The 72,089-nt window shown below is 36.5% G+C and overlaps 5 protein-coding genes across 6 annotated transcripts; 2 read left to right on the forward strand and 3 right to left on the reverse strand.

Moving 5' to 3' along the window:
* Positions 1-3,732: 3,732 nt before the first annotated feature.
* LOC114314779 (xyloglucan galactosyltransferase XLT2) lies at positions 3,733-5,872 on the forward strand. The gene has a single exon (XM_028261266.2). The coding sequence runs from the start codon at positions 3,860-3,862 to the stop codon at positions 5,300-5,302; it is 1,443 nt and encodes a 480-aa protein (XP_028117067.2). The 5' UTR covers positions 3,733-3,859; the 3' UTR covers positions 5,303-5,872.
* Positions 5,873-7,336: 1,464 nt separating this feature from the next.
* LOC114314778 (WD40 repeat-containing protein HOS15-like) lies at positions 7,337-14,899 on the reverse strand. The gene is made up of 13 exons (XM_082895141.1): positions 14,879-14,899; positions 14,469-14,563; positions 14,338-14,384; positions 13,200-13,350; positions 11,439-11,502; positions 10,108-10,266; positions 9,906-10,027; positions 9,674-9,724; positions 9,328-9,402; positions 9,022-9,075; positions 8,851-8,924; positions 8,590-8,664; positions 7,337-7,837 (listed from the first exon to the last, which is right to left on the reverse strand). The coding sequence occupies exons 2-13, from the start codon at positions 14,550-14,552 to the stop codon at positions 7,618-7,620; spliced, it is 1,176 nt and encodes a 391-aa protein (XP_082751267.1). The 5' UTR covers positions 14,553-14,563; positions 14,879-14,899; the 3' UTR covers positions 7,337-7,617.
* Positions 14,900-21,090: 6,191 nt separating this feature from the next.
* Positions 21,091-32,555, reverse strand: LOC114314776 (WD40 repeat-containing protein HOS15). Of its 2 annotated transcripts, XM_082895146.1 has the most exons (15): positions 32,127-32,457; positions 31,865-31,996; positions 31,076-31,216; positions 30,605-30,952; positions 28,532-28,626; positions 28,399-28,445; positions 27,880-28,030; positions 27,044-27,107; positions 25,992-26,150; positions 25,791-25,912; positions 23,834-23,908; positions 23,534-23,587; positions 23,375-23,448; positions 22,583-22,657; positions 21,091-21,746 (listed from the first exon to the last, which is right to left on the reverse strand). In XM_082895146.1, exons 3-15 carry the CDS (start codon positions 31,089-31,091, stop codon positions 21,527-21,529), a joined length of 1,500 nt encoding a protein of 499 aa, XP_082751272.1. In that variant the 5' UTR covers positions 31,092-31,216; positions 31,865-31,996; positions 32,127-32,457; the 3' UTR covers positions 21,091-21,526. The 2 variants fall into 2 exon arrangements, with proteins under 2 accessions (XP_082751272.1, XP_028117060.2); XM_028261259.2 differs by lacking the exon at positions 31,865-31,996 and having other exon boundaries at positions 32,127-32,555.
* A 1,755-nt stretch (positions 32,556-34,310) lies between these two features.
* LOC145802435 (uncharacterized) lies at positions 34,311-35,490 on the forward strand. Its single transcript, XM_082895150.1, has 2 exons — positions 34,311-35,260; positions 35,350-35,490. Exons 1-2 carry the CDS (start codon positions 34,538-34,540, stop codon positions 35,425-35,427), a joined length of 801 nt encoding a protein of 266 aa, XP_082751276.1. The 5' UTR covers positions 34,311-34,537; the 3' UTR covers positions 35,428-35,490.
* Positions 35,491-41,518: 6,028 nt separating this feature from the next.
* On the reverse strand, positions 41,519-43,847 carry LOC145822491 (uncharacterized). The gene is made up of 2 exons (XM_082919591.1): positions 43,519-43,847; positions 41,519-42,633 (listed from the first exon to the last, which is right to left on the reverse strand). The coding sequence occupies exon 2, from the start codon at positions 42,626-42,628 to the stop codon at positions 41,519-41,521; it is 1,110 nt and encodes a 369-aa protein (XP_082775717.1). The 5' UTR covers positions 42,629-42,633; positions 43,519-43,847.
* Between the last annotated feature and the right edge of the window lie 28,242 nt (positions 43,848-72,089).

Genomic DNA, 72,089 nt, shown 5'->3' on the forward strand with positions numbered 1-72,089 from the left:
AAAAGCCCACTCGAGGGTGGCAAAACCTGCATTTTAGCCTACTTGCGAGTAGCAAACCATTTTCAAAACAAGCATGCTATATTTTGTTCCAATTTAGGCGATTTGGTCTATACTTGTTTGCTGTGCGCATAACATAGTGATTCTAGGCTAATAACCGGAATAAGAACACATAACGTTTTCAAAACTGGATATCATGATTAGTAGAGACCGATCTTCGGATCAGGCGAGAGGGGGTGCTCATAGCTGACCTTCCCCAATTGTACCCAAGCTCCCGAGCCGAGGCAACTTTGGTGATGACGGACACGTGGCCTTTGGTACCGAGTCAGGGTTTCCTAAATTCTCTCAAAAAATAAACATTTAGGTGGCGACTCTGTATCTGGTAAAGCAGTCCATGTTTGGCACTTCTTTTCAAAATCTGTTTCTCAAAACGATTTGCCGGATTTGGACTCTTTGGTTCAGATTAAGAACCGTGACACAAATCGAGTCTGAACTGTAGCGGGGTCCCTCGCGGACGTGTTACAGTGGGTTGCCATGGAGGTTGGAGGGTTTTTGGAGAGGGAGAAAAGGAAATCGGATGATCATAGACCGGCCATGAAAGCCGTGAGAATGACCTTGTCATCGTTTTTTGCCACCTATAAGGCTTCGGTGTTGAAGCGGATGACGAAGCTGCGCAGTGACTCCCCCTCCGACTAGCGGATGTTGAGGAGTTGAGTTGCCGGACGTCGCTGGCGCTGGGCACCAATGAAGTGGCTGAGAAAGGAGTCACTTAGGTGCTGAAAAGTAGAGACAGAGTCTGTCAGCAGCTAACTAAACCACAGTTGAGCCGACCCCTTAAGTGTTACGGGGAAAGCCCGACACATGATCTTATCGGGGAATGCATGGAGGACCATGAGGGTCCTGTAAGTCTCCAAGTGGTCGACTGGGTCCGTTGTACCGTCGAAAGAGTCGATCGAGGGCATTTTGAACTTAGGAGGTAGAGGCTTGTCCCTAATAGAGGCAACGAATGGTGAGTTCGCTGTGGTGGAAGGTTTATTCTGTATGTTCTGCATGACCCCTTAGAGCTGGAGTTTCATGGCTCGGGGTTCTGCATCCCAAAGAGGAAAGTTGTCACTACCGGAATGCAATGGAGGCTGGACACTACTGGCCTCTCCCTCGGGAACAGGTGTTTGAACCGACGGATGTGGGGCCCGAGGTGGCGGGTTCATATCTTGGGGAGGAGGTCGCAAGCCTTGCAAGTTGAATGGGTGGGATTGTTGGATGGGATGGCTCAGGGCTCGTTCTCGGATGAGTGGGATAATTTGAGGTGGTGGTGGAGGAGGCATGGGAAGGTCTCTTTGAAGCAAAGCATTGATCAGGGCTTGGTTTTGTTCGACTAAGTGGTTAATGCTATTGGTGAGTTCTGTGAAATACTGTGGTGGGTTGTTTGGGTTAGGAGGGTCGGCTTGGGGGTCGGTAACATTGTGTTGAGAAACCATGGATCTAGTTGTGACCATCCACCTCGGTGGGTGGCAGGTAGGGATTATCAGGAATGGGTCTCCGGTGACAACGAGCACAGTTTCCACACGGAGCAAAAACGTTCCCATAGACGGCGCCAACTGATGATATTGCGAGCTCTAAATGGAACGGGTCGGGTTGATCCATGCTTCCCAAATCGTTGGCCGATTGCCGAGCCCAAAGAGAAACCTGCACAAGAGTTCAACAGGGAACGGAGAGTCCCCCAGCGAACCCTCCGACAAGCAAGTTAGAGAAGTGAGAATGATGGTAGAGAACTTAACCCTTTCTTTGTCTTAGAAGCCTGCATATATCCTTTACTCATCATTTCCTTGTCCACTCCGAGCTGTCATGTTGGCCGAAAGTCTATGTTTTAGCTTGCCTTGTTCATGGTGAGGCTGTTCTGTTCCGACGTAAAGGGTTATCGTAATAAATGTTGCAGGAAAACTCATTAATGGATGATGTGTGGTGCAATAACTCTGCAGGATCTTTATCTGCTGATGTGGCTGGTTCTTCACTTGCCAAGTGTTTAGATATCATTGGTGCTTGGTGCTTGGTGTAACGTTAGGTTCCGAGAATGTTGGGCTTTAGTATTTGAATCATGGATTGGGCCTTTAGTGATGGGTCATATCCTTTATGGGCCCACCCATGTCAGTATCAATTAGTATAAATTTTTTTATTTTTTCATTATAAATTAATTAGTGTCAATTAATGGCTTAATTAGCATCAATTAATACTAAAATTATTAATATGATCAATTAGTATAAAATTATTTCATTATAAATTAATTAGTGTGAATTAATGGCTTAACAAACATCAATTATTTTTTTTTATTAAAAAAAACACAGAAAACCTCCCCATAAAAAAAAAAAAAAAAAAAAAAATTGAAAACCCGCCGACAAGCACAGCGACGATAAACCGGCACTAGGGTTTGAGATTGATCTAGAGAGAGAGAGAAAGCCGTTAAGAGAGCAGAGAGAGAACTGTTGAGAGATTTCTTCTCCATTAGAGAAGAGATCGCGAAGAAAGCAATCGCAGAAGAGAGAGAAGAGATCAATCGTGCTAGGGTTTTAGATCGTCACCGGCGGATGTAGGTTTTGAGATTGATCGTACTAGGGTTTCAGATCATGCTAGGGTTTGAGATTGGTCACGCTAGGGTTTCAGATTGTGTTAGGGTTTGAGATTAATCGTGCTAGGGTTTCAGATGTCACCAGCGACACTAGGGTTTCAACTATAGGGTTTGAGATCGATCGCGACGGTTAGGGTTTTGTCCCTCAATTGTGAAAGCGATGGTGAAAGGTCGATCAAGAGAGAGAGAGAGAGAGAAGAGACGTGGTATTTGGATACCAGAAACGTCAAAAACCGTAACCCTCGTCGGAAATCCCCACACTCGCTGGAAATCACCACTCTCGTCGAAAATCGCCACTCTCTCTCCCTCTCTCTCTCTTTCTCTCGGAGTGAACAGCGTAAGAATGCGGTTTATATACGGGATATTTGGTAATTCCGGAATTTGATGAGGGGCATTTAAGTAAATTTACCCCTCCAAACCAACTTCCCGCTTAAGCTATAATCTCCAAAGCACCCCTTTAGTCACTTCAAAAAAAAGCTATTTTTCTACTTAATTCAAACCATAATATGATGAGTTAAGTTCTATCAAACACAATATTTTAACTTAAATTAAATTAAAAATTATAATAAATAATTTATAAACCCTACTAAACACCCCCTTACTAAACTCCCCCTATATAAAGGAATGACTTATCTTTAATAGTTGAAAGTCATTACCGAAGCATATTTTTATTATAAAAGTTTTCAATTTAATAACTCTTTTCAAAATTTTACCTATTTGATCCACTTTAACATAGACAAGTTAAATCTATTAAGAAAATGTTGTAAGTTTTAAATTTTTTATGAAATAAATGATTAAATATTTTATATAGGTGTAGACCTTACATTCATGTGAGATATTTGATTATTTATTTGATAAAAAATTTGATATTTCTAACATTATTCAATTCATTATGAATTCGTTTAGGATGTAAATTGACTTTTTAACTATTTTAATTTATGGTTAAAAAGTTTCATTTACGATAAATTTTTTAATTTTTTTAATTTTTATAAAAAAATAAAATAAAATAATTATAAATTAATATAAATATTTTATTATATTTAACTAAAATAACATATTTTACCCAATATAATTATTTTAACCAAAATAAACAACCCAAATGAGGCTTATATAAGTTTGCTCCAACCGTACCGTAAACTGTGTCACTTTCCGTTCAGCTATAAACGCCCAAGCGAGAAACCAGCACACACGGTACGACCTCTCTCTCACTCACTCTCACATAGTGCTCCCTTTTACAGTATGATGCTTCCCATCTCCGGCCAGTCATCCCCTAAAAAACCCAAAAAACACGAACTCAACAACAACACTCTCAACTCAATCAAATCCCACTGTTCTCTATACCCTTGTAAATGGATCTTCATTTCAATTCTCTCAATCCAATTCCTCATCCTTGTAATCACCCGTACTCTCCCTATACCCTTCTTTCTCCAGCAACTCTTACCTCCTTCCAAAACCACAACATACCACTCCTCCACACAAACACAATGCCCCTCCGGCACAATCTACGTCTACGACCTCCCACCAAGGTTCAACAGAGACCTAGTCCACACTTGCAACGACTCCGACCCCTGGCACTGGCGATGCGGCGCCGTTTCTAATGATGGGTTTGGCCCCAGAGCCACCGAGCTCGCCGGAATTGTCCCGGAAAATCTTGCTTCGGCGATGTTCTGGACCAACCAGTTCGCCTCGGAGATGCTGTTTCACAATCGGCTTTTGAATTACAAGTGTAGAACGCTGGAGCCAGAATCGGCTGCCGCGTTCTATATCCCTTTTTACGCTGGACTCGCAGTCGGGAAATACTTGTGGCATAATCATACTATGAGGGACCGTGATTGCGAGATGTTGTTGAATTGGGTCCAGAATCAACGGTTTTGGAGGAGATCCAAGGGTTCTGATCACTTCATCACGCTGGGTCGCATCACATGGGATTTCCGGCGGTTAGATCAGCCGGAGATCGATTGGGGATCCAGCTTCATCAACATGGCGGGGATGAGAAACGTCACTCGCTTCGTGATTGAGCGAGCTCCCAGGGACTATTACGATGTCGGTGTACCTTACCCCACTGGATTCCACCCTAGAACCGACTCCGACGTCGTCGAGTGGCAGAGCTTCGTCCGGAACCAGAACCGGTCCAGCCTCTTCTGCTTCGTCGGCGGCGCTCGAGCCGACTTCAAGAACGACTTCAGAGCGCTGTTACTGAACCAGTGCGGGAACGAGTCGGACTCGTGCAGACTCATCGACTGTGGTAAGACCGAGTGCGCCGTGGGCCGGACGCCGAGCCTGGAAACGTTTCTCGGCTCGGACTTCTGTTTGCAGCCGAGAGGAGACAGCTACACGAGGAGGTCCGTGTTCGATTGCATGCTCGCCGGTTCGATCCCGGTTTTTTTCTGGTTCCGGACCGCTTACGACCAGTACGAGTGGTTCTTGCCGGGTGAACCGGAGAGTTACTCGGTTTTTATCGACCGTCGCCATGTGAGGAATGGGTTGTCGATAAAGAAAGTGCTGGAGCAGTACAGTAGAGAGGAGGTGAGGAAGATGAGAGAGAAGGTGATAGAGCTTATACCCAAGTTTGTGTATGCGAAGCCCAGTGAGGGTTTGGAGAATATTGGAGATGCTTTTGATATCGCCATTGATGGGGTTTTGAAGCGCTTCAAGCAGCAAAGGCGTGGAACGAAATGGTGAACACCAAAAAAGAAATTAGTTCAGTACAGAGAGATATGGATATAATGAACTATACTTGATCGAGTAGTGATTAATTCTGAGTCAAGTCCTGGTGGGTTTGAAGCTGAGTTGAGAACGAGTACAGTTCCTACTATACTGGAAGGAAGACAAAAAAAAAAAAAAATTCAAGGTAACGAACGGTGCAATATCATCACCGATGAATCAGACTTATTTGTCATTTTCTTTTTTTTATATCTATTATGATTTTTAGGAATTGAATAATTGGTACTATATAAATTTACTCAAAATTTTACCATTAAAGTATAGTATAAGAGGTTGATTTAAAATTAGTGTGGTCTTGGCCGTCAACTGTTTAAGCCTCGTACTTTCTCACTGAAAAAAAAAAAAACTACTGTTTAGATATAATCTTGTAACAAAAGTTAGTTACAAAGTAAAAGTGTTCGCGAGTTTGTGATTCGATGAAGGTGCGGCAAGCCTCCTCATCAAGTTGGTCCCTATTTTTATTCAAGTCTAGTGGGTTGAAATTTTTGATGAATAAATCATGATTACATATTGGGATTGTGGATAAAATTTTAAATAATGGTTTTTTATTTTATTTTAAATATGTAGCAATAGTGTTATGTGTAGTAATTCAAATGTTATTTTGGAATGTATAATTATAACCAAGAGAGAGAGAGAGAGAGAGAGAGAGAGAGAGAGAGAGAGGGAGAGAGATTGATTTTGGTAGAAGAGTTTCAACAAAAAGAGGGTGGTCAAAAGACGTTGGGAGAGAAGTAGACAAAAAGCTTGAAGATTGAGGAGGACCCGCGTAACATGCGCATCATTTTCTTGCTTGCTTTGTGCATATCATGGCTTTTAACGAGGAGATGATTGAGGGGTTTCTATGTGTTTAAAAGGTGGATTGGGTCTTCTAAGCATATCTTTGAATTAGATATTGATAAGAGGTAAAAATGGATTATCTTCCAGTGAAACCAAACGAGTGATATCTGGAAAATTTCTCATATTTTGTATATGAGAAATGTTTTAGTGTGTATTGTATATCTTATGCAATTTTATCACAAAATTACGAAAATTTTCACAAATTTATGTAAGGGATTTTACAAAAATATATAAGTTGAATATAAATTTTTGTAGGTTCATGAAAATTGTGTTAAACTTATGAATTTTTGTGTGATTATTTAGGCAAATTTATAAAAAATTACGTAATTTTGTGATAAGATTATATATGATGTGCATTGCATACTGAAGAAATTTTCATATCACAATGTTTCACCATGATAAGAAGCATTAGCCCCATCCCCTCCCCCCCCCCAAAAAAAAAAAAAAGCATTAGCAATTATTCTCTTTTAAAACTAGCATAAAAACAATGTATAAATGGAAAATGTGACCTCCATGATATAACCAAAAACAAGAAATATATATATATATATTCATATAATCCAATGTTTTTTCACCATTGTTTTTTTAATAAAAAGCTGGTGGACCAAAGCTAAATGAAATCACGAGATACATGTTATGAGTAAATAAAGAGGGCTCTATTATAACAAACGACACAGGAACTTCCAAAGTTTCCTCCCTCTTTACGCTCCTTGGCTCCATAAGGGAGCTTGCTTTGCCCCACACCGGCATACCCACAACACTCAACAAGTACACCTTTAAGTTTTCCAACTATGGGAAAAAAAAAAAAAAAAATTATAAATTATAAAAATAAAAAAATAATAAAATAAGAAAGACATTTATATTAGGTGTTTGAGAGATACACCATAAGAGCAAAATATTTGGGATTTATTGACGATATCACCAGTACACAACATTTACCATGCATTGGGTAATCTATATCAATAAAAGGTGATCCCATGACCTAATAAGATTCAAATGAACATAATAGAGAATACAAGACAATAGAAGATCTATAAAAAAAAATACAGAAAATACAAAAACAATAATGTTATAGTGATCCTAATTTATTTACCATGTGTCACAACCTCATTAATTTAGTGAGTTCTACCACCCATGTCTGTTATAACATATGGATGGTAAAAAAGAATATGATTATCATAAAATTATTGAAAAACAATATAGTGAATGAAGAGTCTTCTATTCTAAGTCACCATTTCAATTGAAATAAAATATGTACAAAACAAACTACATACCTACCAAAATAGTCGAAATGCAAGCCTCCCAGTTACCTACTTTCGCTCTTCTTTTCTATCTATAATGCAGGATTCACAGGAGAAAAATGTAAATTGGCTTCCCGGCGCAGCACAAAAAGAGTAAAGTCCCAGTTCCAATGTTATAAGGAAATTTCTAAGCCCCTACATTCTAAAATCTATGGCACACACTGTGTTGTCAGCAGAGCAGGCAGCTATCTTGTCACCTTCCTTATTCCAGCAGGCTTCAAATATACCCCCACTTCTAGTACAGGTTTTCACGATCTTCCCTTCTTTTACAGACCAAATGTTCAATGAATTATCGAGAGATCCACTTGCCAAATACTCGCCATTAGGGCTAAAATCAATCGTGTACACAGGCGCCCTGGCAATTGAAATACATTCATTAATTTAGCAAGTACAAAACAATTAGTCATATTATTACCATCAATAACATAATATGAGAGAGAGAGAGAGAGAGAGAGAGAGTTAACATCAAGAATATTTGACAAGTAGAAGTAGACACATTGTCCAAGGCTGAACGTGAGAATCATCAAATAAAAAATGGAATTCATTACTCTTGAGCATATCAGATAAATCTCATAGGATTTTGGACATATGACTAAGTACTCATTACAAAAACCTACAAACCAATAGAATACTGAATTGCACAGTTCAATGGAATTCAATCAAATGTATCAAAATGCTTAAAATAAAAAACATTATTGAGGATGTTGTCCAGTATTGGCATTAAAAAAACTCGTAAGGCTATACTTCAAATAAACAACTTCGACCCATTATTGCCTGAATTAAGAAAGAGTAATAATAAAGATATTTAAAAACATCTAATTACAATATAATTAATGACCATTAATAGACACAAAAAAATTAAACAGCAAGATGTTTCCTTTAATTCTGTACATAGAACTTCTAATCTCTACACAACCAAAATAAGTAACAGTCATGCCAAAAATTGATATCAAATTCTGCTGAGGTAGATCCAGTCGAAACCAGAACATTGGCTTATTCAACCACCACGAATGTGACCAAGACACCAACTTGTTAATCATGGATATTATTGAGACTTGCACTCTTTCTATAATATAAAACATGAAAAAGTGATATAATATTTCGCACCTATGGCCATTCAAGCTGCAAATAAGTCTTCCTAGCTCAATATCCCATAGCTTCACTGTTGAGTCAAATGATGCACTGTAGGAAAGGCCAAAGCACAGAATTTTACAAGACAAGAAAAGGAGTGTTTTCCAAAGTATGCATTTAGACCATAATATCACTTCGAAATCCTCTCTTAGGCTTAACAGAGAAGCAGCTCAATACTCAATTGCAAAAACCACTAATAGTATGTCTCCGCTGAGTAATTTTTAGGATGCAGTATACCTTGCCAATAGTAATTTCTGGTTAGGGTTATTAGTGCCAGGCCCAGAGGGACTCCATCTGACAGTATATATCTCCTGAGAAATAATTTACATTTGTAAGACAACCCAAATTAAGTAGGTACATATATTAATATGGTGTGGAGAGGTGGCAAGCAAGAGCGCTTGGTCGTACCTTAGCATGCTCCCTTAAATTATGAACATAATTGTCCTGATCCATACTCCATATCTGCATCATTATTTCAAATCAGTTGCAAACCACTACAGATTGGGAAGCAAAGAAAAAAAATGAAAAGAAAATGAAAACATAAGTCAGATTGACTAAAAACCAAACACAGAATACACAGTATGAAATCAATAAACTAGAACAGGATATTCCGAAATGGGCAAATATATCAAGTAAAATAGGCGTTACCAAGAATGTCGTGTCTCTTCAGGAAGCAGATAAACAATTAGTAAGGGAAAAGGTAATATCAATCACCTTTGCAGTACAATCATCAGAGCAAGAGGCCAGCAATGAACCTGTCGGGTCCCATTTGACACAGTTAACTTCATTCTGAAATTAAACCAAGACCAAAGATCAACTATAAGTCTCATAAAGTAATACAAGAAGTAAATTATCAACATCTTGTTTCTCATATAACTTATAATGCTTGAAATCAATCCACATATTACCCTTCTACCATTATCACAACTAATATTGAAACACACAAAATAATGCAAGCAAAACCTTGGGTAAAATACTCTCTGCTACACTCTGAATACAGTTTGGCCCAAGTAATTGGGATTGATGTTTTTTGAGTTGGAGAATTCTTGACTTAACTAACCTGAGTGCAGCACTGCTTGGTATTAAAGCGTTTTGAGTCGGGAATACTCCACTTAATTAAATTGAGTGCCAGGATAGAATAAGCAGCAATGAATTTTTTTTGAAGGACAATAGGAGAGTAAGAATCATCCATTAGTTCACATCAGGACAGATTTGTAGTTTGAGTAGCATCTTGAGAGCAAAGACCAGTTTATTTGATTTAAAGTAATGACCAGTTTATTGTAAGAACGAACCTGATGCCCAGAAAAAGTTTTGATGGGACAAGTGTCTCCAACCTCGCAAATGTAGATCATATTATCTGTGGAGCTTGTTGCAAATGAAACATTATTTCGCCAATCAACATCAAGTGTTGGGCCTGTAAAATGAGGTGTACAGGGTTTGGTCACACCATAGATGATTGGTTAGCAAATAAACATTTGGTTGACAATCTAGCACCTGAATGAAATTCAAATTTTTGTTTGCATTCCTTGGCCTCCACATCCCACACAATAGCACTTTTGTCAGAGCTTCCAGTAAGAAGATAATCCTCCTTTTTGTTCCACTTCAAAGCGAATACAGGTCCCTTGTGTTTGCTTAAAATACTCTTTAGTTTGCCTAGACAGAGATTACAAACCAGGAGAAAGAAGTGAAAGTTCTCAAAAGTTAAGACCAGATAAAGACAGGTTACATTACAAATTTGTGACTTCAACCAATATGATAAGAATTACAAAGAAAATGACCATCCCATACCATATGCATCCTTAACAAAAAAATCCCCATCGTTTCCTCCAATTTTTCTATTCCTTTCTTTGCTTATGTATACTAGATATTTTATTATCTTACAAGGATCTTCCTTGCTGCCAAAAGAAGAATGACAATATGGAGTACCCACACCTCTTCACTCTCCTAGTTACTCAAAGGTCCTGGCTAGTGTTCCTATCTTAAGCTTCCAGCCATCACAATGATGATCACTGATGAAGTTCATGAAATAAAAGAAATTATTATCACCAATGCAAGTGTAACACCATAATGTGTCAACTAATTTGGTTTTGTCAAAGATCCCATAGCATTCATTAATTATTCCATCATAATACAACAAGCTAGAGGCCCAAACAACTTTGCCAATGAGTCTGCTTATGTGAACAATGATAAACATCAAAGAGCAGATTGACTGCTGACCACGGTAAAACACCCCATTTTAACTAACTCTAATACTTAGGCCCATCCTTGGAATGCCACCTGATGGAAACACGAGAGCATGATTCTCTTTTTGCTAATTACATCTATTCATTTTCATCATTTTGTTTCATTTTATGGGCTAAATGCTAATTACGCTGGAAGCTCTAAAAAACCGTCAACTCCTACTCTAAAAATTGATATTAGACTTCCAATAAACTTTCTCAACAAAGCTCAGGGATAGATCACTGTGCAGCAGTGAGATCAACATTAGAATTTGATCATAACATACAACTAGAAATTGTTCAAATACTATGCCAATGAATTGTAACTGACTAGTGACTACCAAGTCAGCAAGCACAGGTAAAATAACTTTGTCCAAGTCTTCTCACAATAAGGGTTATGACAGAGGCTTAATATAGACTACATTTATTGCATCTTTGACTTTTAAAATTTTAGCACTTTAAAGAGAGTACACAACGAAACAAGAAAAAAGATACATAGAATAGAAGCTTCACCGGTTATCTGTGCATAATATTTTTACAATCTGCTTAAGGTTTTAAAGCAAGAAATGAAAAACTTGTCAATTAAAACCTGCTAAAATAGATTACCATCAGAACTCCAAATCCTAGTTTGCCCATCATACGAGCCTGTTGCAAGCAGTGTCCCCTCCCCCTGCAAAAAAAGAAGAAATATAATCAAGTATTTACGAAAGAGAAAATAAAGAGAAACCACAACGGAAGAAAAAGCAAGGGGTAACATTAATGACATCCTAAGGTTACCTTCTCGGAGTGAATAAAAGTAATACATTTCAATTTTTTTTTTTTTTTTTTTTCAAGCAAAAGTTTTATTTTTATTAACATAGCATCACATTTTTTGTCCTTTTTATTTATTTATTTAAGTACTCTATCAACATATTATCATTGTTATCATCTTACATATCACAACTCCCAAGTAGATAAGACGAAAGCAACAAAAGCAGCTATTAGTAAAAGTCGCCATTCTAGTATAGAGGAATTCGAAGGTTAGAATATACTAGATTCATCTTGGTCCTTGGTTAGAGTACCAAGATTCATCTTTAACCCCTGATGGAACACCGGTGAGGGATGGTGGAGTGCAGGATCATCATTCTTGAAGCTTTGAAGACACTTGACCTCATTGAGGTGGGAGGAGCAATCGATGACTAGTTTTAGGCACGGATCTGAGGAGAGCTATGCTGTTCAATGGAGTGGGGCTCTGATAGTTTGTGTTTTGCTCTGGGAAGCTTCAGTAGGAGAAGATGGATTTTGGTTCTTACGACAACAAAGGTGGGGGATTCAGCTGGTGGAGGTGAGGTAAATCATTTTGGCAATAGCGAGGGAGGATGGAAGGAAAGAAGTGGTTATTTCGGAGACACGAGGATGAGAGCAAATAGAGAAGATTTTTAAGGATTTGGGGGTTCCCAGAATGGTGTGGAATATGGATAGGGTAAAGAGGAAAAACTTTTTGAAAGTTGTGGTAGTACAAAGATGGCGAAGACAAGGAGTAGGGGTATGCGGTGGGTTATGGTTAGAAAATTTCAAGGTGAAGTGGTCCTTGTGCAATGAGATAATGAGTTCATTTTCCCTTCCAAGGAAGCAGCTTGTATTCTTTGTTCGGAGCAGCAGGTCTTAAAAAATAGGTTGGTTTTTTTGAACTGGTGGTCACCATCGGAAAGCTGCTTTAAGCCTAAGGCACAGCAAACATTGAGTGTGGATTTAGATTGTGGTTTACTACTTCACTTGTGGAACAAGACAGTTTTCAAGGCCATCAAAAAAACATATGGTGGCTTCACAAGGACAGATCATAGGACATTGCAGAGACAATATCTGAAATGGCTTATGATACTAGTTTAGGTGCCAAAGGGAGGTATTGTAGCATCAATCAAAATTGAAATGGGCCATGGAGCTTTTTTGTGCATACGTGATGACAACAATGTTGCTAGGAGGAGTGGGTAAGAAGACAAGAAGTGGAATTATAGAATTTGGTTAGCACCATCAATTTTGATGGTAGAGTTAAAGGGTGGAGGTGGAGGAAGGAAAAGGAGGGGCGCGATGTTATAAAAGTTTTTGATTTATTTAGAGTCTTGGTTGACATCTCATTGCAACTGGAGACAGGACCTGTCACACACTACTAAATTTCACTTCCACATAATTTTCATATAAACCATAAGGGTTGATAAGGAAGGAAGAAACAAGTCAATTGATCTTCTCTCTTCGCCAAGAAAAAGAAGAAGAAATATCCATAACATTCACTAAAACCATTCGTATAATCGCTAAACTCAATGTAGGATAATAACATGAAGAATATCAAGAAAATTCATCAAGAACATAAAATACAGTAGCAGCACCCACATTCCAATCAACAGTTGTGACATCGTTGTTTTTCCCTTTTTTTTTGCCCTTTACATGATTCAGCACCAGCACCTTTGAAGATCCATTTTGTAAACTAGATCTACTGGTCCAATCCACAACTGTCCAAATCCGAGCTGTTGCATCTGCAGACCTAGAAGCAAACGCAACAGTGTGAAGTTTAAACAAAAATAAATGACAGACCTTCACAACCTTCCTTTGCCAGCCGCAACATAGTAATAAATAAACCATTATAAAGATTGCTCTTTCACAACCTTGCTATGCCGGCAGCACCATAGTAATAAACCATTAGAAAGAAGATTACTCCTAGATGGCGATAATAATGTCATAAATACTTTCATATGGAATCTTGTAAACACGCATCATGTGATAATTCATTATATGCATAGCAAATAATTAATACCAACTTGCTAGGCTTAAATCTTCACCATATTTTTATGCTAATACAATACTAACCACCTAGCAAAAAATATATAAATTAGAAGCAGAAATGATAAAACATAATGATATACATCTCAAAAAAATTTAATAATGAAAAAAAAAAAAAAAAAAATGGAAATCCGCAGAAATATAATACGTACAGTACTTGAATTAAACATAAAGATTACTGCAAGGTTGGTGGGAACATATGACAGTTAATAACAACCAATAGAAGTTTCATTTAGCAAAATGTGAATTTTAACTTCTGGCTTTGATTTGAAAGCTCCAAACCCTCCTTCAATTGGAAAACCAATTGCATGGACCAACCGTCTCATTGCAGCAGAACTGTTACGAGAGAACAATAATTTTCAAAATGAGAGCTCCCACATAGTTGATTATTTGTTTTGCATAAGCATCCACTAATGCCCCATCAATCCAATAGTTTCCCAAGTAATCAAAGATGAACAAAAATAATGTTTTTACAATTATTTCTCTCTCCAAAAACCTATTATTCTGGTCAAAACTTCTGAACCTTTAGTTTACCTTGTAGAAACATCTAATAATTGCAACCAAGGAGACAAAACATTCCAAACAAATGGCCATAATGAACAAAATAAGAATAATTTATAGTTGGGACTTATAGACAGAAACAAACACCATCCCTATCAAATGATTTCTCATTCAACAGAAAAGAACTCACCCTGATGCAAGAAGTGAACCAGCTGGACTCCATGCACAAGTAAAAACCTACAAGGAAGAATGGGAAATGGGCACATTACTGTGGACTAAACAGAAAAATGAACTAAAACAAATTGATGAACATGCTCCAACCTCAGAAGTATGTCCTTCCAGAGTGATCACATCAGAACTAGGAATTCCACAAACTTGAGAAGTTATGATGGTAGAGATATCCATTTGCTCAGGTCCTACCAGCAAAAATAGGAAGAACTTGCAGATTTATATTTGAATGGCACATGTAAATAGACTCAGAGAGTGAGAGAGAAGTTAATTTTTGAAACGTATTTATACAAATTTAATGACTCAATATGAAATTCTCAAAACCAAGTTGTTGAAGTAAAGAATAGTATATATTATACATTCTAACAGAAAACAACCATTTAGTGATATGCTGAACCAAGTGCATAGATAAATGACCAACCAATAGCCCTAGGCTTGATACTTGCCCAAATTTTTTTTTACAGTAGCAACAATTTCCAATCAGAGGACACATGAGGCAATACCTTTCCAGTTATGTAAAATGATCAAATGGTTCCTTATATAGATGTAGGTGTAGTGGATGGTGGTAGTGGTGTAGTGGGTTAGGTGTAGTGGAGTAGGTGAGGTGGTAGTGGTGTAGTGGGTTAGGTTTAGTGGAGTAGGTGAGGTGGTAGTGGTGTAGTGGGTTAGGTTTAGTGGAGTAGGTGAGGTGGTAGTGGTGGTAGGTGATGGTAAATTCTAACAGCCCCCCGCAAACTCAAGGAGGATAGAAACTAACCAACTTGAGTTTGGAGAGAGTAACAAAACAAGAAAATACATAAAAATAAAAGAGGATAGGAGACACTGTATGGTCGTGTCAGACCATTGGTGAAGACACTGGATGGTGGTGTCATAACGTTGTAGAGGACACTGTATGGGGGTGTCATAACGTTGTAGAGGACACTGTATGGTGGTGTCAGACCGATGTAGAAGACAGTTTATGGGGTCATGTCGGACCGTTGTAGAAGACAGTTTATGGGGTCATGTCGGACCGTTGTAGCAGACAATGTTGTGACAGTTTACGGAGTCTTGCTGGACCCTTGTAGAAACTAACCGGAATCAATGTCGGGACAGTTTACAGAGTCTTGTCGGACCCATAAAGGAGCTAACCGAAAGTAATGTCAGGACAGTTTACAGAGTCTTGTCGGACCCATAAAGGAGCTAACCGGAATCAATGTCGGGACAGTTTACAGAGTCTTGTCGGACCCTTAAAGAGTCGCACCCTCAAAAGGTGTGCCCAATCTATCAAAAGGCGTGCCATCAAAAGGCGTGCCCAATCCATAAAAAGGCGTGCCATCAAAAGACGTGCCATCAAAAGGCGCGCCAGACACGCGGTGATGCACGTGATCAACAGTGCGCGTGTCGGCCTCGTCGTCATGTTCTATATAAATCAATGCGGAGGCTGAGGCAGAAAACCTGCTAAAATCTTCTGAAAAACGCTTAACCTTGCCTGAGAGAGAAACTCTGTAATACTCTGCAACCAACCCGTCTCTGAAACACTCAGCAACATGGCCTCTTCTTCCCGTCCAGCTACCCAAAACATGGCCTCCTCTTCCCGTGGTCTGCTCACGCTCTTTCCAGAACTGAACGAGCCCACAAGAGAAGTAACTGGTGCGGTGGCCAGTGAACCTCAACCAAACACCTCTGTGTTTGCTCCGTTGAACTTTCCGATGCGGTCGGTGGAGCAAAAAATGGCGGTGCAAACTGATATTGAGGCCAATCAGTATACTCTGAAGTCATGTGTGGAAACCATGACTGCGGTCACAAACTTGTCGCACCGGCTGCAGAGCAGGACAAATGAGGTGCAACAACTAAACGCCCAACTGGCTCTGCTCCAACGCATGTATAAGGATGCGCGAGCAGAGATAAGTGTGCTAAAGGCAGAAAACAAGGAGCTGAAGCGGAAGGCTACCGTGATGTTCCGATTTGGAGGTCCACCATATGCTGTAGTGGAGGAGCAGGGTGGAGTGAACGTGCTCGGTGGAGTGGGTAGTATGGAGGCAGCGCCGGTAAGGGACACCCAAGAGAAAAGCAAGAAGAAGAGACCTGCAGCAGAGTAGAGAAGAAAAATCCCACTGTGGGTGCGGGTGTGTTGTGGTGGTTTGTTTGTTTGTTGGTTTTTTTTTTTTTTTTTTTTTTTTGTGTGTAAAATTGTGATCGGGGTTGATCCCTGAGATGAATAAAATATGATTTGGTGTGCAAAGCTATATGGTATGAAGGGAATTGGAAAAAGATTAAAAAGAATGTGAAAGAAAAATAAAGAAAAAATAATAAAAATATATTTGAAATCAAAAAATGAAAGATGGAGGAAATAAGGAAAGTGGTTTGGAGAAAATAAATAAAAATAAAAATAATGGAGTTGGAAATCAAACGGAGGAGAGATGAAGATTTTTTTTTTTTTTTTTTTTAATATAATATAATAAAAAGAGATATATATATATATATATATATAATAAAGAAAGTGGGGAACAAGAGTGTAAAGAAAAGAAAAAGTATAGGTTGCATCGTGGGTCACATGGGTGAGTAAAAGAAAACAATAAAGAAATGAGTGGGTGCCCCCCATGTGCAAGGATAGTGCTGGCACTTCAATAGGTGGTACAGCCTGCTGAGCATCAGCTTTGACAGGAGCTGTCTTTGGACATTTTCTCTAATAAATGCGTCAAACTGTTGCTGTTGGTGTTATCAAGAATGTGGAGAAGAGGAGGCTTGTCTGATGGCCTCTTGGGCTGTGTAATCATGTCGAGGTTGGTGGACCTCTCAATCATGTTGTCACCCTCAAAACCAGAGATGGGGACAAAAGGAATTTTGTCAGGGTTGTAACCAACCTTCTTCAGATAGGAAGAGACTTCCTGCACAATTTCATCATACCTTGCTTTTGAGTACTTAGGAGTGGTAGCATCCATCTTGTTACAGCAGCAAATCATCTGCCTCACTCTAAGAGTAAAAGGAAGGAGAGCATGTTCACGGAAGAACTTGGGCTCCTTCTCAATCTCCTTGCCAGATCGACGATCAATCTCAGCAAACTTGACAGCAATGTGGGAGGTGTGGCAGTCAAGAACTGGAGCATACCCATTACCAATCTGACCCGGGTGATTCATAATAATAACCTGGGAGGTGAAATTTGCAGCTTCCTTGGCTGGATCATCCTTTAAGTTGGATGCAACAAAACCACGCTTGAGATCCTTCACTGCAACATTGTAGATGAAGACGATCGAGACGGTGGTGTATGGGAGGACAACAGTGAGAGGAGAGGCAGTGGTGGTGGACTCGAAGAAATTTCAAGGTATGTGTAGAAAATTCTAGCAGATTAGGTTGAGGTCCGGCGGGCGGCCAAGGCGAGGTTGCCGCCCGCCGGTGAAGCGAAAAATACTAAGTGCTTAACCTTGCTCTGATACCATGTAGAAAATTTAATGTATAAAGAGAAATAGAGAATTGTATTATTGATTGATATATAATGTTATTGTATATTGTCTATTACAAATGGTTCCTTATATAGATGTAGGTGTAGTGGATGGTGGTAGTGGTGTAGTGGGTTAGGTGTAGTGGAGTAGGTGAGGTGGTAGTGGTGTAGTGGGTTAGGTTTAGTGGAGTAGGTGAGGTGGTAGTGGTGTAGTGGGTTAGGTTTAGTGGAGTAGGTGAGGTGGTAGTGGTGGTAGGTGATGGTAAATTCTAACATGATCATATCAACAGAAAAACACAAAAAAAGGGTTAACCATTGACGTCTTCAGTGGTGAGTTTCTTTATGCATGTGGCTTCATTTTGTATGGGCAAGGACAAAAGTCAGAGTTCCACAACACATCATAACAAATCCTTTAAGGACAAAAGAGGACAAATCCTAAGAGGACAAATCCTTTAAGGACAAAAGAGGGCCATTCATCTAAAGCATGTTCCTAACCGTGCCACAGTTATCCTAGAAGAAAGAACACAGAATTTTGTAGCAAAAATAACGGAGTTGTCAGTAAATAATTTACTGCTTCATGACATAGTGCTTCAATAGAATGCTTACAACAGATTTTTTACAAGACTTGAACAGAATGTCTCCAACAAATAATTGACAGTTTTTTGGTTCTTCAGCCTCTACGAAAAGGAGGAAGCAAGCATAGAGTTCGCATTCTTCTTGGTTAAGAGTAAATTTATTATGGAAAAACAGCAATGGTATTATTAGGAACAAAAGTGGATGGTTAGCGATCAATTCACAATTAGCTTGTTTAAAAATGACCTCCACCTAAGTGAATAACCTACATTGGGGTTCTTCCCAAAACAAAATTATGTTTCATTCAATTTTATTTTATTTTTTTAATAGTCTAGGGCTGTATCAATATCAATATTTCCAATCCTCTTCCAGAATGAATCAATGGAATTAATTTACTCCATATTATTGAAGAGCATTTAGTTCCTTGGAACATTGTCCTGATATATGATTAGCTTCAGCACAATCAGCACTTTTTTTCCCCATATGTCTTCAAATATGAATTTTGATTTTGTTTGTTTCACAAATGAGAATCAATCTGTCACTACAGGATTCATAGCCTCACTCGTCTCTCAAAAATTTTGATAACTGAAGAGATCCTCCTATTAGCAATGTGAAAAATAATTGTACCTAAAACAGAGTGGCTTAACTACAAACATCAACACATTAACTCACTGAAACAGTATTAGAAAAAGAAAAATAAATAAAGACTGTATTACAGGGAGTTAAAAAGCATATATACCTGAAGAAATTGCAAGGGTTTTGGAAGCCGAATCTGGAACCGATTCAGGACTAGAAATTCCGAGAGGGGAAACCTAGACGAAGCGGTCCGCGTTGGATTGCATGGTTTTTGGGGATCGATCCCTGTTTTTTCTGGTTCCAAACCAATCGATTACGAGCGGTTCTTGGCGAGTGAATTGGAGAGTTTATCGGAATTCAATGAGAGTCGTGACGATGAGGAATGGTAGTCTATGAAGAGAAGAGAGTGATGATGGAAAGCTACGTCAGAGTACGCGATGACACAGAGAGAGAGAGAGAGGGTTATGGAGCAAATGCCCAGCAAGCAAGGTTCAGCAATTCCAGGTGCACGTAAAAACATCATACATACGTATACGTTGCTCCAGAACACCACGCTTCGCTCGCATGCCTAACTATACTACTACTGTTGTGTAATTTGTGCATTGGGAGAGGTTTAAAATGTTTTTTTTTTAATTAATTAACATCTCTTATTATTTTCACAGATAAAATTTGATTCAGAATAATTTCTTTATGAAAATTGAAATTTTTCTAAATCAGGCAAAATTTTACTGAGCTGGATAAAATTTCTCTAAGTTGAATTTTCTCCGTACAAATGTTAAAGGATTTTAACTATTATGAAAATATTGTAGGTCCTTTATCTTATAAAATCTTTATATGAAAGACCTTAAAAAAATTTCCCATTTATTTATTTATTTTATTATTATTATTATTTCTTTTTTTAATCATATAAATAAATAATTTCTTATCATTAGATGAGCTTACAACTAATGTATTGTAAATATTTCAACCCAAAAAAATTATCAGTTTGGTGTGCTTTTTCTTTTACAAAAAGTTAATAATCAGAAAATAAAATTTTAAAATATTTTAACCCAAAGGTAATCAACATTTTTTATTTATTTTTTAAAAATTATTTTTGTCTTATAAACTATAAGAGAAAGTTTAATAGTCTAATATATAATCTCAAAATAAAAAAATTGTAAAAAAAAATGGGGTTATAAATAGCACTAAACAAGACCATATAATTACTTGGAGAAAACACTTTAAGGAGTGTATTTCATATGCAATGTAAAATTTATAATTGATTTGTACTAGTATTCAACCCTGTCATGCATAAAAATTGAAAAAAAAATATATATATATATATACATATATATATTTCAAATAACATAAACATTAATATTTTGTGTATAATTCAAAAATGTATTGAACGAAATGATAAAATCTTTATCTATTATTTTCTATGTTTTGTATTGATTTATATTAATATATTGTGTATAATTCAAAAATGTAATGAAAGAAATGATAAAATCTTTATCTGTTATTTTATATGTTTAATATTTTAAATGAATACATACAAAAATATGCAGGAGTATATGACCAAGAGTAAGATGATAGATTATTGATAAAAAATGAATTAATAATTAAAAAAGTAAATTCCTTCTTGAATAGAAAATACATGCCACCTCAAAATCAAATTGAAGTTCTTTTAATACGGATTCTACAAAAGGATTGTGATGCACACAAAACACACTAGTATATTTAAAAAGATGGAGTGCCAATGACTTGAAGGTTAGTGACACCTCTCCAACCATCACATATGCTCAGTTGGGAGTATAAGTTGTGCCAAAGGTGAGGAAAGACAAAAAAAAAAAAAAAAAAAAAAAAAAAAAAAAAAAAAAAAAAAAGAAAAAAGATTCATTAATACTTATTTGTAACCAGTTGTCATCCGTTACGAATTCACCTGCTTACCTGCTCCAGTACTTAGCGACTTCCTTCCTCGTACCCATAAGAATAAGCTAGATATATAAATTATATTTTCAATCCTTAAACAAAAACTAAACAGTAGTAAGATATCAAACTTCCAAAGACAGATTACTACTATAACAACAACAATAATAATTACCAAAGCAGCCATCTTAAGGTCATACTTGAAACATGAATTTGTGTAGGAAAAATAAAAATCAATTGTTAGGACAAAAAGAAAGAAAGACAGACACATTCATTAATAAATATGAATATGAATATGAATGTAATCAACAAAGAGTCATTTAAGTGCCTTTCAAGTATCTGTACATAATTAACTACCCAACTAACTCCTTCAGTTTCCTCCCAAAAAAAAAAAAAAAAAAACTAACTCCTTCAAAACAGCAGCTTGACTATCATTTAAGTTAGAACAACAAACTACAATGTTACAACATTAACCAAATTAGCAGCTAATGCCTTCATTTACAGTGAAAATGCAAGGCTCCCAAGATAACTAATTACCTACCCCATTAATCTCTCTCTCTCTCTCTCTCTCTCTCTCTAATGCTGGATTCCTAAGATCAAGTAATTGGTTTGATGGAACAGCACAAAAAGAGTAACCCCCAGCTCCAATGTGGCAAAGACATTTCTAAGCCCCTACCTACATTCTAAAATCCAAGACACAAACCGTGTTGTCAGCAAAACAAGCAGCTATCTTGTCACCTTCCTTATTCCAGCAGACTTCAAATATACCCCCATTGCCAGTATAGGTTTTCGCGATCTTGCCTTCTTTTAAAGACCAAATGTGCAATGATCTATCCAGAGATCCACTTGCTAAATACTCACCATTAGGGCTAAAAGCGACGGAGTACACAGGATCCCTGGCAATTGAATTGAAATACACATAAGTACAGAATGATAGTTATTATTTCCTTCAAACAGCAGTGTGTGTGCGCGCGCACGTGTGAGAGAAGTAACATAAAGAATGTTCAACCACAAGTAGAAATAGTCACATTGACCACTGCTTAAGGTATGAACCTTTGAATTAAAACATGGAATTCATTATTCATAAACAATCACTGTAAATCTCATAGGATTTTGGATAAATGACTTTCAACAAAAATTACAGAACCTACAAACAAATTAAATATTGAATGCACAGTTCAATTGAATTCAAAATGTTCAAACCAAAAGCATCAGTTGGCTTGGGATGTTTCGTCGTTCCAATAACGGCATTATTGGATTTCTGTCATATTGGCATTATCAGATTTCGTCACTAGTAATGGCAATTTGGCATTACAAAAAACTCTAAAGGCTATACTTCAAATTTGAGCCAAAAAAGAAGAATCTATACTTCAAATAAACAAATTCTGCTCATTTTAGCCTGAATTAAGACTATAAAAAAATATTACACCAGTAACGATATTTTAGTATGTCTCATTACACTATAATGACCAATAAGAAAAAAAATAAAACAATAATGCAAGATGAATTTCCTTACAATTCAGAACATAGAAGTTAGAGACTCTAATCTCATCACAACCAAATTAACAATCATGTCAATATTGCTATCTACTCCAGTTGAAACCAGAACATTGGCTTATTCAACCACCATGAATGTGACCAAGACACCAATTTGTTAATCATGGATCTTATTGGACATTGTTGCACTCTTTCTATAACATAAAACACGAAAAATCCATATAAAATCCGGTACCTGTGGCCATTCAAGCTGCAAATAAGTCTTCCTAGCTCAACATCCCATAGCTTCACTGTTGAGTCAAATGATGCACTGTAGAAAAGGCCAAAGGCCAAAATCATTACAAGACAAGGCAAATAGTGTTCTCAAAAGTAAGCATTTAGACCATAATAACATTTTGTCAATACAAGTCCTCTCTTAGCCCCAACACAGGAGTGGCTCAATACTGAATTGAAAAACCAATTGTTCCGCCAAATGGCCAAGTAAGCAAAATAAATAATCAATACAGAGATTATAAAATAAAAACTGGAGCAGTCATTAGAAGCCCATAAAATTTTCCTTAATCCAATACAAGAACTGTACACATCATGAAATAATGAAACAAACAATCACAATGATGATAATGGAAGTGTGGTTGTAGCTAATGGTAAAGCTGGGAGAGAAAAGTGGAAATCAATGTTATTAGCTGATAAGACACCTATTGTGAAATTGGTGCAAGGCTGAATTCTTTTTTAATAAATAAGATTGGTTTCTTGAAATGGGTGTCGGTTTTATCCTTTGTACCTACATGTTTTTCGTATTTTCTTTTCTAGTTTTTCTTGATTGTACAAGGGTTGTGCCTGTCTAAGAGGATAAAGACCATTTCATTAATCATAAGATGACAAACTACAACTTAATAATAAAAAAAATGATGTTAAAAGTACAACTTCAAGAATAAATGTTGTGTAGGAGGATATTAGGGAGGGGAATGAAAAAAAAAATCAAATAAATAAGATAAGCAACTGTAATAACTTTTAGGACGCAGCATACCTTGCCAAGAGTAACTGCTGGTTAGGGTTGTTAGTGCCAGGTCCAGTGGGACTCCATCTAATAGTATATATCTCCTGAAATATAATTTACATTTGTAACACCACCAAAATTAAGTAGGTAAATAAATCAATATGGGGTGGCAGGAGAGCTCAGCCATACCTTAGCATGGTCCCTTAAATTATGAACATATTTGTCCTGATTGATACTCCATATCTGCATCATTATTTCAAATCAGTTAAAAACCATAGGATTTACTGCTTCTAGAAAGCAAAGAAACAACAATGAAAAAGAAATGAATATACAAGCCGGATTGGCTAAGAACTTATACAACGTAAAATCAATAAAGTAGAACAGGATATTACTGATGAGCAAACATATCAAGTGAAGTAGGCATTAGCAAGGATGTCATGGCTCTTCAAGAAAAAGAAAAACATTAAGAAAAAGGATAATATCAATCACCTTTGCAGTAATGTCATCAGAGCAAGAGGCCAGCAATGAACCTGTAGGGTCCCATTTGACACAGTTAACTTCGCCCTGAAATTAAATGAAGGCCAATGATCAACTATAAGTATCACAAAATAAAACTTCTTGTAAAGTATCAACATCTTGTTTTTCATATAAGATATAATGCTTGAAATCAATTCAGATTTTATCCTTCTACCACCACTACAGCCAATTTGGAAACACAAACAATAATTTAAGCAAAACAATGGGTAAAATATTCTCTGTTTCACTGACAATATAGCTGGGTAGCTAACCCTAAGTAGTTGAGATCAATGTTGAGAATCCTCAACTTAACTAACCTGAGTGCAACACTGCATGATATTAAGGCTTTTTGAGTTGAGAATCCATCACTTAATTAAACTGAGTGCCAGGCTAGCTGATATAGCAATGCAATTTTGACTAACAATACAAGGTCACGAATACTTGCTAGTGCTAGGATTAGCATTATGTTGGAAACTTCATGGCATTAGATAAATCTAAACAGCCCATTGGATAAATCGCTGGAGCCTTGGAATCTAAAGAGCCCATGGGAGAGCTTCATCAGCATGAAAGACACTATGGGAGACCATCGTTACCACTAGAACTGAGAAGACCTTGAAGAATGGAGATTGAAATTATTAGGTCATCTTCGCTGACTAGCTTTAGAGGTTGGTCAACTAAGGTACTTTAGGTCACTGGCAAGCAATCACATAGGGTGCTTGACCAGATAGGCTCCAACTTAGGGTATATGTATATACCTAACCCACACATGGGCCAACAAAAGCTACAGGCAGACCAAGGCTCACTATGCGGCAGCCCATTTTCAGCAATTTTAAGAAACCAACCGTTATGCTAGCCGTTAAATGGGAAAACAATAAATACCAAATGACCCCCACTTGGTATACTTGATGAGAGACAAGCTATTTGAGAGCTAAAGGATCTTTATACATTCTAGAGTCTAGACCATATCTCTTCACAATTAGGTGAGTGAGTACAAACTTGAGAAATCTTCATTACGCCATCGGTGGAGAGCTTGCTCCTTGGGGCACATGATGGAGGTTCACATCTTGAAGGTTTATTTACTCATCCTAATGTTATAAATTCTAGTTTGTGTACAGCATACACTATTCCACCTTAAACATTCTTGTTTGTGTGGAGTCTAGACCATATCTCTTCACGGTTTTCCACCTTAAGTGAGTGAATGTAAGCTTGCGAAACCTTCAATTACACCATCGGTGGAGAGCTTGCTCCTTGGGACACTTGGAAGTTCTCATCTTGAAGGTATATTTATTCATCCCAATGTCATACATTCTTGTTTGTGTACAGTATACACTATTCCACCTTACACACACCTATACTTCATATAGAGACAATCTAAGAAGCTTTTGGTGAGCTTCTTAGTTTGAGTGTAGGAGGTTTGTGAATTTGGCGGTGGCTGGTTTTGGATTAAGTCTAGAAAACCTATCATATATGTTTCGAATGTATGTGATGAATAGTCGGTTGATTGTCATGTTTTGATTTGATAAGTTAGATTAACATTGTAAGGAACAATCAATTAAACTATTGAGTAATGTTAAGACATCATTATCAACTAGAGAATTTGGGCAATCTACAAACCTGGTTCACTAAGAATCAGGTTGGTCGACCAGATATCAAGCTGGTTGACCAGCAATGCAACAGGGGTAGGAGATCCTGAACTTGAGGCAAAACTAAGCTTTAAATCCTAGAAGGTTTAAAATTGGATTAGAAGTTGATTTAAATAAAGGTTGGTCATAGTCACCCCCCAACCCCAACCCCCCATCTAGGACCTTTTTCAATATTCACAACTCATCCATTAGTTCACATCAGGAGAGATTTGTAGTTTGAGTAGCATGTTGAGAACAAAGACCAGTTTATTTGATTTGCAGTAATGACCAGCATTGCAAGTACAAACCTGATGCCCAGAAAAAGTTTTGACGGGGAGTTTCTCTCCAACCTTGCAAACATAAATCGTAGAATCTGTGGAGCTTGTTGCAAATGAAACATTGTTTCGCCAATCAACATCAAGTGTTGGGCCTGTAAATGAGGTGTAGAGTGTTTAGTCCAACCATAGATGATTTCTTAACAAAGAAACATTTGGTCAACAATCTAGCACCTGAATGAAATTCAAAATGTTGTTTGCATTCCTCGGCCTTGACATCCCACACAATAGCTGTTTTGTCACAGCTTCCAGTGAGAATATAATCCCCCTTTTTGTTCCACTTTAAAGAGAATACAGGTCCCTTGTGTTTGCTTAAAATACTCTTTAGTTCACCTGGACAGATACAAACCATTACAAAAATGTGAAAGTTCTCAAAAGTAAAGACCAGTATAGAGGTTACATTACAAATTTGTGATTTCAGTCAATAGGATAAGGCAAGAATTACAAATGAAAATGAGCATCTCATATGCATACCAACCAACCCAAACCAAACCAAATTAAGCCTTGCGTCCCAACCAAATGGAGTCAGTTACATAAATCTTTTTTCTCCATTCAGCTCTATCATGGGTTATATGCTCAGTTAAATTAAATAAATTCCTATCATTTTTCACTACCTCATCCCAAGTCAACCTAGGTCTTCCCCTCCCCATAGCATCTCCATTTATGGTGATCCTATCACTTTTCCTTATTGTTACATCTATAGGTCTTCATTGTACATGACCAAATCACCTTTACGTGTTCTCTCTTAATTTATCTATTGACTCCTACCATTTCATGCATATATTCACTTCTAATTCTATCTTTTCTAGTCTTACCACACATCCATTTAAACATTCTAATCTTATCTACACTCATTTTATACAGATGTTTCTTAGTTGCCCAACACTTTGTCCCGTAGAACATCCCTAGTCTTACAGTTATTCTATAAATTTTTCTTTTCAATTTTGTTGGTATTTGTCAATCACATAAAATGTCAGACACTCCTCCACTTGCGCCAATCTACTCATATCATCTTAAACCTTACTATCCTTATAATCAAACCTAAATAACAAAAATGTTCACTATTTGTTATCTCCTGTTCTCATTTGTCAAGTCTTCTCACATTAAGGGCTACGACAATGGCTTGATGCAAACAACATATAGATATTGCATCTTTTACAATTTGCTCAAGGCTTTAAATCAGGGGATGAAAAGATTGTAAAATAAACCAGCTAAAATGGCTTTACCATTAGAACTCCAAATTCTAGCTTGCCCATCGTACGAGCCCGTTGCAAGCAATGTCCCGTCTCCCTACCAAAAAAAAAAAAAAGAGACAAATATAATCAAGTATTTATGAAAAACAAACTGACAACCTAAGAAAGAGCAAAAGGAACCATTAATGACATCCAAAGACTACCTCATTTGAGTGCATACTACAGTACATATTCACAATTTGCATTTTTTTAAATGCAAAAAAATATATATACTTTATCAATAGCATCAATTTATTTCCCTGATGAGTACTATATTGTCATATTATCATTGTTATCATATATATCACAACTCCGAAGTAGTCAAGACTAAGGCAATTAGTTAGTTTGGTTAATAGCAAAAGTTACCATTCTAGTATAGAGGAGTTCAGGGGTTAAAATAAATCAGATTTATCATGGCCCTTGGTTAGAGTACACCTTCATCTAAACTCCTTGATTAAACTCCGGTGAGGTATGGTGGAGCATGCAGTCATCATCGTAGATTGTTGACCTCATTGAGGCGTTAGGAGAGATCGATGATTAGGTTTCATTGTTCAAAAGGGTGAGGGGTTTGTGGAGGGTTGTGTTGTAGAATGAGGTAGAGCTCCAGTAGTTCTGTGTTGTGCAAGCTTCGGTAGGGGGAGATGATAAGGGAGGGAAAAACAAATTACTTGATCTAATCTCTACTAAGAAGAATATAGAAAAGCAACATCCATAACATTCACAAAATCTTGAAACAAATTTGATAGAATCGCTAAATGCAAGGTAGGATAATAAGATGAAGAATATCTAGAAAAGACATCAAGAATGTAAAATATAGTTGCAACACCAACATTCCAATCAAGAGTTGTCACATCTTTGCTTTTCTCATTTGTTTTGCCCTTTACATGCTTCAGCACCAGCACATTCGAAGGTCCATTTTGCAAACTAGATCTACTGGCCCCTTCCGCAATTGTCCATATCCGAGCTGTTGAATCTCCAGACCTATAAGCAAACAAAAAAAGTGTGAAGTTCAAACAAAAAATTAATGACAGACCATCATCATCGTAGATATGCCGGCAGCACCATAGTAATAAACAATTACAAAGATTGGTAGTAGGACAATGATGTCATAAATACAAATGTTTCTGCAATTATTTTACTCTCCAAAAAATCCCATTATTCTGGTCCACGAGTTCAAAGACTCTAGTTTATCTAGTAGAAACATCTAAATCTAATGATTGCAATTGTGGAATTAAAAAATATATTCCAAACAAGTGGCCAAAATGGACACAAAAAAAATACTTTATAACACGGAGATGTAGACACAAACAGACACCATCCCTATCAAATCGTTTCTCATTAGAACTAACCCTGATGCAAGAAGTGAACCTGCTGGACTCCATGCACAAGCACAAACCTACAAGGAAGAATGGGAAATGGGCATATATTACTGCAGAGTACACAGAAAAATGAACTAAAACAAATGGATGAACATGCCCAAACCTCAGAAGTATGTCCTTCTAGAATGATCACATCAGAACTAGGAATTTCACAAGCTCGAGAAGTTGAAGCGGTAGAGATATCCATTGGCTCGGACCCTATCATTAAAAATATGAAGAACTAGAAGAATTTACATTTAAGTGGAAGATGTAAATAGACTCAGAGAGAGAGAGAGAGAGAGAGAGAGAGAGTATAATTTTTGAAACATGTTCATACAAATCTTAAATTAATGACCGAGGATGGAGTTCTCAAAACCAAGCTCTTAAAGTACAGAATGATATATATATATATATATATATATACTAGATTCTAACAGTAAACAACCAAATAGTGATAAGCTAAACCGAGTGCATAAATAGATGACCAAGTAATAGTCTTCAGCTTTGTAGTTGCTTAAAAAATGTAACCAATTGCAGCAATTTCCAAGTTCCAACTAGAGGACACATGAAGCATTACCTTCCGGTTATTTAAAATGATCCTATCAACTGAAAACCCTAAAAAAAAGCTCAACCATTGATGTCTTCAGTGAATAACAAACATTGGAGTTCCTCCCAAAGCAAAACTAGCATGGATTGGACCTCTAGAAAGTGTTAGATTCTTTCATTCAAAAATTTCTTTTTATCAGTCTTGCATGGTATCAATATGTATATTCCTATCTTTTCCCGAAATGAATCAATGGAAACACTCCTTATTAGTAAAAGGCAAGGCACATTTATAACAAGGAACATCCAAGGGACGCCTTTAGTTCCTTGGAACATCAAGAGAAGCAAAGCAAATAACCATTCGGAGATATGGTTATAGTGGGTAATGGCTAGTGAGGTGGTCACTAATGGCCTTCTAAGAAGATAATGGACACTTAATGATTCGCCAGAAGCATAGGACAGAAATTAATGCAACCTTAGCGAAAGAGAGGAAGGCGGTAGAGAGAAACCCTTATCAGTGGAATGGAGAGAGCCGAGGAATGAAGATGATGATCAACGTTGCACGGAAGTCTCCCTCATAGAAGGTGATGGAAAAAGGCTAGTTCAACTACGAACAAGTGGCTAACTCTCATTGGTTTGACAAAATGAATGTATCCATATCGTATTTGTGTCCATTTCCAGGCCCATATTTGTGCTTCTAAAGTTGTTATCTCATCTAATGATCTCTAAAGATTCATAGCCTCTCTCGTTCCATTAGCAATGTGAATAATTGAACCTAAAACATAGTGGTTAAGCACAAACAGCAACACATTAACAAACTGGAACAACGTTTTGAAACCTGGACCATTGACCAAACAATAAAAGGAATTATTAGGTTAAGGATCACTAGTTCAACCGTCGGGTCAACCAAAATTGAATCATGACATCATAATTATGACATATATATGTTAAAATTTATATATATATATATATATATATATATGTATATGTATAAATATAGGTATTAAAATTACACAAACAATTACTTACAAAAACCTAAAATTTCCTCAAAATTAATTTGATGTCTCGTTTATATTTAAACAAATATATTTACTTAAAATTATTTTTAATTGGTTTCTTGCAGAAACTAGTTTCAACAAGCATTGAATAAATAAAATATACGACTTAAAAGTTTGCAAACGCGCTGATCAGTTGTAGCAGATGTTGTCATCCTATGATTGGTTATGGGTTCAAACGCCTTCCCCAACATAGTTTAAGCAGGCTGCGCCTTGATATCTGGTCCAGTTGAATTGGATCCAGTTTGGACAGGCTACCGGTCCAACCACCAGTTCAAATGGTTTACCCAAAATAAGGTGGTTATTAATCTAAAACGGTTTAGATGGGTTGACAGGACTAGAACCAAGCCCGATTGCCAGTTCAACCAATTGGACTAGTCAGTCCAGTTTGGTTTTCAAAACCATGATATGAAAAACAATTGTTACCAAACTGAAGTGTCCCAGGACAATATTGGTTGGTAGTGGCCCACAGCCTTTAGAAAGATGTGTACTCTAGTACCCTTCTTACTTTAAATGCAAAGCATTCATCAAAATGTCAACTATATACTAAAAAAAAAAAGAGTTGAAAAGCAAAGGTGAAAATAACTAAATAGATTTACCTCCAGAAATTCCATTCTCTTCTTGTTTTATTACATCAACCTTATCTTCTTGATCTGTAACCATTTCTCTCAAAGTGTGATCTTCATGCTGCTTCTTTTTCTCCTTATCCTTCTCTGTTCTCTCTTTGTCCTTTTCTCGTTCTTTCTCCCTATCATGCTTTTCCCTCTCTCTTACATGCTTACGTTCACCTTCATCATGTTCCCTGTCAAATTCTTTATCCATATCCTTCTGTTGACTTTTCTTTTTGTCCTTTATCATTTGTTGCAGAGCATAGACATCCTTTGTAATGAGATCCAAAGGTTGTAAAAATGAAAAATCTTCATCCATATCTGTCTCGCTCTGGCAAGCTTGAAATAAGAATTGACAAACATAAGTACACAAAGTATTTAAAAATAAAATAGAATAACATAAACTGATTGGAAGTAGATATGATTATAGTTATGCAACAGAATGAAGTATGGCAACATTACTCAAGTTTGCTTCCATCTCTAGATACTGAAGTCCTTTCTGCACAAATGTGATAAGAGCTCCAGGTGGAACTAAATTTCCATCAATAGGGCATTTGTTAATACCTGCCTCATATCCCAAAGCAAAAGCTGAATGTGTAAAACCTGCAAATGTGTATAATAAAAAACACATCAAACATCAAATGCTACTCTTCCCCTAGAATTTAGAAGGAAAATTTAACGTACAGCCATCCAAAAATTTCCTCTCTTGCCTCCTTGGATCCTCAAACTATTAACTATTAAGTAAAAGGTTGGTTTGTCTAACTAAATCTTTTAGAAGCAAACAGGGCTCATTTCAATAGTAAACCTACCGTGAATTAAAGTAAACATAATAAATATACAAGAGTCAAATGGACAAGTACACATTGTCAAAAGTCTTAAGGATAGAGCTAAACACCCGGATCTCTCTTTCATTGCTGTTTCTAAGGAAGCTAACCTTCTAGCCAAAAGACTACGGAAGTTACTAAAAGAACAACCCCCCACCAAAACTCACAAGAATCGCAGTGCCTTCATATGAAGTTTCTTTTCTTTTTTTTTAAACCAAAAAAAAGTCCATTTGGAGATATCCTCAACAAATTCCACAACATCACCCAAATTGAAACACCTTCCCTCGAGGTGAATTTGCTATACAAAATTACTAATAATCCTTCCAAACCTCTGCTGCGGAAACGCCCTCGGCATTCTTATTAATAAAAAAAAAATAAAATAAAATTGGAATCTTGAATATTAGCAGTTAGAAGAAGCAAACCCTACCAGTTTCTTCCACAATCTACGGTAAACTAAGTTGTCATCAACACTAAAGGCCATAAATCTCCACAGATCTACACGCACTTACTTCATGAATTTATTCCCAATATGTTAAATTTCCATATCCTCAACCAAACCCTAAACCAAAAACGCACAAAACGCAAACTCAGATACCCTAATTGCCGCAAATACGACGAATATTAAAATTCCACATAAACCCTAAATATACAACAGAGAGAGAGAGAGAGAGAGAGAGAGAGAGAGAGACCAGATTCTTGTAGGTAACGAAAGACGAGATAATTCAATTCGACAGAAGTGATGTTGGTCATTTTGTCGCAGTCACCGAAAGCTCGAAAGAGATGAGATGCTAGAGCAGGATCATGTGTCTGAGCTCCGACGTCTAGAGAGAGAAAGTGGAGAAAGGCTCCTCTATTTATGAGAAAACGGCCGGAAAAAGTGGGCTACGATTCTACAGAGTCGGAGGCCCCCCTACTCTCCCCCTCTCTCTCTCTCTCTCTCTCTCTCTCGTAACCGGCGTCACCTTCCAAAATTAAGACCACTTGCCTCCAAAAATTAAGACCACTTGCCTCCAAAATTATGATTAGCATTTGGGCAAAGCGTAAATTACACCGACCTCCATGGTTTTGAAAAATAAAATAATAAATTCTAGGGTTTATTACATCTTTTATTATTGACCTATATCAAATTATATACTCAATTCATCAAATATTAATTATAGGGAGATTTTTTTTAAGGTCCCTAATAATAACAATTTAGAGGATAAAGGACACCCAAAAAGATAGTGATGCATCACGTCCCTGAAACAACTTGGCGCGCGTTTTTAATTATTTTGTGGACCAAAATACCCTTGTCAAAATCAACACAGAAACAAACTCATTCCGACGTCTGAGTTACATTTCAAACATCCAGCATCTTCACGAACAGGAGAACAGCAGAATTAGGGTTTCAACATCATCTGCACCATCGACATTAGAGCTTCGTTATCTTCTCCAAAAATCATTCTCATTCCTTCCTCACAAATTTCTCTGACCTAGGTTAAAGCTTCGTTTTCACTGCTCATCATCATCTCAGTCCATCTTCGTCACGTCGCATCTTCATCTCGGGCCATATCAGCTCGTCATTCAAGTATCATCCTAACTCTGGTCAGTTTTTCTACAATACAACTAGATTTTCTCTGGAAACACAGTTAATAGCATTTTATTATAACCTTCCATAAATTAGGGTTTCAATTGCGTAATAAAAAGCTACCTGAATTTGGAAAAAGTTATTTCTGTGTATTTTGAACTTATTCTTCAACATGTTTGTGTGATTTTATCTGTAAATTTCTCTAGCATTTGAATTTCTCTGATTTTTGATTAATGTACGTTTCTTCTTTCAATTTTCTCTGACATGTTTATTTTGTGTTTCTGTAATATGTATTCTTGAATATGTATTTTTAATTGGAATTTTTTGGTTCCAATGTCTTAAGTTTCTCTGGTATTTTTAATTAGGGTTCCAATGTCTATTGCTTTCTTGCCTCTGTCACAGGGTGGTATTTATAATTTTCTCTGACCACATCACATCACTTTCCTCCCTTGTGTCTTTGTCATTTTTAATTTTCTCTGGAATTTTAATATTATGGACTGGAATGAATGTTTCTTCTTTGAATTTTCTCTGCCATGTGTACTTTGAGAAAAAGTTATTTCTCTGAATTTTGATCTTATTCCTGAACATGTTTCTGTCATTTTGTCTATGAATTTCTCTGCTTTGTAAATTTCTCTGGAATATGTATATTTCTCTGCAATGTCTATTACACTCTTGCCCGTCTAAGTTTCTCTGGTATTTATAATTTTCTCTGACCACATCGCACCACTTTCCTCCCTTGAGTGTCTCTATCATGGTTAATTTTCTCTGGTTGTGTATGTAAATTTCTCTTGCATTTTAATATTATGAATTGAAATTTTCTCTGGAATGGAAATTCCCTCAAGAATGTGTAATTTTCTCCAGAATGTGCATTTTTCTCTGGTATGTTTATTTTGTTCAATTTTTTATTTCAATATGGTGTAATTCTCAGTGGCATGTTTACATTACTTTGCTTATTTTATCTTTTTGCTAATTGTGGAATGGAAATTTTCTTTCGCTTGCTATGTTTACTTTTTTCTATCATTCATTTTCTCTGGTATGTTTACTTCTATATGTAATTTAAACAATTATTGAAAATTTCTCTCCCATGTTTATGATGCTGTGTTGATTTTCTCTGACATTTAATTTTTAATGTCCAATTTTCTCTGGCATGTCAAATTTTCTGTAATTTCCCCTTATCTGTAATTTTCTCTGGCATCTCCAATTTTCTCTTTTTTGTAATGTTCTCCCTTATCTGTAATTTTCTCTGACATGTCCATTTTTCTCTAGGATTTAATGTTGACATCTCTATGTTTTAATCATTGTCTAGAAATGGCAAAACGTAAAAGCAACGAAGCACCGGAAACACCAAGCAAAAAATAGAAACTCTCTCAGTCTTCTTATGGACTAGGATCAAAAACCAGCAGCAAAACACCAAGCAAGAAAGAACAACTCTCTCAGTCCTCTTATCATCTAAGATCAAAAACCAGCACTAAAACACCACAAACTCCTTCCCAAAACACACAAGTCCAAGCTGATGAAGCAACTAGCATCCAGATGAGTACCCCAACTTCAAAAGACTCAAGCTCAAGGGGGAAAAAACCTGTTAAACTCCACAGAAAGAGAGTTCACTACAGCATTCAATTCCGATCCAACCTCTCATCTGTCGTCTCCTTCTTTCAAACACTTAAATTCAGTTCAAAACATCTTCTAGAGCTTCAAAAGACCCCATTCTGGTATTTGATCCAAGCTCTAACCACTGGAAGGATGGATCCAAAGAAATCTAGGAAATCCGATGATGACGTAGTTGCCATAATCCAATGTTACAATGAAAAAACAAAAGCATTCACAGTTGGGAAGAAGAACCTGACCTTTACAACAAATGACATGACCTTGATTTTTGGTTTGGAAGGAGGTAAAGGAGCCATGTCATTAAGATACTCTAAAAAGCCAAAATCTGCATTCCTCAGGAGAAGATTCCAAAAGGACACAAGGCTCACTGGTCCTGTTCTTAAAAATGCCTTGGTCAAAGCAATGAAAGGCAAGCAACCAACTGACTTCAAAGATGTAGCAATCATTGTTACATTGTACTTGTGTCTCACCCTATTTTTTGCAACAAGTGGGAATTCAATAGGTTGGGTTTTTATAAAGTATGTGGAACCTCTTGAATCAATGAAACAGTATGATTGGCCGGAAGCAATCACATCAACATTGATTGATTCTATCATGGCATTGCACAAAACTCCAGAAAAAGTTACGGGGTGTGTCATTGCATTGCTGGTAAGTATAATATCCATTCAAATTTGCAGTTATCATACTTACAAATTTGTGCGTTTACAAAATTTTATTTACTTTCATTTTCATCACAGTATTGGCTATGTGAACATGCAACTATCATTGACTCGGAAGACAGTAACACAACTGACTTCCCAAGATGTGCCAAGTAGAACCTGCAAACCTTGACGAAACAGCTGCAGAAGACACCAGTCCACTCTCTTGCACCTCGACAGGTTAGATTCCTATTGCTACTGAAATCTCAGTGAAAATCCAAAATTTCTCTAACCACTGCTTTGTTTCCCTCCTTGTGCATTGATTGATTAAGATTAATTTTCTCTGAAATATCAATTTATGTTTTCTTCTTTGCTTACCACTGGTCTATTTCTGCCATTGTAATCAATTTTCTCTGCCATCCAAATTTCTCTGACCACAATTGTAACACATTAACTTATATGCCCTGATTGATTTTCTCTAATATCTGAATTATGTTGGTTGTTTCATAATTTTCTCTGGCCCATCAAATTTTATCTCGTTGTGTGTAATTTTCTCTGCCCATAACTTATGTGCCTTGCATCTTTGATAAACACTGTTTATTTCTACCCTTCTAATGAATTTTCACTGGAATTCAAATTTCTCCGACACAATTATAGTACAACATTAACTTATATGCCTTGATTGATTTTCTCTGATATCTAAATTATGTTGCTTGTTTCATAATTTTCTCTGCCCCATAAAATTAACTCCATGTCTCTAATTTTGTCTGGCCCATACAATTTTCTCTGAAGTTTGTTTCCCATTAGTATCATTTAGATGAATTTTATTTTCCTTATTTGAATTTTTTCTCTCAGTGAATTTTGTAACATTTCTGTGATAAAAGAGTCTCCTGTTACAGATTGATAACAAGCAGCTAGTCAAAAACCCATCAGAGGAGTTCTGTCTTGGCAAAAAGACGAAGAAAGAATTAAAAAAGGCAATTGTCATATTCAAGGAGACATTACAAGATCCATCTGAAGATGGAGGGAATGAACAAGCAGAAGGCAACACAGAAGAATATGAAGCCAGCAATGGACAAGAACATCAAGCAAGCAGCACAGAAGAACAAACCAGTGAAGAAAGTGAAGAAATAGAACCAGAAGACAAAGAACAAAAAGAACAGAAAGAAGAAGACAGTGAACAAGAAGATGAAGAAGAAGATGAACAACAAGAAGAGAACAAGGATGAAAGTGATGAAGAAGAAAATAATGAGCCGATGGACCAACAACATGATAGCATTTGTGGCTCAACAATGCATCAGTCTAAAGAATTTGAGGAATCAAAGGATGCCCAAATTGCTGATCTACGTCAAAGACTGAAGGCACTGTCTCAATCTAGAAAAGAAGAAGACAGAAATTGGATTGAATTACTTGCTGAAAAGGATATTTCAATAAGAATCCTGACATCACATAACTCAGAACTTCAAGAAAAAGAAAGCACACTCCGAATGAAACTAAGGATGTTGGAGGTTGAAAAAGCAGACAATACAAAAACAATTCAACAGTTGAGGTGTTCAAATTCGGAGCTTGAAACTGAAAATGCTAAATTGCATGAACAAGTTCAAGAACTATTTGTCCAACTAGCAACACAACCATACCGAACACCAACACAACTTCAACCACAAGGTCAGTGAAAATCTTGAGCCACAAAAAGTTATGTCCTTGTGCCAACATAACTCAGAGAAATTTCTATTTATTATAATTTTCTCTGTCATTGGTAATTTTCTCTGGAAGTTACATCTCTCTGAACACATTAGTTATATTTCTACTGCTCATTTCATCTCTCTGTATATTTTCTTATTCCATTTTTGGGGCTTGTTTGATTTTCCCTGTGTATAGTTGAAATGCAAGTGGAACAACAACCAACAACCCAACAACAACAAATGCCACACAAACAACAACCGAAACAAAAGAAGAAACTCTATGGTAACTGCAAAATATTGAATTAAATAAATTTGCATATTGAAATATCATCTGTTGCTTCAGAGAAATTTCACTTTTCCTAATATTTTCACTGTCTACAGTCAAAAAAGATCCGACATCAATGATAAAAAATTTAAAGGCAAAAGAAAGGAAGGAAAAGCAGCATGATCCAGAATTCCAATATCCCAAAGTTGCGAAAGTGACTAGAGCTTCAAAACAAGCTGCAAAGCAAGTTGAACAAAGCACGAAGGACAAAGAAGTGCTTGATGCTGATGCGTACATCTTGCCTCAACCTATAAACATCAGAAAATCTTGGGTCTTTCCACAAACTCTTCCAATTTCAAGATTGATAAAAGATCATATAAAAGACATCTTGCAGCACATATCAAATGTCTCTGGGCTTGAGTAAGTACAACAAACAAAATAGAACATAACAAACAACAAATTACAAACTTATGTTGCATTAACAACAATTCAATCCCTTCTTTGTCATCTTGTAGAGCTTTAATTTGGACAAGTGAGTTGAATCTCATTACCTTTGAAGACATTGGAAACCTAATAAAGCAAAAAGAAATTGCCAACAATGTAAGTCTTTCCCTTTCATCAAAATTTCTCTGCAATGTTCCATCAGCCTTTATAAAACAATATTACAATTATCAATCATATTTTTCAGGTCATTGATGGCTATGGAAAGATCCTTTTGGCTGACCAAATGAGAGAGAGACAACAACCAACCTCATTTTTTTTCACATCCATGTGCTTAGTATGTTACTACTATTTTATTTGATTTTCTTTGGAATTTACTTTCTACTTTCTCTTCTTAATATACTTCTTGAAGTCAGTTGTGTCACTAGTCATAACAAAACCATTTTTTGATTTTCTCTGAGCACAGAATTTCATCAAGATGACAGAAAATCAAACTTTTCGAGTATCCTTATTTGACAAGCACATTGAAACAGCATAGAGGAACTATAGGTTCCTCCATTTCCCAATAAATACTGGAAGTAATGAGAAGTCCACACATGGAAATCACTGGACCTTGCTTGTCCTGGACAAACAAGACAATTTATAGAGGTTCTACAACTCACTGAGGCCAAGGAGGGATGATGCAGAAGACAAATATTTCAAAGATGCAAAACAATTGGTAACGAGTGCAAATTTCTCTGATCCATCATCATCTTTATGTGATGATAATTTTCATAGAATCCCATTGACTTGTCTGTAAATTTCTCTGTTATATAAAAATTATTTTTTTGTAGCAAGATTACGTGGAGAATTTTTTGAAAGCTTGCCTTGAAAGAGACGCTCAATCACAACCCTCTTTCAAATTAATAAACTCACAAAACACAAGTTACGACTTTGAGTATGTCAACAATGCTCCACAACAAGAAAGCGATTCGTAAGTTTCATACATCTATAAATAAGATAATTTGAATTACATGTTACTTAAAACTAACCATACCTATAATTTGTATGCAGTCTGGATTGTGGCCTCTTTGTCTGCTATATAATGAAACAATATAGCAAGCATGGACCTATTAGCTCCAAATTGTCCACACAAGAGATAAGGTTGCTGAGGGCAGAACTCATAGAGAGATTTGTGACCGAAGTTGGCCGGTCATGGACTGAACCAATTGAAATACCTCCAGAAGAACCACAAATGTAATAGTGAAACTAGTGAAAGGAAGACAATGTACATATCCACACAGAGAAAATTGTCTCACATATATGTATATATCCTTTCTTGTTGATACATTGAACGAATGATGATCCTTGACATATATGTATATATCCTTTCTTGACTAATCTAAATTTCATTTTTTTTTTATTTCAACTAATGTAAATTTCATACCTATCGATGGTTAAATATATATATATATATATTTTTTTTTTTATTGTCATTCACAGAGAAAATTGTCTGCCAGAGAAAATTGTCTGCAGAAATTTCTCTGGTATGAACTACCAGAAATTCACAGAAAAATTTAACTTGTATCGTCCCAAGGGGATGCCTATATGATCATGTAATTTGTAATACTTTGTGTTGGTACAAAACAATCATCAAACTCAACAAAACACAAAGCACACAGTAATTTTATCTGCCACTGGAAAATTTCATTGCATGAATTTCAAATTTCAAAACACAATGCCCATATAGTTTTCTCTGATGGTGGAAAATTTCTCTGGATGAATTTGACAGAAGATGGAATTTTTGAGTTATGAATTTCTCTGGGTTGAGTGATTTGGAGAGGAGGAATTTCTCCGAGTTGGTGAGGAAAATTTCTCTGGCTTTGACACAAATTTCTGAGTTGAAGTGAGTTTAGAGAAATTCTTCCCTGGTCCAGAGAAATTCTCAACTCAGAGAAATTCCAAAAGAGCTTAATTTTGTCTCTTGGTTGTACAATAATTTTTTGTATGCTCTGTCTGGTCTGCACATTTCTTGAAATGACTGATATGAAGCTACCGAAAATTTACAGATAAATTTAACTCATATCTCGCCAAAGAAGGTGCCTATATGATCATTCAATCTCTAATGCACTGTGTTAGTACAAAACAATTATCAAATTCAAAAAATACAATCCACACAGTACTTTAGTCTGCCATTGTCAAATTTATGTGGATGAATATGAAGCTTCAAAACACAACACACAGAATTTTCTCTGCCATAGGAAAATTTCTCTGGATGAATTTGACAGGTACTACAAACCCACTGCCTATAGTATATATCAACAAACACACTTTAACTGATATTGGAAAATTTCTCTGGATAAATTTGATTGATATTATTATATACACTGTCTAAAAAATACATTTCACAAAGCAAAATAAACAAAGTAATCATCAAATGTATTATTCAATCGATAAAATGTATAATCCTCAACTATTTAACAAAGGTTCCTTGCATGTCCTCTTATTATAGTGACCAATACTCTCACAACGACTACACTTAATCACCCTTTTAAACTCTCCAGTAGAAGCAATTCTGTTCTTCTTCAGCCTCCCAGTAGGTCTCTTGCTCAATGGAGGTAAAATCATAGCATCTTCAATGCTACACACAGGTTTTTCAACAGTTGGAACTGGGCCAATCGAAAACGAGTATGCTTGACGATACATATCAGCATGAAAAAATGGTTCAACAAATGAATTCAAATTCTTTCCACTCCTAAAAATTGCAGCAACAGCATGTTGACATGGATACCCATTTATTTCCCATTTTCGACATGAACAAGTTCTCAACCCAAGATCAACCATAACCGAAGGAAAACAATGCACTTCAAAGACATTATCAGATGATAAACTCACATTCCATGTCCTCCCGTCCAAAAAAGATTTCTCCAACACACTATCCATACGAGGACACAAAATTTTATTCCATTTACTAGAGAGCAGCCTCCTATCAGACCTCATATTCATGATTTGCAACCGTATCATGTCCACCAAATTTGTTATTGGCAAGTACCGAGCTTCTCGTATCCATGAATTGAATGACTCAGCAACATTTGAATACATCTCACCATAACGTTTCCTCGCAAAATATGCATCACTCCAATTTTCATATGGTAAACTTCTCAAGAAAACACTCACAATGTCTCTTCCCTCACTTTTTAATTCATTTAACTTGAAATGAAATGATGCCTTTGTTGGAGCATATGCACATTCTGAAAACTTGGACACAATCGTCTACCTAACCAAATTTGTGTTTCCACATGACAACTTATCCCTCAAATTTCTCTTTAGATGTTCCAGACAAAATCCATGAAAGCAGTTAGGGAAAAACCTAGCAATTCCCTCCACAATTCCACAATGTCGATCTGATATGAAACTTATCACCCTTTCTGATCCTAATACTCCATATAAATGTTCAAGAAACCAACACCAATTGTCTTTATTCTCAGCATCAACAACAGCAAAAGCTACAGGAAAAAAACCTACAAAACAAATAGGAACAAGCATATTAGATATACACATGCAGAGAAAAATAGAACAATAAATAACCAGAGAAGTTTGACACTGCCAACATCCAGAGAAAATTCACACATTGGCAACATCCAGAGAAAATTGACATAGTGACCAGCTACAGAGAAAATTCACACAATCATAATATACAGAGAAAATTCACTTAGTGACCACCTACAGATACAATTCACACAATGACAACATCCAGAGAAAATTCATACACTGACCAAAATCCAGTGAAAATTCTCACAGTGGCCACAACAATAGAAAATCCACACAGTGACCAAAACCAGAGAAAATTAACATTCACTCAATTCCTACATGTATAGAAAATTCACCTACTTAGATAAAATTAGATATATTTACAATTACTTTCATTCCCATCTTTCCCCGTTGCAGCAAGCATAACTCCTTTGTATCGTCCTTTCAAAAATGTTCCATCAAGAAAAAGCAATGACCGACAATATTTGAAACCAGCAATGCATGCATGAAAAGCCACAAACACTCTTTTGAAACGTTTGTTATCTTCAAAATCTAACTCAAAACGACTCCCTGGATTGTTCTTCAATGCCTCATCAAAATACCACCGTAATTGATCAAATGACAAACAAGAATCCCCATATGTACTACATTTTGCTTTTTCAACACCCAACCAACCACAGTTATAACTGATTGAGACCCCATACTTGTCTTTCATTTCTTTCACAACATCCACTGGACGAGTTAAAGGTTTTGCACTTACCTCTTCAAGTATTAGCCTAGAAACTAAACTGGAAGTCATCCTCGAATGTTTACTCGTACGAACCGCCACACCACACGTATGTTCATTGTTCAAAGTCCTTATGTAGAAGAACCCATTTGTTTTTTCAACAGAAGCATGTACACGCCACATACATCCCCTTGATTCCTTATATGCACATTCTGCCGTAACCCTCACCTTGTCATTTTTAACATACGTAAACTGAAAACCAACCTCAATAGCATACTTGCATAAAAAAGTACGGAACTCAACCACACCACCCTCAAACTTTTGTCCAACACTCGTAATATTATTCCGCCAACTAGCCGACAATAACACATTTTCTTGGTGAGAACAAAACTTAGAGAGTGAATTCCTTTCAACATCCACCAGCCTATCACACTCACCATCCACAACATCTACCCAATTAGACCCCACTTCATCCTCTTCATCAGAAGTACTACATCTACTAACTGAAACATCAACTATATCAACACCGCGTGCACAAACAACCCTCAACATATTCACAAAATCAATATTATTTCGAACCATACAATTCGGATGGCCCAAAATAGAATATGAAATACACATAGTCTCAGGTTTCAAATTCTCCCATGTTTTACACAAAATGCCAACCAATTCCTCAAAATTCAATTCGCATGAAACATTAATGACAATAGTATCATTCCCATATTTGCACAGCAACAACACTGCACTGTCCATTGAAACTGAAACAAAAAACAACAAAAATAATTTGTTTAACATAGAAACACTTCACAAGAACAACATAAAAGTCTAGAGAAATTTCTAAAAATTATAATTTTCTCTGAACTTAAAATAAAAGTCCAAAGACATCTACAAACTGATATTCACCTTCAAGATGATAAAAAACAAAATCACAGAAACTTAATGAATCACAGAGAAATTTACTGCTAACTATTAAACACAATTATAGAAAAAAAATCACATAGAATACAAGTCCAGAGAAATACTTTTCCCTGAACTACAAACTGAAAGTGAGTAACAAACTTACAATTTTCTCTGAACTACAAATGCAAGTCCAGAGAAATTTATGAACTTACATTCACTTTCTCATATTCTATCTCCATTACAAACTTCTAATAATATATCCATATGCACTTATAATTTCCTCTGGACTGCACAAACAAAAGTGCAGAAAATGAAATTTCTCTGGTTTGAAAAAACATAGAACAAAACTTATCATTGATCAGCATGTTGATAAAAAACAGAGCTCCAAAAAATGAACTCTAAACATCAAAATCACCTACACTGTCAACACTATTTGAAATTGATCAAAAAACAAAGAATGAAAAATTAATTCCAAAAAATAAAAATCAACTATATCAAGCTGGCCTCTCTCTAAACAAAAATCAAAATCCATGTGGAATCTAAATCGAAAACAAACCTAATTCAACTCCACTCAAAAACCTACGCGATCAAAACACTGTCAACACTCTTTGAAATTGATTAAAAAACAAATAATAAAAAATCAATTCCAAAAATAAAAATCAACTCTATCAAGCTTCCCTCTCTCTAAACAAAAATTCAAAACAAAAATCAAAATGCATGTGGTATCTCCATCGAAAACAAACCTGATTCAACTCCACTGAAAATCTACGCGATCAACACACTGTAACACCACTGAAATCTCCGACGAAATCTCCAACGAAATCTACACGATCGTAGCAATCTTTCTCGTCAACTCCACTGAAATCTTCGACGAAATCTCCACCATAAAATCTCCATTGAAATCTCCGACGAAAACTCCGACAAAATCTCCACTTCAAATTCGGTTTCCAAAATCTATCAGTTAAGTCAACAATATAATATTCAAACAAATTTATGTTATAAAGGAAGGGTAATTTAGGTACTTTATAACCTAAAATAAATTTGAGGGATCTTAGCCATCAAAACATATTATAAAGGACCTCTCCCCCTATCAAAAGTAAAGGAGGGACCTTAGGCCAATTTTTCCTTAATTATAAGTTTTTAAATTATATAAATCAAAATTTATCTCATTTGGCAAGTAACTGTTTTAGCCTGAAAGTCAAAAAATTACTAAAAAAATAAAAAAGTCAACAATTTATACTAAAAAGTCAAAGACTATCTTTTCTCTCTACTTTTTGTACATCTTTTCGTAAAAAATCAAAAAATCATCCCAAACATATTAATTTTTTTACCTCATATTTTAGCCAAAAAGCTACTAAAATAGCATGTTTCCAAACGAGGCCCAGTCTCAACATTATCATTCCCTTTCGAGAAGCTGATGGTTGTTTAGCATCTTAGTGTGAAATCTCGAGTTCAATTTTTATGAAGAGAAGTTTAATACCTTTGTGGTGGTTGGCTTATTTCTCTCACATTATGGGATTGTATATAATTTGCACTGATTGTTGGGTTTAACTTGGTCGATTGGTTGTTGATTTTCTAGTTATTACAAACTAGTTTTTTGTTTAATGATATAAATATTTCTCTTAATGTAATTAATCTCCTATCTATTGACAAAAAAAATTATCAATTAAATCTATTAACTCTCTAAAATATTTAATTCAAACATAATCAGTTGTTGAAATGATTAAAAAAATAAAATATAAGCACATAAATATTATAAATTAATTAAAAATCCTATCTAGTTAAAATTTTATTTTAAAAAAATCTTAAATTTTTATTTTATGTTTGAAAAGTGGGCATAAGTTCTTTTGGTGAATTTCCTTCATAAAGGTAAAGGTAATTATTTTCTACATTAGTTAATTCATTGCCTTTATCTAATATTATATGTTGATTTTTATTTATAACTTTTAATTGCTTATCTTTATGTTTTTCGTTAAGTTATTTTCATAACTTAATAATATATTATTTCATTATATTATTATTTGTAGTAAAGTGATATTTTTAAAAATTCAGTGTATATAATATTTGTGGTGGGTAAAAATTCAACCACCTTTGCTGCGGCGGCACTCTAGCGTGAACACAGTATGGAACTTAGCTTGAAACTGTAGCACTTGTACTCTTTTTAAACTTTTGGGAAGTGTATTTGAATCCTTTATTTTGTTTTGGGAATCTTTGGTGTTATTGTATCTTGGTTTTGGAGGAGTATAAATTAATTTAAACTTGTTGGGATTGTTCATTCACACTTGTTTACGTTGAAAAATTGTTTGGGAACTTAGAAATTCTATTCTAGGGTCGACACCAGTCTTCCTAAGGGTCAACCCTTACCTGTTGGTGAAATTTCTGGGTGTATTGCTGGAAAATAAGGTAGACACCAGACTGGAGAGGGTCGACCCTCTTATGTCTGTGTGTTAGTTACTGGAAGATAGGGTAGACACCAGATTGGAGAGGGTCGACCCTCTTTTGTCTGTGTGTTAGTTGCTGGAAGATAGGGTAGACACCAGACTGTGAAAGGGTCGACCCTCTTATGTCTGTGTGTTGGTTGCTGGAAGATAGGGTCAACCCCCTCTTGTTCAAGGGTTAACCCCTACGTGTTTATTTCAGATTTTTGAGGTCCGAGTGGGTCCCATCTAAGGGAAGTTTTTTAGGCCTATTATTTTATTTGACCTTGGGGTTATTTGCTACTAGTATAAATAGACCCAAACCACTTTCCTCTCATTACTTTTTCTCTTATTTTCCTCTCAATCCGTGATTTCTCTCTTCTCTCTCTAAAACTTAACTTTTCGCACTTAGATCTTCAGATCTACTTACCTAGAGCCATCTTTTCACCTTGGTCCTTTGGGAAAGGTTGTAAATCTTGTCAAGGGCTTTCTATTGATCCAAGTGATTCGTGGTTTCGCCACCGATTATTTTTGGGATGTTTTCTCTTCGCTTCAAGAGGTAGAGATTTCTTTGCTCCTTTCCAATACTTCATCTATGGATAGACATGTGGTAGTTTTTATTGCATAAAAACCATATTCATTATGAATTTTTCTTGAAAGCCATGAAAGGGGATCTAGGGTTTGATATTTGTGAATGGTGTTGTTAAATTGTTTGTTGTTGAGTAATTTGGGAAATGATTTTACTATGTTTGTGAAGAAAGGGAGGAAAGCCCTAATTTGATATTATTGATATAATGGATTTAAAAGGGATGGAGTTGAATAATCTTTATATTTTACTTATATGGGTTGGATAATTGTGTTTATACCAAAAGAAAACAAAAGAGAAGTAACTACGGTGTTGGTATTGTTTTAGACTAATCACGTAAAGTTGAGTTGAGTTATGGTTTTGGTACCAATGGAATTGGTTTTGCATAAATAAAGATGATGGATTTGGTTTTGGTTTTGTAAAATGACAAGAATGAATTCCTAGAAAATGGTTAGAGTTGTGTGGATTGGAAAAGAAACAAAAGTGGTCTTTTTGAAAGAAAATGAAATCATCACCCTTTGCAAATGAATAATGAACTTGAGGTCGGATCTTGAAACCTTCACATATTAACATTGTTATTGGACTGAAAGTCATGCGAGAATTGGATTTTTGTTTTCCTTTCGTATTAGATGCAAAAATGGATAGATATGAATGTAAATGGTGGGATTGGATATTTGAAATCTCTCACCTATAAAAATATAGATAGTTTACCTATTTGGAGATTGTATATATGTTTAGAAATATATGTTTTGAGCTATTGGTGGAGGATAGCTATGACTGTTGTAGAAATTGCATGTGGACTAGGTGAATTGAAATTAATCACTTATGCTTGTCATTGAATATGACTATAACTATATACATTGGATATGTATAGCCATTGGGAGTGGAAAGGGGATGAACTCCATATGTGATTATGTGTTCATATACATTGTGTATGTATTACACTTATGTTGTTATGCATTCTAGTATGTTGAAATGGTTGAGAATGTGCTTGCGCTTCGAATGAAAGGTACCATTACTTTCCAGCTAGTGCCTGGAGAATTGGTCACGCTTCGAATGAGAGGTACCAGTACCTTCCAGCTAGCGCCTGGAGAACTTGGCAGAGGTACCATTACCTTCCAGCCGGTGTCTGGTAAATTGGCATTTTGTTATGGAAAGGTGTATCCTTGAATTGGAATTTTGTTATGAAAAGGTGTATCCTTGAATTGGAATTTTGTTATGAAAAGGTGTATCCTGGACTTGGCATTTTGTTATGGAAAGGTGTATCATTGACTTACCGTGCTTAAGGCAGGTATAGCAGAATTTCATTTATCATTATTGTCTTAGTGTATCTGGGTATATCATGGGTCATGATGGTTATTGTTCTAGAAGGCCGTGTTGCCTCAATTGTTGAAGCAGATAGTTATTGATTGCTTATTGTTTTCCTTTTTTTATTAAAGGCATACTTGTATAGTTATGAATGTGTTGGAAACGGACGTAAGTATTGTGTTAAGATTGTGAAAAATGTGAAAGGCTTTGAATACTTGTGGACATGTTTTGAAAAGGCAAATCAGGTATAAGTCTGGAAAGTGAAAGAAAACATAATGGGCTTGGTAAAATTGTTTTCTTCAGAAACTTATTATAGTCATATGAATTTTGGAAAAAAAGTATCAAGAAGGAAGAAAAATGAATTGCTTATGTTGTTGAATGAAAAGAATGACTTTGATAGAAGTTCTTATATACATATTTTCTGTATAAACCATCACATTATTTATACAGCATGAGACTAAGCATTCATGATCATAACCATCTGTAAGTTGCTATTGTTTAGGATCATGTTGAGATCCCTACTGGACTTTATGTTCATCCCACGTTGTTAATCCTTTTTTAGGTGAACATCGAGAAGTGTTTCAAGGTCATGGATCTTCTTTACTTGTTGGCCACAGGGCCTTTTATTTGTGGGCGGAATGCCATTGATGTAAAAGGGTTAAACGTTTTTTTTACTTGTAAAGATGTAAGCCTACGGGCAATTTATTTAGTTATGCTCATGTTGTATTTATTTTGCATTTGGATGAGAGAATCTTTATTTATTCTTACTCATTGATGTAAAGAGTTTTCCGTATGTTGTCTCTGAAATTGAATTAAATTAATGAATCTGGTAATGGTTCCGAGAAATAAAAAGTGGGGTGTTACAGAAACACTCAAGAAAATATGAAGAACCCAGCTGGTAGGCAGTCAACGAACTCTCTAATTCTTAAGTTAGTAAACTTGAAAGTTATGAAGTAAGAAAATATAAAAATAAGAGCAGCCCAAAGTGGTGTTAATTAATTATCTCCCTTTTTCCTTACTTAGTAAGGCTTTATATAGCCCTCAAAGTGACTATTGGAGTTGGTTCCACTTCCCTTGCCAATTCTCATGTTTAGCCCACTTTTTGTAAGATCATGTTCCACTATCGCGGATTTCTAGGAGTGGTTGGCCCTTAAAGTAAGGACCAAGTTGTGACCAAGTTTGCCCCTGAGAGCCATGCCTTCTGACCTAGACCCCTAGACCTAGTCTTTTGGTCTTGCACCTCTGATTCTGGACCCAAGTGTCCAGACCTAGACTTCTGGTCTTGTACCTCTGGTTTTGGTTCTGCACCTCTAGTTCTGAACCAACATGTCAGGACTTGGACTCTTGGCCTTGCACCTCTGGTTATGGTCCTGCACCTCTGGTTCTGGATTGGAATTTCTGGACCTAAACCTCTAATCTTGGTCCCTTAGTCCTATAGACTTGTTATTATGCTCATTATAGTGTATCCTGCGTAGGTTTTGCACATTTTATGTTCGGAATGAAACTCTTTATTTTTGCCTCCCACAATTGCCCCATAACTCCGACTTTTCCAAGGCTAGTCATAGGGGAAAATTGGAGTTCATCCGAGGCAGAACTATCCATACTAGAGCGAAAAATTTCAATTATTGATTAGCAAACTTTCTTATACTTAAGTAATTTAAGTGAAAGAACATAATTACAATCTGAGTTGGATTGTCCAACTTTCTTGTACTTAGGAAATTACTAAAAATTATACTTAAGTGAAATAAAATAACTACAATCAGAGCTGGGTTGTCCAACTTTCGTGTACTTAAGAAATTGCTAGAAATTGCACTTAAGTGAAAAAAACATAACTACAATCAGAACTGGATTGTCCAACTTTCTTATACTTAAGGAATTGCTGAAAATTGCACTTAAGTGAAACAACATAATTACAATCCGAGTTGGATTGTCCAACTTTGTTGTACTTAGGGAAATGCTAGAAATTACACCAAAGTGAAAGAATATAACTAGAATTTGAGCAAGTGTAGACAGCGCCCGGGGAGGGCCTCGCGCTACAATTCGGACTCGATTTGTGTCACGGTTCTTAATCTGAACCAAAGAGTCCAAATCTGGCAAATCGTTTTGAGAAACAGATTTTTGAAAAAGTAGTGCCAAACATGGACTGCTTTGCCAGATACAGAGTCGCCACCTAAATATTTTTTATGGGAGAATTTAGGAAACCCTGACTCGGTGCCGAAGGCCACATGTCCGTCATCACCGGAGTTGTCTCGGCTCGGGAGCTTGGGTACGATCGGGGAAGGTCAGCTATGAGCACCCCCTTTCGCCCGGTCCGAAGACCGGCCTCTACTAACCGTGATATCCATTTTTGAAAACTTTATGTGTTCTTATTCCAATTATTAGCCTAGAATTACTATGTTATGCGCGCAGCAAACAAGTATAGACTAGATTGCCTAATTTGGAAATAAACATTGCATATCCGTTCGGTTTAAAAATGCTTTGGAATTTGCTACTCGCAAGTAGGCTAAAATACGGATTTCAACGAGTTTTTCCAACTCAAACAATCCAACCTTCACCCACAGGCATTCAAAACAGTTTAACACATAAGCATCTAGCCACATGTTAAGCATGCTGTTATGGCAACATTCACACTCATGCGATATGCTAAAGCGGAAATACTTACATCGTACTCCGTGCCAAAACAAAGAACTTGTTAGCAAACATGCATGATCCAAGTCCATGTGAAGTGCCTAATGCATCGCATACAAAATGTTACTAGAATAAGCTCGGCTATCCTAAACATGTCATGTGAAAATGCACAGTTATCACATATTCGGTTTGAGAATTTGAAGTATTGATGCAATTAGCGTGATGTACCGAGCCTAATGCATGTCAACAAATGCATGAATGCACACATGCATAGCATAAGGTATGCTAAATTAGACGTGCCCTATTACTAACCATCAAAGCAGGTAAATAAAAGGGAAGAAAGACGTGAGGTTGGAAGACATACACACACTCACGCACACTTATTACAGATTTGCCCTCGCTCGGAGGGACCAAATAAATATTACAAATTAAAATTAACTAATTAACAAATTAACTAATTAATTAAAGCAGAAAAACGCCTCAGGAAGCGTGCCACCATGCGCAAGCTGCCTCTGTTTTCCTTCCTTTCCTCCTCTGGAGGCTGTCAAAGCCTCAGGACTGCATCCTTGGACAGAGGGGATCATCACCGGCTGAATGAAACTTCCGCCGGCAGTGTAGTATGGCCATCGGCACAAAATAGGGTCTGTCGGCAGAGAAAATTGTGCCGGTCGGCACATTACACTGCCGGTCGGCAGAGTATTCCTGCAGAACCTGCAACTCACAGCAACAAAGGGCAAAACAAGGCATGGCAGCATATTTCAAGGTATGTATGCATCAACCATGTCTCTTATCATTGTGATGACTCAAAGGGACATGTGTCTCGGTTCTCGGACCACCAATCACGCATTTCCATGCATGATGGCCCAAAGAACCAAGTATGCAACTTTGGTTTCAAATGCAACGCACACCAATCAAACAAATTAGGCCCAATTCCTATCACCAATTCAAGGAACAAGGCATGCATGCCAGATGCAATGCAACCTAGGCATACAAGCTAAGGATGCAACATGGCATGGCAAAACACTTATGCAAGCATACAAGCATGCATATGGCAATGCAAATGGATGCAAAGATGGACTTAAACATGAATTAGGCGACTCTAAAATAGGCCTAAAACAGTAGCCAAAAGTGCTAAAGAGTGAGAGCTAAATGGCATGCACACACACATGCTCATGAGGACCAACACTTAAGCATGAATCAAACAACATTCAAGCACACTTGAAAGAAGGAAACATGGACAAATTAGCATGCAACATGAGCCTTAAAATCATGTTATAAAATGATGCCAAATCAAATTATAAATCAAGTCAAGCATGCAACAAAAAGTCCAAGTGTTCAAGGCAAGTCGATAAGGCATTGAACTACACTTATCATGACCAAACATGGCATGCATTAAACAACTAAAAACAGATTTTTAGCATGTTAAAACAAGGCCAAAGGACTCCTTAGATGGCATCTAAGTGGCCCAAATTCAAAGGCATGCAAAGGCACCAAAACATGGAACATTGCAAAACATGCTTTCAAAGCATTAAAGAGGCATGCGAGGCAATCAAACAAGCATGGAAATGGGACTGAAATGACATGTAGAATGATCCCAAATCACCAAAACAATGCAAAGATGGCATGCTACACATGCACATACTCAAGGCCAACAAGCCCAAATGCAAAGGAGCCATATAATGCATGCAAAGATCGGCCCAAACGACTATGGACAGAGCTAAAGCATGGCAAAATAAGCACATAATCTTCACAAATGCAAGCCTAAAACATGCTCCAACAAAGGCTAACAACCTAGATCATGTTAAGGCACAAACATGGCATTACAAGGCAACTATGCTAAACATGCATAAGGTTCCAAAACCAACTTTAAATCATGTTATATCATGGATATATAAGCATGAAAAACAAACCAAACATGCTCAACACACACTCAAGCATAGGCTTCCTTAGGAAGGCCAAAATGTGCCCTTTTCAAGGACAACAAGGAGAGGGGGTGGCCCTCTCCTTCTTGGGACTTCAAAGCATCATCTTCACCACTGAAATCCCTCAAGATTTCAGTGGTGAAGAGACCTCAACACCAAAATCCCGGAGCTAGCACAAAATGGCTCAAAATGAGGCCTTTTGAGGCCTAAGGGTGGTCAACACCCCTCAAACAACAAAACACTCTTAATAAACAATAAAGAGGGATTAAAAATAGAACTTTTTTATGTTATACAATAATCACAAAAACAGCTCTAAGATAAGTATAAAATTGATGCAAGAATGGGGAATAAAGGTGTAAGTTTCTTACCCTTGTAGTCCTCTTCAACAAGGATGCTCCAATGGCCTCCTTTGGCTCCAAATCAGTCAAGAAACTCAAGAACAACCCCTTAGAACTCTAATCTCAAGAGGAAGGTGAAACACTAGGTGTTTGTGTGCAATAGTAAGGCACAAAACACCTAGTGTGCAAAATGGGAGGGAAAGAGAGATAGATTGTGTATGTCTAACCCTAACCCTAGAAAACCAGAGCTCTCCTCTGTCTTTTCTCTCTCAAAAATGTCTAAGCCTCTCTCCTTGCCTTAGAGAGAGCTCCTCTCTATAAGCCTCTTGTAAAGCTTACAAGACAAGCTTTGCAAGAGGGAGATCCCTCCATACACGTGTATAGAGGGGAGCAAAAGTTATACAGCTGTCCAAAAATATCTGCAAAAGCAGATGAACAGCAATCGGCCGGCAAAAAATGCCATCTTGGCCAAACAAAGTGCCGACCGGCACAAAAAAGTGCTGACCGGCAACAAATAGTGCCGACCGGCAAACTACATTGCCGGTGGCAGCAAAAACCAGCCGGTGGCATCTAGCCACTGCCGGTGATGGGTGGGGATGGTCTACAAGCCCCACCCTGCCTCTCAAAGGCAAGATGCAAGTGTTTGGTGCAAAACCAGACACTAAACGGTCGAGTTCGGGGATCCTGAGGCGGGGCGCGCGAGCCGAGACCTCCGGGAACTCCAAACGAACACAAACATGGATAATCACCGAGTGTTCAAACGGTGACGTCCAAGTCTTGAGGACGGTCAAAAATGGGGTGTCTACAGCAAGATTGTCCAACTTTCTTATACATAAGGAATTGCTAGAAATTGCACTTAAGTGAAAGAACATAACTACAATATGTGCTAGATTGTCCAACTTTCTTATACTTAGAGAATTGCCAAAAATTGCACCTAATCGAAAAAACATAACTATAATCCGAGCTAGATTGTCTAACTCTCTTTCCTTCGAACCAATAGTTGTTTAGAAATTTTTTGATATTCCTCCAGCTCACTATACTGATCAACCCTGATTAATAGATTAATAACTCCTCTAGCTAGTTTCTTGGAAAGGGATTGCTATAACTTATCTTTTGGTGACAAACCATGCTTAAATGTGGCGACTGCTACTTGGTTTGAACAGTCCTCCTTAACTTCATAAAAACTCTCCCAGTAGAGTTGAGAGTACTACTTGAGGGTCTCATCAGGAGTTTGTTGGAAAGCGAGCAAAGCATTCACCTCCTTAGCTTACTTGATGCTGGTTACAAAGTGCTTCACATAACTCTCTGACAATTGTTGCCAACTATCAATAAACCCTTCATGAAACTTGTCAAACCATTGGTTGGCTAGTTTTCCTAGGCTGGATAGGAGGACCCTGCACATGAGTGCCTTATTCTTGTTCCAAAGGGACATTGCATGGCGATAGTGACAAAGATAGTCCAAGGGATATGACCGACCATCATGGAGCTCAAACTCTGGGATGTTGAAATTTTTTAGAGGTTCTATGTTATTAATCCTCCTACTAAAAAGAGAAGTGATTAGATCAGGCCTTTGTTTTGTTGTCCAGACCATATTTCCTTCAGATGCTATTCGGATAGGTGCTGAACTCCATTGTTCTGTTCGGACAGGTGCTGGAGCATGTAGTTCTGCTCAAACAGGTGCAGGGGCACATTGTTCTGTTCGGATAGGTGTAAGAACATGATGCTCTACTCGGAAAGATGCAGGAGTAGAATGTTCTGCTTAGATAGGTGCAGAAGCGTGTTGTTCTGTTCGGATAGGTGCATGAGTAGGATGCTCTGCTCGGAAAGATGCAGAAGCACATTGTTTTACTCAGACAGATGCAAGAGTAAGATGTTTTGCTCAGATAGATGCTAAAACACATTGTTTTGCTCGGAAAGATGCAAGAGTATGATGTTTTGCTCGGAAAGATGCAAGAGTATGATGTTTTGCTCGGACAGATGAACGAGCATGATGTCCTACTCGAACAGATACCATAATAGGATATTTTGCTCGGACAGATACATGAGTAGGATGTTCTGCTCGGATAGGTGTAAGAGCAGGATGATCTGCTCAGAAAAATGCAGGAGCAGGATGTTATGCTCGAACAGATACAGGAGCATGATGTCCTATCTAGTTAATTAAAAATAAAATATAAGCACATAAGTATTATAAATTAATTAAAAATCTTATCTAGTTAAAATTTTATTTTAAAAAAAATCTTAAATTTTTATTTTATATTTGAAAAGTGGGCATAAGTTCTTTTAGTGAATTTTCTTCATAAAGGTAAAGGTAATTATTTTATACATTGGTTAATTAATTGCCTTTATCTAATATTTTATATTGATTTTTGTTTATAATTTTTAATTGTGTATCTTTATGTTTTTCGTTAAGTTATTTTTACAACTTAATAATATATTATTTCATTCTATTATTATTATTTGTAGCGAATTGTTATTTTTAAAATAAGCCGATTATACTTTTTCAGTGTATATAAATAATTTTATTAGTAAGATTGAGAAACCAAACTCTAATGCTAATTTAAATAGAGAATAAGAAAAATAAGATTTTTCTGGAAGTAAATCTTAAGATATTTTACTAATTTATAATATTTATGGGCATACATATTTTTTTTGTAGTAATTATTTCAAGAATAAATAGTTTTGAATTACCTACTTTAAGGACTTGATAGATTCAATCAATAGTTTAAGAATTAAGTAGATTTTGATTTATATACTCAGGGATTTAATAGATTCAATCGATTGATTAGAGAATAAACAAACAATTTGACAATAGTTCAAAAGAAGAAAGTGAAATTAACCTTAAATTCTAATAATTTTAGTATAATTATATTGCACTTAATTTAGGTAAAATTTATTTTTTTTAATAATTCATTACTTATATAAAAAATAATAATTATTCACTTTGCTTGGTTACACTTTTCCAAAAACACTTTTTCAGAAATTTTTTTACTTTTTTAACATAAATATACTTAAAAAGTAAAAAAATTGTGAACAAAACCTTTTAAAAATTCACTAAATACTAAAAATACAAAAAAAATACGAGAATTCAATACATTTTTTACATTTTTATGTATTTATTAATTTTTAAAAATATTTTTTCACAATTTTTTTACTTTTTAGATACATCTAAGTAAGATGCATCTAAAAAATTAAAAAAAATGTTAAAATTTTTAAAAATATTCACTAAAAACAAAAAAATACGAAAATGAAAAAACTCAGTTTGCAAAAGACTTAATCCAAAAAACTCAATCCAAAAAACTCAAACCAAACACATTGTTATTATCTCTTTTATATTTAAATTTATATACTTTTTATTTATTTTTATGTTTTGCATTATTTACATTATTTTCAACTCATTTAACCTTATTGAAAATGTAATCAATAAAATTATGCCAAAATTATAAGACTAACTATATTTTTCTCAAACTTCAAGAGATACTATGGCAATTTACATTTGGATAAACTATATTATTAGTACCTATAATTTAAGTGAAGTGCCACTTAAATTCCCGTAATTTTAATTTAAATAATTTAAATATCATAATTTTAATTATTCGTGTAAGGTTTTTCTCAAAATTAAAGGAATCAAAATAAAAGAAACTTGATAACTACTGTTGGAATTACATAGAAGGTTCCAACATAATCCCTAATTTTATATGTGGTAGGGGTGTAATTTGGGTGGGTTCAACCCAACCCTAACTCGAAATTTCTTAGTGTAACGCCCCCAAAAATATTTAATAAATCCAACTCATGAATGGAAGAATAACAGAAATAAAATACTTTCATTTATTAGAGTTCATATTTCAAAAGATAACACATGCAATATACATTCATAAATATACATCCTGAATCTATAGCATGTAATGCTAGTTGATGATTAACAAAATAAATGCCCTACGGGCTTACATCTTTCCAAGATATTGCCTAGTTACAACAAAATAGAGTCATAAGCTCTGTACATATTGTGACAACCCTCACCACTGTTTACTGATTAACCACTGATTACTGCTAAACTGAGACTAAACATGTTAATTGACTGACTGATTGAAGTCTGGAACTGATTGATTGTCTGTATCTGCTTAAGTGCATCTCTATCTGTTCGACTGTTAAACTATCTGTTCATGTTTTATGTTTTAAACTGCAAATTGAAGGCCTTATCGGCGACCGAATCTGAAATTGATTAGTGATATGTGTTAATCATAATTTATGTGATTTTATGGCATATTTATTTGAAATGTGATTTGGTATGATTAAATTAGATTAAATAATGCTAAATTGCAATAGTTGGATTTATTTACCAAACTACCACTTAGTGGCCACTTTATACAAAACACATTTGAGCCTTATTACATTCAAACAAAACATTTCATCAGCCATCTTGGGTCTATAACCGACTAGAGAGAGAGGGAGAGGAGAAAACCTTGTTTTCATCTTGAATTTGCTCGGAGGCTTAGGGGATTTGGAAGATAATTGCAAAATTGAGCTTCTAGACTTGGAGTTGGAGACTTAAGGTAGGGTAATTACCTTCATGATTGTGTATTTAAGATAGTTCTTGCATGGTTCATGTTACATTCATATTATATTGAAGAGTTGAGTCTTGAATTGGACCTAGCATGTCGAATTGTAGCATATATCATGCATGCATGTTGCTATTCTTGAGTTTGAAGTTATTGTTCATGAAATTCCTCATGCATGTCCATATTTTTGCATTGGACCATGAGTTCATCTTGTTTTTGGAGAAATTGTCTCATTTGAGCATGTATTTGAAGCTTGAAGTTGTTTAAAATTCATGCATATAAAGCTCTTGCTATGTTCTTGGAAATTGGTTTGAAACTGAGTTTAATTGAATTAGCTTTGAGCTTTGATTTTACAAATGGAGCTTTGAATCATGTTATATTATGAGTTTACAAGAGTTTTTCAGAAAATTGGCCCAAGAGGATCGAATTTGGTATTTTAAAACTTGGTTTTGAGCTTGAGGTTTGAATCAGGAATTTCCAGAATTTGGACTTCCACTCGAGCGGGGTTACTGGCGCTCGAGCGGGAAAATCGTGTTCCCAGCATTTTCATCTGTTTTACAGTCCGCTCGAGTGGGGCATTAGACGCTCGAGCGAGGACTTGTGTCACATGCTCGAGTGGGTATCGAGCGCCCAATCGAGCGTGATTTTCGCCCATCCAGTATTTTTGTCACGTTTTGCAGACCGCTTAAGCGGTAAGGTTTATGCTCGAGTGGAGAATTTTGTTCGCATGTCCGCTCGAGCTGGGAAACCACGCTTGAGCTGGACCTCTGTTTTCTGAAAATTCTGAAAATGTTTTTAAAGTGCATCTTTGCATCCTCATTTCATCCTAAGCATTCCTAGGCCTAGTTTAAGGCATCTTAATGAGGTTATTGATGTAGAACCACACTGAGGCAAACTAGGGATTACGTTATTATTTTCCCAACTGTGTAGCTTAGTGTGTGTTCATTTTGCAACTGTGTAGGGTTGGCATTCGGAGACACGTACTAGCTTATCTATAGCCTAGAACTCTGTGAGTAACAATGTTGTAAAGATATGTTCGAAAATGAATATTTTCTGAATGATCAACTGAACTATTTTCTGAACTGTTTACTGTTAATTGAATGAATGTTTGTCCTCTATTCTGAACTGTATTGTGGCATCCTTAGCAACTACTGTTACTGTTACTGCTACTGTTTCTGAACTGTATTGTGGCATCCTTAGCAACTACTGTTACTGTTATTGCTACTGTTAAGAGATCTTTGTCAGTTCCTATGTTGGAACTTCTGTTTACTGTTATGATGGCCATCATTGACTGTTCGGTCTTTCAAGACCTACTGTTTACTGTATTGTTCTGCTAATGGATGTACCACATATGACTGTTATGACTGAATGACTGATATACTGATTCAATGAATTGTTTTCGTTACTGTAAGGACATTCATTCTTAACCTCTTTACACATTATGTTATTCACTGGGCTTTAGCTCACTGCTCATATACATATATGTAGGTGTTCAGGCACCAGACCGGAGCTAGAAGCGTGGGTTAGACTCCCTTTTGTCAAAGCCAACCACTGTGCCTCACTGCGAGGTTCCGAGCCTGTCAAGCTAGGGCTCTTGGGGTGTTTTAGTTTTCCCCCTTCTTGGTTATGTTCTGTATAGACTGAATTTTTTGTACTGTACTGTTTTAAATAGGGATTAAGTCCCTGTCCTGAATGATTGTATATATTGTACATGTATGTATAGCCTGTTCTGTTATGAATGTGTATACATATGAAAAGTTTTTTTGTATACAGACTGTCACAGCTCATTGGACATCTTTTAATTATTGTTTTGGCTTCCGCCAGCCCCTGTACTCTGTATTACTGTTAAGCAGGCCTTCGATAATCTCGGATTACTGGCCGGTTATGGTACTAAACCCATAGGGGCGGGTTTGGGTCGTGACAGAGTGGTATCAGAGCGATACTTAAATCATGAGTTATACCGCACACACGTGTCCAAATGAGCTATAGGATGTCCTAGAAAAGTGATTAGGGCATTACATGAGCATGATAAGTGTGTGTGGCTAAGACATGAATTTAACTGTTAATGTGATAATCTGTCTAAGTATGCAACTGTTTATGTTTATAATTGTTATAACTGTCTATAGTGAGATGGACAACACAAGAAATGTTGATGAAACTGAATCCTCTGAGGCAAGAATGGCAAGGTTGGAGAGAATGGTGGAACTACTAACTGAAAGACTAGAGCAACAACAGAACCAACAGCCACCACCTCCTCCAGTACAACCAGAGCCACCTATGAATGATGATATCATAGCTCTAACACAGAAATTTAGTAAGATGAAACCGCCATCCTTTCAGGGAGGCCTCGAATCGCTAAAAGCTGAAGCTTGGGTTCTTGAGACGGAAAAGTTATTTGAAGTTTTTCCATGTTCTGAAGCACACAAAGTGCTATTGGCCACCTTTACTTTGCAAGAAGAAGCTAGAAGGTGGTGGATGCTTATCTGTGATGTCAACACTGTTATGACTTGGGCTTAATTCAAAGAAGCCTTCTTCGAAAAGTACTTCCCTTAGTGTGTCAGGGACAGAAAGGTGACCGAGTTCGAACAACTGAAACAAGGCGCCATGTCCGTAGGAGAGTATGAAACAAAGTTCACCGAACTTGCTAGATATGCACCACACATGGTGGACACCGACTACAAAAAGGCCAGGAAGTTTGAAGGTTGCCTCAATGTAGAAATATTGGACAGAATCAATGTGCTAAAGTTACTAAAATATGTGGATGTTCTTGACCGAGCCATTATGGCCGAAGCAAATATCGAAGCTTTGAAACAGACTGAAACACCCGCAACTGAGTAGCGCGGGAAGAGACAGGGTTTTAAGTTCAAAAAAGGCAGAAACAATTCATCGAATAAGAAGCAGAACACGGGGTCAACAACCAATTCCAATCAGGGAAGTGGTTCCATACCGTCCTGTTCTGAATGTGGTAAGAAACACAAAGGGGTTTGTTATAAATTATCTAGTGCTTGTTACAGGTGTGGCAAGGTGGGCCACATGGTCAAAGATTGCCCTTCCACTTCACAAAGCAATAGTAAAGCTGCACCTAGCACAGCAGCATCAACAGCTGCACCGAAACCTAATCCGAAAGCTACCGGGAAAGAGCCTATGAGGCAAGGCCGAGTGTTCGCACTCGTACCGGGAGATGTGCAGAATACTGAGACCGTTGTGTCAGGTATCCTCTCAATTTGTACTCAAAATGCATATGTTCTGATTGATTCGGGGTCTACACATTCATATGTATCACATGTTTTTTCGCAAAAATTGAATAGACCATTGGAACCCATGAATTACTTGTTAGCTGTATCTTCACCTGTTGGGGGATCTGTGACTTGTGCTTATATGTACCCTGCATGTGAAATTATTATTGGAGATATGCATCTGTATATTGATTTACTGCCTCTGAACATTGATCATTTTAACGTGATATTGGGAATGGACTGGTTAACAAAATACCATGCTACCATAGATTGTGTAACAAAACAAGTTGTTTTTCGTCCACCCAGACTGCCTGAATTTGTGTTTAACGGAGTAGGAGTAGTACCTCCCCCATACCTGATTTTATCCATGAAAGCTCTTAAATTTATTAGAAGGGTATCTATGTTCTGTATTGACTATACCCACTGATGATAAAACTGATGTGAACAGTATTCCTATTCCCAGATGTTTTCCCAGATGATCTTCCAGGGGATTTGATTGATAGGGAGATTGAGTTCACCGTTGATATGATTCTGGGTACACAGCCAGTATCTAAAGCTCCTTACCGAATGACTCCGATTGAACTGAAAGAATTGAAAGTGCAACTGCAAGAACTGTTAGATAAGAAGTTCATCAGGCCCAGCACTTCACCATGGGGTGCACCTGTCTTGTTTGTGAAAAAGAAAGACGGCTCACTGAGACTTTGTATTGATTACCGTGAACTGAACAAGGTAATTGTGAAAAATAAATATCCATTGCCGCGTATTGATGACTTATTTGATCAGTTACAGGGTGCTTAAGTGTTCTCTAAGATTGATCTCAGATCCGGATATCATCAGCTGAAAGTTAAACCAGAAGACATTGACAAAACTACTTTTTGAACGAGGTATAGACATTACGAATTCCTAGTTATGCCTTTCGGAGTTACTAATGCACCTGCTGCGTTTATGGACCTTATGAACAGAATTTTTAAACCATTCCTCGATGACTTTATGGTTGTATTTATAGACGACATTCTGATTTATTCTAAAAGTAGAGAAGGACATGAACATCATCTGAGACTTGCCTTACAAACCCTAAGAGAACAGAAACTGTATGCGAAATTGAGTAAATGTGAATTTTGGCTTGATCATATTATGTTTTTGGGACATGTTATTAGTAGAGATGGCATTTCAGTTGACCCACAGAAAGTTGAAGCCGTGGTAAATTGGCCTAGACCAACAAATGTTACAGAAGTCCGAAGTGTTTTGGGCTTAGCCGGGTATTACAGAAGATTTGTCAAAGACTTCTCCAAAATTGCCTTACCACTGACACAGTTAACTTAGAAGGGGATATCATTTGACTGGATTGACCAAAGAGAATCAGCATTCCAAGAGTTGAAAACTTGACTTGTGACTGCACCGGTTCTTACCCTACCTTCAGGTACGGATGGTTTTACCATTTTTAGTGATGCTTCTCATAAGGGTTTGAGATGTGTTTTAATGCAGAATGGGAGAGTTATTGCCTATGTTTCTCGACAACGGAGACTGCATGAAAAGAACTACCCGACCCATGACTTGGAACTTGCTGCAGTAGTGTTTGCACTGAAAATCTGGCGTCACTACCTTTATGGGGCGACATGTGAGGTGTATACAGACTACAAGAGTTTGAAATACTTCTTCACACAGAAAGAACTGAATATGAGGCAGCGGAGATGGTTAGAACTGATAAAAGATTATGATCTACAGATTTTGTATCATCCGGGGAAAGCTAACACCGTTGCCGATGCACTGAGTCGGAAATCGATTAGAAACTTAGCCTGTTTACTCACCGGACAGAAAGAGTTGCTTTGTGACCTTGAGAAATCTGAAATTGAGATTGTTTTGCGAGAACAAGGTGGAAAAATAGCTGCTATTTCTGCTCAACCGGCACTAATTGAAGAAATTAAAGAGAAACAGCAACAGGATGACTTCTTAAAGAAGATCATCGAAGAACGAGAATCCAAACCGAGGCCGGATTTCAAATTTGAGAATAATGTGTTGAAATTCCAAGGAAGACTGTGTGTACCGAATGATTCTGAACTGAAAAAGAGAGTTCTGTAAGAAAGCCATAATTCGAAACTGTCTATCCATCCTGGAAATACGAAAATGTATCAAGACTTGAGACTGAATTTCTGGTGGCTGGGAATGAAAAAAGAAATTGTCGATTTCGTGTCGAAATGTCTTCATTGCCAACAAGTTAAAGCTGAACATCAACAACCCACAGGCTTACTGCAACCCTTACCGATACCGGAGTGGAAATGAGAACATATTACCATGGATTTCATCATTGGTTTACCTCACTCCAGTAAAGGTATGGACTCAATTTGGGTTATTATTGATAGACTGACTAAATCTGCTCACTTCTTACCTGTCAAAACAATTTATAATGCGGACAAATTGGCTGTAATCTGTATTGATGAAATTGTTAGACTGCATGGAGTGCCTGTGTCCATTGTTTCTGATAGGGACTCGAAGTTTACATCGAGATTTTGGCAAAGCTTACAAACAACATTGGATACTGAACTGAGATTGAGTAGTGCATACCATCCTCAGACAGATGGCCAGTCAGAGAGGACCATCCAGACTCTGGAGGACTTGTTGAGAATGTGTGTCCTTGACTTTCAGGAAAATTGGGAAACCATTTACTGTTGGCTGAATTCGCCTACAATAATTGTTTTCACTCAAGCATTGGTATGGCGCCTTTCGAGGCATTGTATGGCAGAAAATGTCGATCTCCGATTTGCTGGGCAGAAGTTGGAGATGGGCCTTTACTTGGGGCCGAGATTGTGCAAGAAACGACTGAAAAAGTGAAATTGATACAACAGAGACTGAAAACCGCACAGAGCAGACAGAAAAGTTATGCGGATGTCAGAAGGCGAGACAGAGAGTATGAAGTAGGTGATCACGTTTTTGTGAAAGTGACACCAATGAAAGGCCAGACTCATTTTGGAGTCAAGGGTAAGCTAGCGTCGAGATATGTCGGACCGTATGAGATTATTGAGAAAATCAATCCGATGGCGTATCAAGTAGCGCTTCCTCTTGAAATGGAGTATATACATAACGTCTTCCACATTTCTATGCTGAGGGATTACCTTTGAGATCCTTTCCATGTGATTGAGCCTACCCATGTAGTGCTAAGTGATGACTACACTTATGAAGAACGGCCCATTCAAATTGTGAACAGACGGATCAAGAAGTTGAGAAACAAAGAGATTCTGTTAGTGAAAGTTGACTGGCAGAACCATGGTGGCGTGTATGCCACTTGGGAAAGGGAAGATGATATGCTGAAGAGATATCTTAAACTGTTTCCACTGAATCCTGTTTTCTTCCAGAATGAAGGTAATTCGAGTTTGGAGGACCAAACTCTTTATAAGGGGGGAGACTGTGACAACCCTTGTCACGCCCCAAAATTTGGACAATTAAATATTATATTAGGACTAACCCCAATCAATATTCCATCATCCAAATCTTAGGGGTGAAACAAAAAAAATTAAATGCAAACCAAACCATCCACCATAAATGCATAACTAACCAATACCTCATCATCAAGGTAACAACAAATAGTCAAAACAACTTAAATAAAGTACGGTTACAAACCATGCCAAATTATTCCAATACTAAAGTCAAAAAAATAATAATAATAATAAATACATGAATTACTAACAACCCTAAGCTCAAGAAAACAAAAGAATTTCAAGAGATATGCCCAAAAACTATAGTTACTTCTCGTCACCACCGTAGCCTCAACTAATCCTCCAAAGGAAGCTTAGCTGCGCTCAAACAGAACGCACCCGAGTTGCCAAGAGACAAAACGGGTCAGTATACAGATATACTGTTTTGAGTACAAGATTCAACACCCACATGTCCACCAGACACAAACAAAAATACATTAAATTCTTATTACGAGACATGACAAGTAGTTCCAACCGCACCGAGACGAATGGGTAGTTTCTCGAGATGCGGTGGCATTTAGTTTCTTGTCCGTACACAACGAAATATAAATTGATTATAAAATAGACAAAATAGAAATAAAAATATGGTGGGTCAGCCCTGCATAAAAAGTTAGTAAGACCTACTATTCTGCAAAAAAAATAAAGTTAGTATAATTTAATCATAAGTAACTTGCTGAATAAGTATAAAAATGCACCGTTTCCTGCTTAAATAATTTGAATTGACCAAAACTCAAAGAACAAAAGTTGTACAGAATCAAATTTCTTAAAAGACTACGCGAACGAATTTAACAGAAACTGAACAGGTTAAGAGAAAAACTTGATCTAAAAATCTAGACGGAATTCAATTGCAAAATCTGAAGCTAAAAATGAACAAAAACTTCCCTAAGATGATTTTTTTCGAAAAAGTTCAAAACATAAAAAGTGTGCAGAATAATGTTTTACTTCATTTTACGCGAAACCAATAAAAATGAGCTCGTTTCGTGGGTTAAAATAGCCTCTAAAATCTGCCTTGCTAAAATAAATCAAACCGACAATAATCAAGATCCTCTGATTATAAGTTCCAATCGATCTTTTTAATAAAAAGCTAAAACACAAAAGTTGTCTAGAATCACGTATACATACTTTTGCTTAAATTTCATAATTTATTAAGATCGTTTACTATTTTTTTTATCATGTACATATCAGTACCATACACACTATACTAATAAATTCATAGTTAAATTCTTTGTTCCTTAACTCTACCACTTCGGCCCTCCCCTTCCGGCCTACACATATATCCCATGTGCCTCCCGTATACCTAACACCACTCCGAAGCCAAACTTGCACGAGGATATCGTCCCGAGTTTGACTCACACTCCCCGAATGGTTAGCATATACGTACGCGCGCAAATCAAAGTACTCGTCTACTCATGAGAACGAGGCAACAATATATATATACACAACATCTCACACATGAGAATAAACATAACAATGCCGAGCCTAAGGCACTCAAATAAATCTCATAATTCTCACTTTTTTTTTATACACTCTTTCTCACCATCACTCAAGTAAAACAACAATCCATCGAGTCATGGTGGAATATAAGGAATTTATCTATGAGTTCCTAATTAATTTTAAATTTCATATATTCGCGAATGTGATTATAATCATAAAATAAATACATATAAAAACCCTAAACATTACATACACATCTAACCAAATAATAAAATCAATCCATCATCTACATGCAAATGCAAAATCAAACCAACATCAAATAAATAAAAATAAATAAATACCAACAATAAATCAATCCATCATCTAACCAATATCTACGGATTCTAAGTTTATTCCAATTTCCTATAATTATGAGTGTGATCAAAACCATAAAATGAATAGATAAAAGAAAAATCATAAACCTTGCATGCACAACTAATTAAATAATTGAAATAAATCAATCATCTAAAAATCCTAAACTTTTCATACACAACTAATCAAAATAATTAAAATCAATCAATTATCTAAAAAAAACCTAAACTTTACCTACACAACTAATCAAAGTAATTAAAATCAATCAATTATCTAAGAATCCTAAACTTTACATACACCACTAGTCAAAATAATTAAAATCAATCTATCATCTTTATATGAATACAAAATCAAACTAATATCAAATAAATAAGTAAAAACAAAGAATTAAATATAAATCAAGGGAAGTAGGTTTTATACTCACAATATTATTTTAAAAATCAAAAAAATATTTGAAAGATTAATGGGAACACCAAAACAAAACCCTAAACCTAATCTTTTTCTTCCTTTCTCCCCTCTACACACCACACACATAATGTTTTGGTCTCTCTCTCTCTGTCGTGGGGCCGCACACAGCACAACCCCTCTCTTTTTTTTCTTTGTTTTCTTCTAATTCACTTATAACCTAATTGACTACATATTATATATATATATAAACCTAAATCTCATACATAACAACCTAATAAACTATTATATAATATTATACAACAAATTAAAATATATAAATATAAATATATGATAATATATATATATATATATATATATGCACGGGAAAGAAATATACCTTCTCGTATAATCCTGTTGACTAAGTCTATGCTCCTCCGTACGACGTCGCTTTGTCACCTGAAAACACAAACGTGAGCTAGCTGGCGGGTGTGTGTCGGAAACCCCTCCGATGCCTAAGTCAGCAAACTTGACAAATAGACAAAGTTCTGTGTATTCAGAAAGCAAAGTTGTGTGTTACCTCTCCCATGGTGATGTTTGTGAGCTTTTATAGGTTTCGTGTGGCACAATCCTAGTAGGACTCTTATTTCTCCATGCAGAGTCCTCCTGGGATTCATACTCCTGAAAGATAATGCTTATCCTTCAACACCCCCCTCACTGCTTAAACCAAGTGAGATGGTTTCATCGTGGCCGAACTCCAATACGACCGAAGTAAATAGGACTATGTATAGCCGTAGAATGAGTCACAAAGTTGGCCGAACTAACTTTAGTTCGGTTTTTTCTTTAACTTCTCCTTATCTCGATTCTCTCTTTGTTCAATAAATGGCATAGTTGGACCTGAACTAACAAATTGCGACCGATATAACTCCAAGGCTGGTCTAACTCAAAGGTACTGCTTAGACCGATCTAACTTCGTTCTTACGTTGGACCGGACTAGCTCCAAAACATTCACAAGACCGGAATAACTTGTACGTAACTAGGGCCGGAGTAACTTTTACGGCCTTTCTTACACAGCCCTTTGTATTGTGGCCCAATATGACAATCTCATAGCTCAGCCCAATTTTTACCAAAATTACCCTCTCAATATATATATAACAAATATAAATACACCTCTCTTTTTTATGTATAAATGAATATATAAATATAAAAATTCTGATTAATTATATATAATTAAATACCACATTAAAATAATTAAATATCACATTAAATTAACTAAACAATACATTAAATTCTCATCAATCCACATAATTAATAAAGCCAAGAATAAAATAAGTTAATAATAATAATAATAATAATAATAATAATAATAATAATAATAATAATAATAATAATAATAATAATAATAATAATAATAATAAATAAATAATGACTTAAGAAAATTAGGGTCGCTACAACCCTCACCACTGTTTACTAATTAACCATTGATTACTGCTAAACTGAGACTAAACATGTTAATTGACTGACTGACTGAAATCTGGAACTGATTGATTGTCTGTATCTGCTTAAGTGTATCTCTATCTGTTCGACTGTTAAACTATCTGTTCATGTTTTATGTTTTAAACTGCAAATGAAGGCCTTATCGGCGGCCGAATCTGAAATTGATTAGTGATATGTGTTAATCATAATTTATGTGATTTTATGGCATATTTATTTGAAATGTGATTTGGTATGATTAAATTAGATTAAATAATGCTAAATTGCAATAGTTGGATTTATTTACCAAACTACCACTTAGTGGCCACTTTATACAAAACACATTTGAGCCTTATTACATTCAAACAAAACATTTCATCAGCCATCTTGGGTCTATAACCGACTAGAGAGAGAGGGAGAGGAGAAAACCTTGTTTTCATCTTGAATTTGCTCGGAGGCTTAGGGGATTTGGAAGATAATTGCAAAATTGAGCTTCTAGACTTGGAGTTGGAGACTTAAGGTAGGGTAATTACCTTCTTGATTGTGTATTTAAGATAGTTCTTGCATGGTTCATGTTACATTCATGTTACATTGAAGAGTTGAGTCTTGAATTGGACCTAGCATGTTGAATTGTAGCATAAATCATGCATGCATGTTGCCATTCTTGAGTTTGAAGTTATTGTTCATGAAATTCCTCATGCACGTCCATATTTTTGCATTGGACCATGAGTTCATCTTGTTTTTGGAGAAATTGTCTCATTTGAGCATGCATTTGAAGCTTGAAGTTGTTTAAAATTCATGCATGTAAAGCTCTTGCTATGTTCTTGGAACTTGGTTTGAAACTGAGTTTAATTGAATTAGCCTTGGGCTTTGATTTTATAAATGGAGCTTTGAATCATGTTATATTATGAGTTTACAAGAGTTTTCCAGAAAATTGGCCCAAGAGGATCGAATTTGGTATTTTAAAACTTGGTTTTGAGCTTAAGGTTCGAATCTGGAATTTCCAGAATTTGGACTTCCGCTCGAGCGGGGTTACTGGCGCTCGAGCGGGAAAATCGTGTTCCCAGCACTTTCATCTGTTTTACAGTCCGCTCGAGCGAGGACTTGTGTCACACGCGCGAGCGGGTATCGAGCGCCCAATCGAGCGTGATTTTCACTTATCCAGTACTTTTGTCACGTTTTGCAGACCGTTCGAGCAGTAAGGTTTATGCTCGAGTGGAGAATTTTTTTTGCATGTCCGCTCGAGCTGGGAAACCACGCTCAAGCGGGACCTCTGTTTTCTAAAAATTTTGAAAATATTTTTAAAGTGCATCTTTGCATCCTCATTCCATCCTAGGCATTCCTAGGCCTAGTTTAAGGCATCTTAATGAGGTTATTGATGTAGAACCACACTGAGGCAAACTAGGGATTAAGTTATTATTTTCCCAACTGTGTAGCTTAGTGTGTGTTCATTTTGCAACTGTGTAGGGTTGGCATCCAGAGGCGCGTACTAGCTTATCAGTAGCCTAGAACTCTGTGAGTAACAATGTTGTAAAGATATGTTCGAAAATGAATATTTTCTGAATGGTCAACTGAACTGTTTACTGTTAACTGAATGAATATTTGTCCTCTATTCTGAACTGCATTGTGGCATCCTTAGCAACTACTGTTACTGTTACTGCTACTGTTTCTGAACTGTATTGTGGCATCCTTAGCAACTACTGTTACTGTTACTACTACTGTTAAGAGATCTCTGTCAGTTCCTATGTTGGAACTTCTGTTTACTGTTATGATGGCCATCGTTGACTGTTTGGTTTTTCAAGACCTACTGTTTACTGTATTGTTCTGCTAATGGATGTACCACATATGACTGTTATGACTGAATGACTGATATATTGATTCAATGAACTATTTTCGTTACTGTAAGGACATTCATTCTTAACCTCTTTACACATTATGTTATTCACTGGGCTTTAGCTCACTGCTCATATACATATATGCAGGTGTTCAGGCACCAGACCGGAGCTAGGAGCGTGGGTTAGACTCCCTTTTGTCAAAGCCAACCACTGTGCCTCACTGCGAGGTTCCGAGCCTGTCAGGCTAGGGCTCTTGGGGTGTTTTAGTTTTCCCCTTTCTTGGTTATGTTCTGTATAGACTGAATGTTTTTGTATTGTACTGTTTTAAATAGGGATTAAGTCTCTGTTCTGAATGATTGTATATATTGTACATGTATGTATAGACTGTTCTGTTATGAATGTGTATATATATGAAAAGTCTTTTTGCATACAGACTGTCACAGCTGATTGGACATTTTTTAATTACTGTTTTGGCTTCCGCCAGCCCCTGTACTCTGTATTACTGTTAAGCAGGCCTTCGGTAATCTCGGATTACTGGCCGGTTATGGTACTAAACCCATAGGGGTGGGTTTGGCTCGTGACACATATAAAGCCCTCGGCTTGAATAAACATTAAGCACAAAACGACAAAATACAACCTCTAGCTCCTAGGTCCTCCTAAGCTATGTTCTTGGAGGAAGCATGTTACACGTACCTGAAAGTAGTTTCCCAAGTAGGGTGAGCCAAAACCTAGTAGAAACAATCTAACACAATATATGAGATTTAACAAAGGTATAAGTACGATATGTATATACAATGCTTGAAACAAAACATTCTCATTTATATGACCATAAGGTACCCAAAATCATGTTTCAATCCATTTTCCTTCAATTTATTTACAGTCGATTTGTATCATATCAATTCATGAGCCAATTTCATTTATATTTTAACAACCTGACCGAGATTACAGCTCAATGGTTCTCCAATCAATGCGACCAACACATAAACACTTCACTTTGCCATTTTATAAAAATTTCGTCTGCGAGAACCGGCACCCATGTATATACATGATTTCGGGACTTTCACCCTGGACACTCTAGCCAACTTAATTTCAATGGAGTCCATCCTTTATCTCCTCCCAAACAATGGAGTACATCTCATTTCTCCTCCCAATCAATCATACATACACAATGTATTTAAACATGGTCATATTCAATGATAATCAACAAGAGGTTAGTTTTAATTCACCTAATCCTCATGCAATTTCTATAACAATCATGACTATCTTCCACCGATAGTCCAATACAAATATTTCTAAACAGATATTCAATCTCTAGACAGATAATAAATTTAAATTTCCATAGGTATGAGATAATACATAGCTAATTCCACCATTTCTACAAGCATCTACCCAATTTCATATTTGCGACACCAATTTCATTTATTTATGCAAAATAAATATTTGAACCAATTAGGGTAGAACTTCCCCCCATTTTTAAATAGCAACCTAAGTGGCCCAAATCAAGCATTTGCCCACAATACAACCTTACATTTAACCCCATGACCATCTATTTCGCATTTACTCAAAATCCCTCTTTTAATTTTATATCTCAAACCCTAGGTTTGTTCATAATACTCTCAAAACCCACCATTGTTACACATCCACAAATAACTAAGTTAAAAACCATAACAAAGTCTAGAAAGTACCTACCTCAAAGAGAGCAGATGAGCCAAGGATAGAACTTCAAAGATGTCCAAACCCAACTCTATTTAGATCAAAGTGTAGATCTTGAGGTGCTCTATCTTTTCAACAAGGGTGAATAGGTGGAGAAACCACTAGAACTAAGAGAAAATGTAGAGAGAGAGGGTCTCAACTTTAGGTTTTAGGATGAAAAGATATGAAAAATTGATGTAAAAAGTTATTTTCGTGATCAGATATACGCACAGTCCGCTTGAGCAGAAGAGTTGACGTTCGAGCGTCAGACATAACAAGTTGTTTCGCTCGAGCGTAGTATACACACCTCTAGTACTTTTGCAGACAACAAACAAACCACTCGAGCGCCCACCCGCTCGAGCGTGGAAAACACCTCTCCAGTACTTTTTTAGATGTGCAAAGTACTGAAAGTTTGCAAATCCCGTTCGAGCGCAAGAAGGGCTGCTTGAGCGGAGGACCAAAATTCTGGGCAACATAAGGTTTGAAAACAAAGTAACTAACCTGTTCCAAACAAACTTAACACGTCCAAATAACTAAATTTAAGGAGAAAATATGAGGAAAAGACAATGAACATATAGCGATCTCGGTTTTACCCCGACCTTTGTTATGTTCTGAACTTGGATTCCGTGATTGTATATTGTTGTCTATGTCTTGTTTCCTTCTTTTAATTCTTTGAAATAGAGTTTTGGGACTTGTTGGGTGAGTTTGGAACAGGTTGGTTGTTAGTTAGTATAAATGGTTGTTGCCCAAATTTTGGTCTCTTCGCTCGAGCGAGGGTTTTTGCGCTTGAGCGAGCCTTGTGTAAATTGCTTCTTCGCTCAAGCAAGGTTCCTTGTGCTCGAGCGAGAATTGAGGGTCTTCAAGTTTCTTTCCCAGACATAGCTTTTCTAGAAGGGTGAAGTTTTTTGCTCGAGCAAGGCTTTTTCCGCTCGAGCGAGCCTTGCGAAATTGTTTCTTTGCTCGAGCGAGACTTCTTACGCTCTAACGTGCGTCTGTGTTTATGGAAGACTTGAAGCTTTGCATTCTGCACTTAAGTGACACTTCTTGCCCTCGAGCGAGGTCACATGTTGTGTCTGGTCGCTCGAGTGACAATTCCTTCGCTCGAGTGAGCCTTGCGTATATCAGTTCGCAGCAGCTCATCTTTTAAATAGAGTTTTGTATCTTTTCACCCTAAAACCCTAGATCTGCTCTCCCTCTCTCTAAAGGTCACTATCTCTCTATATTTGCACCTTCATCCATTGATTTCTACATCCTTGAGCCTTGGTTAAAGCGGTAAAGCGCCTTGAGGGCTTCGTGTTGATCCGAATAGATCTTGGTTATGGCTTGTTTGAAGTGTCTCCATTTTCTCCTATGCTCTCCTAACTTTGAGGTAAGGATATTCTACTCTTTGATATGGGTTTTAACCTAGATATTTGTCATTTTGTATAAATGAAGGGATTTTGGGAGTGATTTGGGTAAAAGTTAAGGTTTGGGCTCTAAACTGGAGAGGGGTTTTCATGTTGATTTACAAATTAACTTTGGTGGTTTGTGTGTAAGGTTCTTTATTGTTGAAATTGTGAGATTTAGATCTATGGGTTGATGTTTTGGAATAGGGGAAAAATTGCCCTAAGTTGAGTTGAATCAACTATTTGTGTAAATTATGAAATTGGTTTGGGAATTATGAAATTGAGGGAATATGTGATTG

This window comes from Camellia sinensis, chromosome 1, assembly GCF_055761805.1.
Source record: "Camellia sinensis isolate YWXY chromosome 1, ASM5576180v1, whole genome shotgun sequence".
Taxonomy (NCBI): Eukaryota; Viridiplantae; Streptophyta; class Magnoliopsida; order Ericales; family Theaceae; genus Camellia; species Camellia sinensis.

Excerpts from the sequence above, each read along its gene's own strand:
- LOC114314779 (XM_028261266.2), top strand. The coding sequence starts at position 3,860 with ATGATGCTTCCCATCTCCGGCCAGTCATCCCCTAAAAAACCCAAAAAA.
- LOC114314778 (XM_082895141.1), bottom strand. The coding sequence starts at position 14,552 with ATGGATATCTCTACCATCATAACTTCTCAAGTTTGTGGAATTCCTAGT. Across the intron at positions 9,725-9,905 it reads AAACTTTTTCTGGGCATCAG|TGGAGTATTCCCGACTCAAA; the intron begins GTTCGTTCTTAC and ends AATTTAATTAAG. Across the intron at positions 9,403-9,673 it reads CCAAGCAGTGCTGCACTCAG|AATGAAGTTAACTGTGTCAA; the intron begins GTTAGTTAAGTC and ends GTTTAATTTCAG.
- LOC114314776 (XM_028261259.2), bottom strand. The coding sequence starts at position 32,187 with ATGACCAACATCACTTCTGTCGAATTGAATTATCTCGTCTTTCGTTAC. Across the intron at positions 28,446-28,531 it reads TAGAAGGACATACTTCTGAG|GTTTGTGCTTGTGCATGGAG; the intron begins GTTTGGGCATGT and ends TCTTCCTTGTAG. Across the intron at positions 23,449-23,533 it reads ATTTAAGGGACCATGCTAAG|GAGATATATACTATTAGATG; the intron begins GTATGGCTGAGC and ends ATTATATTTCAG.
- LOC145802435 (XM_082895150.1), top strand. The coding sequence starts at position 34,538 with ATGAGTACCCCAACTTCAAAAGACTCAAGCTCAAGGGGGAAAAAACCT. Across the intron at positions 35,261-35,349 it reads GGTGTGTCATTGCATTGCTG|TATTGGCTATGTGAACATGC; the intron begins GTAAGTATAATA and ends TTTTCATCACAG.
- LOC145822491 (XM_082919591.1), bottom strand. The coding sequence starts at position 42,628 with ATGGACAGTGCAGTGTTGTTGCTGTGCAAATATGGGAATGATACTATT.